Raw genomic sequence first — 70685 nt, forward strand, 5'->3', positions numbered from 1 at the left:
CTTAGCTGTCAGTAAGACCATGTGCTTATTTCCTTTTCTGTTTAAGTAGGAAGGTCAGGGCCCAATGGAGAGTGCCAAAAGAGATACCCTTGCAACAGGAATACTCCCTTAAGCTACCCTGCAAGGTGGTTGAATGCTGCTCTCAGTCCAAAGAGCAGTATGTTTAAAAACAATGGATCATGATTAATTAACGTTCTTCTCGGTTTAACCAGACTCCAGCCTGCAGTAAGGGGCTACAGCCACTGGAAATACTGCAGTATTGTTAGCAACCGCTCAGAGTTTGACCAGAAATATTTTATGTTTGTTTGTTTATGGCTGGGTTTAGGACAACACAATAACCTGCACTCAAGCATTGAGTGCAACTTTTTATTAAGCAGTGATTTTTGTTGAAATGTGAGTTACTATGTGGTCTGAACACAGCTGTGCTCACAAGCCATGTCTTGTTAACCACAAACAAGGGCTTCTGGTTGGTTGGTTGGTTGGTTGGTTATGAACTGTGGGCTGTTCACCATGGTTTGTTGTCTTGGCTGGGTTCAAAGAACAGGATAACCCACAATTCAGCAACAGTCGATCATTCAACCACAAGCTTGAGTGTTGGTTACTGTGTCATCTGAACCCAATTAGTATAAGCTATACTGCAGGGCTATCATCAGTCACTCTAATGTCACAAGAACTGCAGCCCTTCCCAACCTTCAGTAGGCAAAAAACTGTGTTTGACATTTGTATTAGTTAGCAGAACATTATTGATTTAAAGTTTCACATTAACTGAAAATATGGTTATGAAGAGCAGAAATCCCTGTGGAATTTTGAGGGGTGGAGTGCAATGCCCTGTCCAGCACCATTAAAATCTGGCTCCATTCATCCCATGGGCTGCCCTTGCTCCCCATCCCAAAGGTGTGGTTGTGCACATCATTTCTGTGCAGGGTCCAGCCAGGCCTTTTCCTTCTTCCTTTCCATTCCACTCACAGAAGTCCAAAGAAATTGCAGTTGGACATATGACACGGGCTGGGCACAACACGTTGAGCGCCGCATGTTGTCACAGGTTAGGGACAAGTGGCTGTAGAGCAGCACTTGTGAAAGGGACCTCGGGGTGCTGGTCAACTGCAGATTGAACATGAGTCAACAGTGTGATGCAGTGGTCAAGAGGGCGAATGCCACCCTTGGTTGCATAGCCAGAAGTGTGGCTTCTAGATCAAGAGAGGTATTACTACCACTCTATACGACTCTGGTGCGCCTGCAGCTGGAGTATTGTGCTCACTTCTGGGTTCCACATTACAGGAAGGATACAGCCAGGTTGGAATCAGTGCAGTGTGGGGCCACAGGGATGGTGACGGATTGTAGGGAAAGTCATATGAGGCAAGACTGAGGGAACTGGGCCTTTTCAGCCTGGAGGAGACCCTGAGGGGATCTGTTGGCTACATATAAGTATGTGAGGAGGTGTCACACAGAGGTGGGCAGAGACCTGTTTTCCCCTGCAGAGGGCTGTATGTGTTCCAGTGGAGCAAAGTTCAGGGAACCAAGATTCAGGGTGGATGCCAGCAAGCACTTCCTGACAGCTGGGACCCTGAGGGTGTGGAATGGGCTCCCACAGGAGGTGTTTGAAGCCCCACCAGTGAGGGTGTTCAAGGATAGGCTGGACATGCACATGGTAGGGATGTCATGAGTGGAGCTGGCTGGAGCTGGGGGGTCAGACTAGATGGCCCAGGTGACCCCTTCCGACTTGCTCTGTTTCTATGTCTGTTGGTTTCAAGTATGGTCCATTTTCGATGTTCACTTTGTCATTGACGGCTGATAAAAATCCAAGCATATATGGCTTTCCTAAGAGATTACTTTAATGGTTGGCTGAAGCTGATGGGAATTGGAGTCAGACACATTTGGACAAACCACACTGGGGAAAGCTGCTATAAGCTTATTCTCACGCAAGCAAAACTCCAGTTCGGCGGGTCGCCTAGGACGATATTCGTCCGTGGCTGGCCTTGGGTAGGCGCTTCGCGGCTGCTCCTCCAGCGCCAAGCGCGCCTGGGGAACGGCGCTGCTTGCGTCCGCCCTGCTCCGAAAGCGCTGGGGCGGAGGCGGCCAGGAGGGGGCGCCGCTCGGCTCCCCTTGGCCGTGGCGCCGCGTCCCCACCCTCCTACGCAGCCTGCCTCCGCGGCCCGGGCCAAAAGAGGCCAGCTGCCGCGCAAAGACCCGGCGCGGCGCGGAGAGGGCAGCTCGGGGGCTGGGGACGAGCAGGAGCGCCCGGTGTCGCGGCGAGGCTGACCTGCAAGACGCGGCCATGCAGCGCGCGGAGTGGGACGAGCAGAGGGAACTGCGGGAGCTCAACTCCCGCCTGTGGCTCTACGTGTCGCGCGTGCGGGAGTTGGAGCGGGAGAACGGGCGCCTGGCGCAGGAGCTGGCGGCGCTGCGCGGCCGGGAGAAGCACTCGCGGCACCTGCAGCGGCAGGAGGAGGAGGTGGCCGAGCTGCGCCTGCTGGTGGCCGAGCTGAGCCGGGCCCAGGGCGAGGCCGAGCTCGAGCGCGACGCGCTGCGCCAGGAGCTGGCGCGCTTGGAGGGTCTGGGCGCGCAGTCCGCAGAGCTGCGCCGCCGCCGCCTGGAGCCCGCGGTGGCCGAGCAGCGGCAGCATCTGGAGCAGCTGCGGGCGGACTGCGCCGCGCTGGAGGCGCTGCTGGAGCGCTTGCTGCTGGAGCACCGGCGCCTGCAGGAGGAGCGGCGGCGGCGGCCCCTGCCGCCGTCGGCCTTGCCGCCGCCCGCCAAGGCTTCGCGCATCAGCCGCCGCGAGCTGGAGGACTCCTACGCGCTGGTGCTGAGCTGGACCTGCGAGCACAGCCTGGAGCGCTACGAGGCCGAGCTGCGAGCCCTGCAGGAGCTGGAGGCGCGCCTCGGCCGCGAGGACGCGCAGAAGCTGCGCGCCGAAAACGAGCGCTGCCGCCGGCACCTGGGCGAGCTGCAGCGCCAGTGGCAGGAGCTGGGCGCGCTGGCCGAGCGCTTGGAGCAGGAGCGCCTGGCGCAGCAAGAGCGCCAAGGCGCGGAGCGGGCCGAGTACCAGGTAGGTGGGCGGGGGGGGGGGGCGCCGGGCTCGCGTACAACCTCCGTCGGCGCGCGGTGGAGCAAGGCAAGGGGCCGCCCTGCGCCTTCCGGTCTGTCCAGCCGTTTACGAGCAGGGTTAGAGGGAGCCGCCTTTTACTCCAGTGGGGCTCAGTCTCTTCGGAGTCGCTTCGAGGGAGATAGGTTTATTTATCGCTTTCGGCCCTTCCGCTCGGGTTACGGCCTGGCAGAGCTTGGATCGCTGCGTGCCACGATCTTCCCCAGGCTTTCAGCGCCCCAAGGCACTTTGTATACATTGTCCCTGTAAGTTTCCCTCTGTCGCGTATGCGCGGAGTATTCCTAACTTGCAGCAGAGGCAATGGGGAGGGAGGGAGGGAGGGAGAGCATCTGCTCCAGAGTCATTTGGCAAACACTGGGCAGGTGTGGCTCTTTGCAGGAGGAGGGCGAGGTGCAGCGAAAGTGGCAGGGATGATGCCCCCCCTCCCACCCCGGAAAAGGATTGTCCCATGAAGCTGCCTGGCTGGAGGGAAATGGAGACATAAAAGGACATGTTCTCTCAGTGCATGGTGAAGCTGTGGAATTCACCACAAGAAGTGGCGAAGGCTGCCAGTTGCGGGGCTGGGAGGAACTACTGGAGCAGAAGGCTCCCCATGGCTGCTGGTCTTGGTGACTCTAGGCTCCCCCCAGTGCTGGAGGCAGTGTGCCTGTGTGCACTGCTTGCGGGAACATGGGCAGAGGGGGCTGTGGCACTCCTGTCCTGCTTGCGGAGCCTGTGGGCAGCTGGTTGGCCATGTGTGTTGCTGGGCTGCATGGTCCCTGGGGCTGGTCCAGCAGGACTCTTCCTTGGATGGGGTGGGGAGACCTTCACTGGTGCTTCTCCAGCTGTTTCCCAGTTAAAGATGAATCAGCCCCAGCACCAGTTCAGACAGTCGCTCCTGCTTGCACTGGGAACTAGCCTGCAACCCACCTGGGGCTGGGGCAGGCTAAAAACCCAGAATAAACTGGATGCATCCATCTTGTGACTTGGGCAGGCTGCTCTGGGACACTTCCAGAGGCCGGGTTCCAAGCTGACAGTCAAAAAGGCACTGCGCAGTGACTCGGTCCTTTCCTTCTGAACCCCTCCTTTTTTGGGGGAGAAGGAGTATGGCAGTAGTTGTGAGAGCATGAGAAGGTGAATGACGGAAGAACTGGTCCTGAAGAAATCCATGGATAAAGCCGGCAAACTGCATTGGGTACCTAAACCACCCATTGCCTCCAAAACCCAGCGGCATTTTAGCAGGTTTCTGGCTAAGGCTGTGTTGTGCACCCGCTTACTTGAGAGTAAGCCCAATTGTGCACTGTGGGACTTAGTTCTGAGTAAATATGCCCAAAGTTGCACTTTATGCTTCCCCCAGCTAACTGCCTAATTAAACATGTAGTTAACCTGTAAGGATTTTGTTTGGTCTGGCTTTTTAGAAACACTTTATGTGTCTGTTGGTTTTTGCCTGACTTGTGTGGTCCTTCTTGGTTTTCAGGAGCTTGGCCAGCATATCTTCTATCTGCCCTCACTTCAAAGTGTGAGCAAAAGTGACCATTGTGATTTTATAACTGCATGTTGGTCTTTCTCAGACATTGTGGGCGGTTGCAGCTGTCACTGTTGTCTTGCTGCAGTCCCTGGTGAGGAATTCAGTGAAGGCAGGAAATGTTGCTTCCTTAACCCTTAGAGAAACTGCCCCCCCATGCACCCCCCCCCCCGGTGCTGCCTCTCCACGTTGTGGCCTGCAATTCATTCCCAGCCAACGCCAGCTTGGGAAGGCAGCAGTAAAACAAAGGTCCTGAGGGCCTGGAATGGCTCAGATTTGGCTCTGGAGTCCCAGCACAGGACGTGATGTTCCCTCTGCATGTCTGTGTGTGTTGTGGGGGTGGGAGTGGGGGGGGCAGAATAAGACAGACCAGATCCCGCTGCTCTCTTTCCTCATTCCATTCCTGCAGGTGCCTAGAATAGCCTGGCCCAGGCCACACTTCATTCGCCTGCCCTGTGACCCCTGTGGGGGTTTGAGGCCCCAGTGCGGGGCAGACGGGATGAGGCAGCAGGTTGGGGGGTCCCTCATTTCTCCTGAGCTGCAGCACCCTGCTTCTGAGCAAGGGACGGGGTGGGCGACATGGCAAGAAGGGGCCTGCCGGTCAGACCAAAGTCCACCTTGTCCAGCTTCAGTTCACACAGCCGGCGAGTGGCTGCCTGTGGGAAGCGCCTAGTGGGACTCGTGTGTAATGCCCCTCCCATGTTCCCCAGCAACAGATACAGAGGCAGGCTGCTGCAACACAGGGGCAGCATGTAGCCGCCTCCTGCATGAATGTGTCCTCTTCCTTGTGAGCCCATCCCATGTGGGGCAGAGGCGCTCCTGTGATGTGGCGGGCAAAGCAGCCGTTCCAGCGCTCCCCAAGGGAGCTGGCACTGCTCCTGCCCCCCAGAGGGTGTCTGTCCCTTGCTGTGCCTCTCCTTCTGAGGGCTGCCAGCTGGTGGGGTGGCTGGGTCATTGCAGGTCCCGGAGGTGACCTCCTCGAGGGAGTACGCTTTAGACAGCCTGCCGCAGCCCCCGACTAACTTGCCACTCTCTTACTGCTTTCCAGTGGGCTCCGTGCTCCCGATCTCTTAGAACAGCCACAGGAACACTGCTTGCAAACATGGATTTTGCGTGTGCCTGCACACGTGTACTGAAAATGCACACTTCTGCATGCTTCAGTACACGCTCAGTGAAATCCCAGGCTCATCATGACAGGAGGCAGGAGCGGGAGTTTGCATCTGCCTCTGTCCCACCTGGGAATGAGCACTATTTGGTTGTAGAAAAAAAGGAAATTGAGCATCTGGAGCCAGGCCCAGGCAGCTGGCCACTGACCGTAAAAAGCTGTGTAAAAATTAGAAGAACGCTGCACATGGTGAACGAACTCATTGACCCAAAGGAATGCAGGAAGAGCCCTGCTGGATTTGACCAGAGGTCCATCTTGAGTCTACCGACATGCTAACCACATGGCTCTGTCCTAACTCTTTTGGTCTAAGCAGCTGATAGTCAAATGTAGACTGCTGCCAGACTTGGAAGCTCCATTCAGCTCTCACAGCCGGTAACTGCTGTTGGATCTGCCTTCTGTAGGGATGGCTAATTGCCTTTTCAAGCCGGGAGGCTGCTAGCCATCACCTCCTCTTGGATCAGCAAATGAATCACTTCTGACTTTGTCATTCACACAGTAAACCCACTGAAAGCTCTTGACTTACTTAAAAAGAAACATAGAAACATGAAATGCCTTTGATTTGATTGCATCTGCATCTTAATAGAAAAAGAATTGGAAACTAAACTGCCAATATCATGCTGCCCTTATGCAAGTCTATGGCATGGCCACTGTGGAATGCTAGGTAAGGCCCTGGCCATCGCACCGAAAGAAGGCTATGATGGAGAAGGACCGGGCACAGAAAGGGGCAAGCAAAGGGGGGGGGCAGGAGCAGGCCCTCTGTAAGGGAGGGTGGCAATGTCTGAGGGACGGGAAGGAAGACATGGCGGAGGCGGGCATGGCTGTGCATGGTGTGGAGAAGGTGGAGGGGAGCCTCTTCTCCCTGCCTGTCATATGAGGCCAGAGATCTCATGCCGTGAAGCTGGCTGGCACGATGGCAAATAGTCAAGCTGTGGAATCCATTGCCATCGTTGGCACCCACCATTCGCATAACTTTAACAGGGGTGGAAGAAGAGGCTCTCTGTGGCCCCGAGTCTTGATGGCTGGGTGCTGCCTACATACACCCATTGCTGGGGCACATGGGTGAGGGAGGGCTGTCACGCTTTGCTTGGGCTTCTGGCGAGGGGCCAAACACTGGACTGGATGGATCTTCCGCTCTTGAGTTCCTCCGTATAAGTGAGTCTGGGCCAGCCCACTGTGTGAAATGGCTCCTTTTTCATTTTTTTAAAGGAAACAAAAGCACAAAGCAATAACAGCCACACAGTAAAGATCTGTTTAGGGTTTCCTGCTGTCCCATTTTTTAAAATTTATTTATTTATTTATTTATTTATTTAGGAGGCTTCTATGCTGCCCCATTCGCCGAAGCCTCGGGGCGGCTCACAATAATAAATAAATAAGCACAGTATAAAGCAATATAATATAATTTGAGTCACTCTGGCCCTTCCATTTCATTGGAAGACCCTGGCTTCTAATGTGGGGGTGGGGGTGGCAGCAGAATAAGCTATCAACTTTCTCCACACCATGCATAATTTTTATAAAATGCTGCCAAACCCTATTTAGTGGCCTAACCCATGGCCTCTGGCTTTTCCCCTTCCCCTGGCCTGCCTCTTTTTCCTGACCTCCAGTTCTTTGGCTTTAATCCCCCCCCCCCCCCCCCCCCCGCCATTGCACAGGCGAAATGTTTCTTCTCAGGTCCAGTTACCCGCACTAAGCGCTTGATGCTAAAATAGGGTGGCATTTTGCTCACTGGTTCTGCCTTCAGCCTCGCCCACCACTGCGATGCAGCCTCCAGTACAAGGTTTGGCCCCAAGGCTGAAAGAAATTCGACACCCCGGCCTTAGTCACATAATCTGTGGCAGTCTTCATGGATGTAATGAGTGTGCTTTTATGACGCCAGTCCTGGGACGTCTGAATCACACAAGTGCGTCCCACACTGCAGTGGCAAGGAAAAAGTATCCCCGTTCTGTTGAAGAGCAAGGGCCCACCTGATGTTGGCGTCCGCCCACCTTGCCCTGTCATTGTATGTCAGAAAAATCAGCACCTGATTTTGAGAATCTCCGATTTCTATGCATCTGGCCTGTGGACTTTGCAGCAGCTTTTTTCAAGTGCTGCATATTAAATTGCATTTATAGCCTACCCCTTTTCTCTTGCAAGGAGCCGAGGCAGCTTGCATCCCATTTTATCCTTCAGCCCTGCGAGGTAGGCTAGGCTGAGAGTGAATGACTGGCCCAAAATCACCTGCTGACTTTCAGAGCTGAGTGAAGACTAGAACCTGCCTCTCCCAGATCTCAGTCCAACATGCTAACTGCGCACTGGCTTCAGTGAACACCTGCTGAAAGTGCATCACTGAATGAGCCGCAGAGCATTTTGCAAGCCCGCACTGGCCCTAATGCAGACTGGGGCAACAGAGCCAAATTCTGGTAACAGAAAATTCTAGTTGCACCAAGAAGCAGACAGAATGAATGATGCAAAACACAGATGGAATTGATTCCTCAAAATCTGTCCATCTCTAATATCCTGTAGTGAAAAATGTTGCTTTTTCTTAATGCTTCTGTGCAGGGCCAGCTCAGCCAGGCACGCCAACTTAAGCAGCTGCTTTGAGCCTGACATCTCTGTCCTGGTGTTGCTCCTGGACTAACAGAGCTCAGCTGGGATGGAGAGGGTGTCCAAGAAGGCTTTGTGATGCTTGCTTGAGCTACCCTTCCTAGGCTGGCAGACTCTTGATTCCAGTGGAGTTAGTGCATGCGCATGCGCTAGATAGGTCATGTTGACATCGTATGACCTGCAAAAGTGACTGAAGTTCATTGATGGCAGTCGGCAGGTCTGCGCCTTTGGAGAACATTTCTTTTGTTCTTCTCAGCCCTTTTATTCACACACTGGTAGATCTGTTGTCTGTTCCAATCTCGTTAATGCATTGCGCCACTGGAGATTAGAGGGATGTGATGTATCTGGATTTTGTGTTCTTGGATTTTCAAAATGCCACTCGCTGAGGTGGAAAGGGCACAGAATCCACCACCCACTTGACAGAGAGAAAGCAGGACGGTCCATCCCATACATGCGGGGTGTCCTGGCAGTTGTAGGCCTGTCTTCTGGCTAAGAAAACTGGTTGACTGCAGGGTAAACATGAGTCAGCAGTGTGACGCAGCGGCCAAGAGGGCGAATGTCAGCCTTGGATTCGTAGTCAGAAGTGTAGCTTCTAGATCGAGAGAGGTATTACTACCACTCTATACGACTCTGGTGCGCCCGTAAGTGGAATATGGTGCTCAGTTCTGGGCCCCTCATTACAAGAGTGTTATAGCAGTTGGAATTGGTGCAGCGTAGGGCCACAAGGTTGGTGGCCGGTTTGCAGGGGAAGCCATATGAGACAAGACTGAGGGAACTGGGTCTTTTCAGCCTTGAGAAGAGGAGACTTTGAGGAGATCTGTTGGTGACATACAGGTATGTGACGGGATGTCACATGGAGGTGGGTAGAGACCTGTTCTCCCCTGCAGAGGAAGGCAGGATGTGCTCCAATGGAGGGAGCCAAGGTTCAGGGTGGATGCCAGGAAGCACTTCCTGACAGTTAGAACCCCAAGGATATGGGATTGGCTTCCACGGGAGGTGGTTGAGGCCCCATTGGTGAGGGTGTTCAAAGGCAAGGTACGCATATTGTGAGTGGAGCCAGCTGGAGCTGGGGGTCAGACTAGATGGCCCAGAAAGCCTCTCCTGACTTGCTCTGTTTCTAGGTTTCTAAGTATACACAGGATTCTCCCCTAAACTTAGTCATTCCTCCTTGCGGGTCTGCCCAGGGGAACATCAGCAGGGTCTGCTTGTCACCCAAGAAGCAGAGGTGTGAAATGCAAGAAAACCAGCTGCACTTGAGTTGTCCCTGCAAACGTGAAGCTAAGCAGAGTTTCTGAAAAAGGCAGTGCGCAATCCTTCTGCTGATCATGGTTTTGCCTTCCCGTTTGCAACGGAGCATGCTTGAACTGTTCCCAACAAACATCAATATTTATAGGTATGGATAAGAGATGTGATTCCTGGGGGCCGCCCTCTAATTCCGAAGAATGTTTTTCTCCCTCTCCCCGTTTCTCTCTAATGTATGCCAAGACCACTTCTGGATCCACCTGGTGGTTCATGGGAGATGAGGCCTTCACTGCCCCGACGGGCATGACTTCCAGCCCCTGCCTTCATCTTACGCAGCAGGTTTGGAGAGCCCAGGTTGCACCCAACAGAGTGTCCCCTCACGGGGGCTTACCCTGGTTTCCCCCGTTACCAGCTCTTCTCCCTCATCTTGGCCAGCATTGCATGTTCTGGCTGGCAGTCTCTCTCCCGCAGAGACCTTGCTCTGCACCTGATACATCAAAAGGCTTCCTTGGAAATGGCAGGGATCGCCCTGGGGAACCCAGGCGCATGCAGAGCATCTCTGTCCATGCTGAGCCGCACAGGCCTAGCCTAACTCCCAGGACTCTGTGCAGAGGCTGACAAGGTCTCCTCAGAAACAGCCACTGAACTAGGAACCACAACAGGCCTGCATATTTCCTGCTGCTTTCGGGGGGGGGGGGGGTGGAGTTCCAGAGACAACATGTCCAGGGGCCGGTTTCCTGGGCACGAGAAAACACGGTGGGGGCATGGGGTGCTTCTTTACTTGGGAATAAGGAAATGGGGCCCACGGCAGCGTGTCCACGCTCTGGAACCTGCTCCCCAGGATATGCTAGATTGCAACAACCGGCATTCTGAACTTGGTGCTTTGCTCATGAAGTTTCTGCGTTTGGCACATTGAAAAGTCAAGCTTTTTTCAGACAACGATTACGCATTGGCCAAGTTTGATTTTAAATGTTTTTAAAGCTAGTGCAACTGTATGAGTAAACCCGCTTATGCCCAGTAGATGTTATGTTCCCAAAGTAACAAAGTGACTTTAAATCTGTGAAAGGGGCTTTTAAAAATCACCCCTCCCAAAGGTTTTCCCTATATGCCTTCAAAGTTTCCAGAGATTTTAACTCTCTAAATGGAGGTGAGCAGTAAGGAGTCTTGCAAAGCTGGGGCTCTGGCTCACAGGGCCAGACAATGAAAATGACAAAGCACAAATTTGATTACGCAGGTGTTCTCCTGCCCTGTCTCCTAAGGATGCCTCTATTTGTAAAAGGGGAGAGGAAGGCTTTTGCTTTTAGAGAAACACTTCAGGCAAAAGATTTGCAGGGTCAGGAGCAGGAGGTAAAGCAGACGTGTCCCCAAAGCCACTGAATCAGTGAAAATCAGCTGCAAGAGAGATTGCACCTTTATTTCAGCAGGTGCCCCCTGGGCAGCAAGGTGGTGGGGCAGAGGGCCCCCCAGAGATTCCAAGGCCTGTCGGGCTTCTGAGGTGCCCTCAGCTAACTCCCACCTCTCTGCTTTCTCCATGCCTTCTTTCCCCGAGCTCTAAAATGCCCTGTTTTCTCCCCTTCACGCCCATAATGCCTTCTCTCTTTAGCCACGGGGAGGGCACCCACCACTGGCCAGGAGGCACGGTGGCATCTCTTGACCTCCAGTTCCAGCACCAGTAACGTTAGTCCTTGGATCGTGCGGCTCAGCATGGACAGGGGCTTTGGGGTCCGTGTGGGCGCAGCTGGCTCCCTTCCCATGTCATGGGACGCATCCCTGGCAGTGTGCTGGGAGTGGTGAACGTGGGTGGTGGGGCATCTGCGCACCAGCCCTGCTTGTGAGGTTTCCACAGTGTGAAGAGAAGCCTGGATCAGGGAGGCCTTTGTCTACAACCTTGTTACCCTAAAAAATTAAGATCCAGACTGTCCCCGTGGTTAATTACACATTTGCAGTTGGGCAGCCTGAGAGTTTAAAAATGTGCATTGCATTCCTTGGGTGTGTGCATTGAGGGGGTTGTAGCTAAATCTCTCATATGGGGATTGTTTAAGGCATTTCTTGCCTTTTGGCTCGGAGGAAAATCCTACTTCGGAAGCTGGTATTTGCAAAGATAACAAGTTACCCGCTCCACCTTGGCACAAATGGAGGGGTTTCCTACCAATACAAATACCAGGTTTCAGGACTGAGGCAACCAAGGAAAGGGTAAAATTCTTTCTCCAGGCCTGCTTCAATCCAATTTTCTCTCTCCCCTCCCCGCCATAATGCTATTTGCATTTTTTATAAACCCTGGCCTTTGCATCCAAGGATGCCCTAAGAAGGAAGGGGCATTCGCTTGTCCATTCCAGAGTGTGCTTTTATTCATGCCTTCACAAGGCACCAGTTGCCTGTAAAAGCTGTTTATTTGGAAAGGGCAGGTGCTTAGTGTGAAAATGTATATTTTCCTGGAAGTTCAAGTGCATGTGCCTGGCTTTTATTTTAAGTTCTCCCCTGAATCAAAGTTAACAGTTATCCTGTGTCATGTGTTTGTTTCTTATTTTGTCCCTGCTTTCTCTCAATGGAGCATTACAAATGAAGGATGAAATGCATCTCAAAGGTAAAGAAAAGGTCGGTTATGTACATGTGAATATGGAGTACTTTTCTCCTCATTCTCTCCGCTCACTCCTGAGAATTGTCACCAGCAAGGGTAGATTTATAGTCCAGCTGAATGCAGACGTAATGAAGAGAGAGGCTCTAATTTTTACTTTCTCCCAGTGAAAGGCAGAAGAGTCCTTGGAGGGCGTTTGGCCCAGCCCCCTGCCCCACGCAGGATCTGTGGTGCCAGATGCAGGGAGCAGATGGCTCCCAGGCTCTGCTCGAATCCCTCCAGCGAAGGAGAGCCCACCACCTCCCAAAGCCGTCTGCGTCAATGTCAAAAGCTCCTGCTGTCAGGAAGTTTCTCCTAAGGGTTTAGCCGAAGTCTGCTTTCCGGCATCTGCTCCGCCCACTGATTCTGGTTCTGCCCTCTGGAGCAGCATGCTCTGTATTTTGTGTGACCAGCTCTACTCGCATTGGAACAGAGTCGTTGCACCTCCCTTTGGTTTTCTCCTCCAGTCATTCGCCTAGCTATCCATTGGGCGCGCGTGTCAAGTCACCTTTGCTGAGCTGCAAAGACGCAGGCCTGCGGCTGAATGGGTGACCACATGGGGAAGGAGACCGGGGTGTTGGACTCATTGGCCCTGTGGGCCCCTTCCGACTCTATTTCTGCTCTGTTCTATTCATCCCTCACAGGACTCGGTTGCTCAACCCCTCACCAGCCTGGTAACCTTCCTTGAGCTTCAGCTTGCTGATGTCCTCTTTAAAATCTGATTCTCAGTCCTCAACACAGGACTCCAGTCCAGGGGAAAATGGAGTGAAAAGATTATTTCCTGTGATACGGGTGCTCTGTGTTGTTAATGCAACCAAAATTGCATTAGTCTTTTTAGCAGCTGTGTCACTCTCAGCTAACATTGAGCTTGCACAGAACTAAAAGGCATAGATTTGCCACACAATGCCTTTCTATCCTACATGTGTGCCTTGGATAAATTTTGTACTTAAATGCAGGACGTAACATTGTTCAGGGATGAACACGTTGGCGCTGCTGGCATGTCACTGGGGCAACATTTCTATGGGTAGAAACAACCCAGAATTTCTGAGAGAGCTGGCTGCAGTTAGAGAGAGATGCTACTTCCTGCCGCACCCTTGTGCATTTCTTCTGTTCTAATGCTGACTCTAGATAAACAGGTGTTGCTGGCTTTTGAAATAAGAAAGCCTGTAAAACCTGTTTGCTGGAGGTAAAGGAGGGAGATGTGTGGGAGCACTCCTGGTAGTGATGACTTCTGTTTTCAGTTCTCCGGAAAATAAGTTAGAGCCTTCCTCCAAAGACTCCGTTTTCTGCTAATTCATTCATAGGTTCACACATAGAACTGCAGGGAAATTCTTCTGCCTGTTTGGGCACTTTCCCCCACCTGCTGTAGTTCGGGCATCACTATATTTTCTCTCCTGGAGTCAACTGGAGACTTGCTTTTTGTTTTTTTCTTTGATCACACTCCCAGATCTATTCAGCAGGTTTCAAAAGGAGATGGGTAAGACATCTTGTAAAATGTGAGTTTTAACAAACACCTATCACAGTGAATTGCGGCATGAATTCCCATCAAGTCAGTGAGCGGAAGGTGAGCCTTTTCTTCTCCCAAAGCTGTGTGTGTGGCCTCTGAGTGACAGCAGAACTGATTAAGTAAAGCAGCCCGAGCTTGCTAGAGTCAAAGGCCCTTGGGAGATTGCTGAGGACGATGCCGTGAGGACCAGAAATGGCTCCCGACACGGTGATGTATCTTGGGTGTGTGTCTTGTCCAAGAGCCACATGGTGGCCAGAGGTGCCACAGGCTATTGGGTGGAGAACATTTATTACCATGGCATGTGCAAGGCCCACGGCCGAGAGAGTTTCTCCATTATGCAAAAGTTTAAATCTCTAGTCCTTTCTCTCCCATCGGTGGAGAAAGTTGTGAGTGTTGCCAACTCCTTACGAAATAAGAACTGAACTGAAATTCTCACCCACCGGCACCTGCCAGGAACACGGCAGTTCCTGGCACAGAGAAAACCATATCGGGCTGCCTGCTGATTCGCTATTAAAGAAGAAAAGCCGGACAGAAAACGAGGGTTAATGGCAACCAAATTTAGCCCCACAGGTTTGATTGACTGAGCACACAGGGACTCAAACCTAGACCTTGGAAAGCCAAGTGGCTGCCTTTTTCTTTCTCCCCCACACATTTTTTTAAATCTCATATTCCTTTCTGTCCCATTCATGAAGAGGTTTGCAAAGTTTGGGAAGTTCTTACTGAAAGTCTCGCTCATGCACAGTCTGGCTTGATCCCTTCAGCTCAAGGACAGCGGGATGGGAAGAACTGATTTCTGCCGGCACCAGGGAGCTGCTACCAAGCAGGACTAGTAGCGGTCTTTGAGCTCATGTGGTGTACTGGTTGGAGGGGAGGACTGGGGAGGTCCACTCAGCTATGGAATTCACTGGGCAAATGCAGTGAAATCACCAGTCACTAATTCTCTATCCCATAAGGCGGTTGTGAAGATAAAGTGATGATGATGATGCCTCTTGGAAGAAAAGTGGAATGGTAACAGAATAAATATTGCACTAGGTACTGCAGGGTTGTGCCTAAAAGCCTAGCCATGTTTGCAATCCCAGTAAAGGCTGCGTTCCTGATCGTACTGGAAGCTTGGGTATTGCGGGGAGCAATTCTCAGCCATCTTTGGGGGTGACTGTACAAGCCTGCATATTGCAAGAGACTTGGTGAGCTGGCCTGTGGGTTTATGTGGTTGTTGTTGTGTTTTGGCTTAGATGATCATTGAAGCCCTTGAAGAAGAAAAGCAGTTCCTCACGACCTCGATCGCAGGGTACCTGAAGGACTACTATGAACTGTTGCAGGTGAAAGCCGGTCTCAGTCTTGAAATTGAAACCTACAGGTGAGAGGCACAAATGGTGCAGGTGGTACCCTTATGAAGGACTTGAAGTTATTCCCTTTTGTGTTTTTAAAATTTAGAATGATTTTTAGGAAGCCTACCTGAGAAACAGCAAGATCCAATTGTCAATTTGATAGCTGAAATAATGTTGACGGCACAGGCTGTGTTCCGAGTTACACACAAGAGGAGTCTCCCAGCTAAACTTACATTTGTGCAAGCAGTTGCGCATTACAATTGTGTGAGCAATTGTGCATTTCATGTGTGCAACTTCTTCCACAATAGGTTGCACAAGCAGTTGTGCAAGTATAACATTCAACTACTTAAGCAACTGGGAAAATTTGGCGGGGCTCCACTCGGGCTATCTGAGCCCATGGAATGACACTGTTGGATACTGCCCAATGAGGCCAAAAGAGACAAATGCAGATGGAAGAGCAATGTGCGTGTAATTCCATGAAATGCTGTAAAGACAGGTATGACCATGAAAAACTGTAGCCCACAGAAGTGAAAAGAAGTGGGTCTTCAGAGCTTTCCTTACGCCCTGCAAGAAAGGGGCTTGGCCAAACCCTGGTGGGGCCAAGGGACTCCTGCCTTTGGACTCGTTCAGTGGCAGGCAGGCGGGTGAGAAGACCGCTGTCCTTGACCTCAGAGGGAGGGCAGGCCGGCACAGGGCAAGGTGGTTCTTCAGGTAACTCGGTCCCAAACCATTTGGGTTGAACCTGCCATGTTAAATTAGACTTGCAAATGCACTGACAACAAAAGCAGTTCTAATGCTGCAAGGGAAGGGTGCAGGGAGAATTTCAGCCTAATCTCGAACAAAGTGAAAGTTCAGGGCACGTCTGGAGGTGCCTACTTGGGTGCAGCAGCCGAGACAGTGAGAAGAAAGCGAATGTAAAAATTGTCGGTATGCAGCAAGGCGGCTTGCTCTGTGCTTGTGCGTATGGCCACCGTTTCTTAAATTGGAGGAGGCAACCTGATATGCATAATCTGGTTAGGAACAGTGTCTCTCTGTGTGTTTGTACAATGTGAAATGTAATTCTCATAAGATGGAGTCAGAGACTCCAGGAACTCGGTGAGGATATCTGATCTGTTTTGGTCATCGTTTCAGTTGCACTGAAACAGCAGGTGTGCAGGTGGGAGGTGTCCTTGGACTGGCCGCTTCTCCTGGCTGCAGAAGCAACAGCGCAGACACCTGGGCCAGTTTCAGCCCCTTCCCAGACAAGAGGAGCCTGGTGCCGGGTTAACCTACACCCTGAGGGGCTGCTTCCAGAGGGGATTTCTCCCCTGCTCTCCATGCCTCTGGAAACCATCTGGGGGCTTGACTGCTGCTGGCTAATTTGGTGTTCGGAGACTGGAGTTATGCCTTCTCACAAGGTGTCCAAAGTATACATTGTCATTTTAGCTTCCAGGGAAAGCTCTGACTTGATTTGATCTAGGACCCCTTGCTCCAGGGTACTTGCAAAGCTCTCTCCAGCACCATGTTTTGAATGCATCCATTTTCTTCCTGTCTTTTGATGTTTAACTGCAGCTTCAATGTTTGAATGACTGTATTCTTCTTTATTTGTGTCCTAGTTTGCATTTTTCCACTTCATTGTCTGAAGCTTTGAGTATTATTTTTAATCCGAGAGTAGGGGGTAGTGTAAATAATGCTAAACTTAGCACACTACACTTAAGCTGCTGTCACATTTTGCCCAAGTTAAAAGTATCAAGCACAGAGGTCCTGCTTGCGGGAACTGAAATTTCAGTGAAATTTCTTGGACAGGTTCTGTATGCTCTAGTTAGAAGCAACTTGCACTGTCCACCCTCCAGTGCAACAGTGTAAAAGAAAGAATTTCCCTGATGTTATGTATGATGAAGTATAAAATTAGTTAATTAAGCACTTTTGATCCTGACCTACTGATGTCTGGCTGAATGGAATATTTGCAATTAAATGCATAGCAGAGTTGCAAGGTGACAAAGTTTCTTTTAGGAAGAATGCTTGAAGCAAGCTGTGGATTTGCTGGTTTGCAACAAAATCATCTCTTTGACTAGGATTACACTGCTTTTGGGTTGTGGGTTGTATGTCAAGCCGGCATGGATTTAGTCTACTCAACAAGGTGCTGCACTCAAGACTGAAACTCATCTGCAAGGTAGATTGCGGGGCCCTCTTCCTGGTCAGGCTGGCTTAAGGGGCCACCCACATGTCTACCTGCTTTATGCAGGCGGATAATGCATCAAGGGGATCTGATGTAACTTGATGTTTTATGGCTGCCACAAGAATGTTACATAATAAGAGTTCCATCCAGGGCTGGAGTGGCTGATTGTATGCAAAGTTTTTCTGCTTTCCTGAATGAGAGAGAGGCAGAGAGAAGCTTCCAAAGCTTCATTTAACATCTAGCTGGGATGCCAACCCTGCTCATAAATTTTCACAGTGGCAATTGACTGACTGCAATTTCCCCCTTTGGCTGCCTCTCTCTGCTGGCATCCATCACCCTCTCTGTGAACACAGATGAAAATAAACATTTCTAGTGAACATGCCTCTACTCCCTTTGAAGAAGCAAGCGCTTCCGTGATTTTCTCGGGGATGAAAACATCAGTCCAGATCTGTTCCAGTTTGGCTCTGACAGCCTCAAGGGTGTTTGCTCCATTTGGCCTCTTAATTTTTGCTTCTGGCTGCATCCACTTTTGCATTTGGCACCATCTGCCCCTGGGGCATGGTTCGTGAAGACTTCTCAGAAATTCAGCTTGGCCCTTGGGCAGAAGGAGCCATCCTCCACTTCTGTTTTAGCAAAGAAAACATCCTAAGCAGCAGTCATAAACACCTCCCCTCCATAAAATCCCGAAGTGAGAATGTGCAGCATTGACTTCATTCTTCTCTTTTCTTGAAACTGAGTGCAGTTTCCCAGTAAAGCTTGAGAAGGGACCGGAAGCTCTACCTTCAGATCACTGAAAACGGGACCAGGCTCTTCAGCTGAGTGTTCTGTTTTGTTTTTAGCAGTCTTGAGGATTGGGGACTTGTTAATTTTAGTGTGCAGTATGTTGCAACACTGAAACAACTTTGTGTGGCTGTCTGTTTCATCAGAGGGCCTGTTCACACAGTGTTAGTTTTTTCTCCACATGGGGTTGCAGTTGTGGGCAGAAATGTTTGTTTGAATTAGGAATATGCAGGCATACATTGCAGCAATTTAAGGCAATTCTGAAGAGTTCCACTGCCATTTCAAAAATTGCTTCATGTCCTTGGCTCTGGATTGAGGAAAACCTTGTAAGCAATGAAGACTCCAGGGAATAAAAAGGGAGACAAAAAGATGCTGTGAACCAGTCCAACCATCAACTAGAGCTCCTGTCCTGTTCTTTTTCTGCCCTTTAACACTCCCGCCAAACTTTAAGTGGGTTTTGCCTTTCTTTTAATTCGAAGCCTGTTTTCAGCGGCCATGGTCAGGGACTCAGCTTGACGCTGAGCTTCTGCCCTTTGCCATATACAGAGCGTTGCCTGGAACTTATTTTTAGTGACTCCATGTGTTGCTCCAGCAACCACGCAAACTGTTGCTTTGTCTGCGGCCAGAAATCCTTAGTCAAACTTCCCGCATCCCTGTTTTCCATCTTCACGGTTAACACTTTCGGGGGTTTCGTCTGCAGAGAATATAAAAGAATGTAATCTTTTCTGGAGCACTGCGTGTGTAGCTTGTGGGAGTGGTGGTGGGGATTTTGCCTTGGAGTTGCAGAATCCCAAGAGGGCAGGATGTGTGAAACTTTAAGAAAGGGAAGAGAAATCAAAGCATGTAAGGGAAATCCGCAGTGTGGATCTGTGAAATATGCTTTGCCCCAAAGCTTGCAGAGGACTCGGGACTGTTGTGGGGTGTCATTTGTGCTTTTGTGGCTTGGTGGCCTGGACAGTGGTGAGAGGGTTCGGCTGGGACTTGGGAGGTCCGGGTTCTCATCCCCACCTAACTATGAAGCGCACTGGGTGATTTTGGGCCAGTCAGTGGCTCTCAGCCTGACATAACTTACCTGATTATTGTATGGATAAAATGGAGAGTAGGAGGACCAGGTATGCCCTTTTGGGTTCCTTGCTGGAGTTAAAAATCTGAGATATAAATGCAATGTAGGAGTAGTAATCAAAATATCCACATGATAAATATTTTATTGAAAATGCCTCCTGGCATGCCATTTTCTTGGAAAGGTGGGGTGCAAATTGAATAAATAAACCAAAGTTCTAGCTTCAGAATAAACAGTGAAGATTGGTTTGGGTTTTCTGTTTGGGGAGCCCATTTAATGTTGCTGGAGGAGCGTATAGAAACAGACCGAGTCAGAAGGGGCCTCCCGGGCCATCTGGTCTGACCTCCGGCACCAGCATGTATGTTACAGAACAAGTGTTTGGCTGAGGAGCCACACGCATGCCCTGACCTGATCCCAGTTTTCAGTCTGGGTCACCTGTGATGGCTTCCCCTGAAGATGCCTGGAAGTCACAGCAAAGAGACGGTGCAGAGAAGTGCCTGTTTCCTCCCTCCCCCTTTCAGCATGGCTGTTCTCAGATTCCTCAGGGCAGCCTTCCCCAGTCTGGACCTTCCAGATATTTTCAACAGCAACTTCCAGAATTCTCAACCATTGGCTGTGTTGGCTGGGGCGGATGGGAACTGAAATCCAAAACACCAAGAGCACCAAGTTGGGGCACCAAGTTGGGGAGAACTTTTGTGAACTTCTGCTGTTGGGTGTAGGGATGCAATAAATAGGGAGTGGGCAAAAGTTTGAGCCACAGGCCACACCGCATGGTGCCCTAGGCTATGAGGAAGCGACACAGTGTGGGTCATGAGCACTCCATGAGGCACCAGGCAGGGGTCACTGTGAGAAGTGCTCCCTGCTCTCTGCTCGGTCATCCAGCATCCTTCACAAGACGAGAAAGCCCTCTCTGCTCCCATGGCGAGTCCCTTTTGTTCACTGCCCCACCCCGTGCCAAACCCCATAAACGTGCAGATGTGGCTCTATCTTTTCAGCTCCAGCAACCGGTAAAATTGGTTTCATAACCACAGCAGTAAATTCTCTGGAAAGGAGCAATGAAAAGCAGGGAATATCTACCTATTCTGGAATATTTGGAGACTCCGGGAAAAGTTGAAAAGGTGTAGGATGCTGAGGAATGTCAGGGCAACGCATAAAATCAAGAGGATTGTGCGGGCAAGAAGGAGATCCTGTCCACCCGTCTTTGGTGTGCCCACTTTTGCTGCTCCTTCCCTCCCTGTTGGTGCTTTTCAGCTAGCAACTCGGCAACTGGCTCTTAGCAACTGTGCACAAATGAACCTGCAAGCAGGTTCTTCCTGGCAGTTTCCTTGTCTGTCAGCATCTCCCTCTGAGAGCTGAAATACATAATGCAATTGACCAGACAGATGGAACAGCCACTGAACTGGGGAAAGCCTGACCAAAGGATGCTACCAGTGGCAGACAGAGGCAAGATCACAAAACTAGGAAAGCGTTTTGCTGCCCTCGCTGAGCGACTCCCTAGCCGATCCCAGCAATTTGTGACGAAATCGCCATCCTGGGTTTGAACGGCACAACGGCCCACAGTGGATGGAAGGACCCCTAGGGTGAGGCCTGGGTGTTCAGGGCGGCTTGCTGCCGGACTAAAATCCACGTGTGGATCGTGGCCTCCGTTCGGACAGAAGTGCAAGTTACCCACAATGGGTGGTTGTTTTGTGCAAACAGGTGGATGAAGAACCAGTGGCAACTAATTGGGAGGGAAAGAGGGATCCGACTTCCAGCAGTGAAACCTTCATTGCTTATTTGTCACCCTATTTTGGAAGCTTCTCCATCCACCTCCACTCTTCTGGCTGCTGTTGAGAAGAAACCTAACTGTAAAACAAGCCACGGGGAATTCAGTAACACACCCTTTCTCTTCATTCACAAGATGGTTCTTATTCGAACAAACCAGTCTATTTCTTAATCCTCATGCTTTTAAAGATCACTTTAAATAGATGGTGCATTGCACTTCCAGTAGGTTTGAATGTGTTGAATGAATTTCTTCTTTCTATCTCAATAAGTGGTTTCGTCTATAACCTCAATAGGATGGTTTAAAATGCCTTCACTGTTCACTAGTTCACAGTGCATGCTTTTAATAGCATTGTAAGAGTTGGAAAGAACCTCAGCCACCAGCCAGCCACACCCTCCGCTTAATGCAGGGCGCAAATGCTCTGGACTGAGGGCGTTTCTTTCTAGCTCCTCTGAACAACCTCCCGTGCTGGAGGGCTTACCAAATCCCAGTGCAGCCCGTTCCATTACTGACCAGCTCCTGCCTACCATTAGGACCCTGAGCAGAATGTTCACCTGAAATGAATTTCCCCTGTGATGGCCACCTTGCATCGTTTCGGCCACGCTCATCTGGAAGCGCTTCCTTTGTCAGTGCTCTCAGAATGTGGTACCCGGAATTGGACAATGGGATCTGAAAACCATGTTTCTCGTAATGCATCCAGGCATGGGATTATATTTACTTATTTATTTATCTCTCTGCTTCCTAGATGTAAAAAAAATCCTCAAGAAAACATTTTGGAAGAAGCATGCATTCCAAATGGATTCCACTATGAAAATGGGTTTTTCTTTCCTTCTTTCATCATAGACAGCTCTTTCCTCATTTCAGTTTCACCAAAGACAGAAATTTCCATTTGTTATTTACCTGGTCAGCTAAGTTTGATCTTTGCACTATTTCTAACCATGCGAGTTTTTGCAGCCAACTGCTATTACATTAATTACAAGTTCATAAAACTCTGTGATTATAATATCTCTGTGTGCACTGTAAAAAGAAGCCATTTTCATGGGATGGCAGTGAATGGGGATATTTCAGGGCATGTCTACTTGTTTTTCAAAGGGTAAAATGTCTGGGAATTTCTCGTAGCTTTCCAGGAACCAGGCAAGCTATCAGACGCTTTCATATGACCTGCTAATCGATCTGAAGTAGCTATCCTGTGTTATCTTTTCAAAACATTTGGCAGAGCGAAACTGAAAACAGCAGAGTAATAGAAGCAGGAGAGCTTTTAGTTGTCTTTCATGAGCTCTGCATCTCAAAGCAGGTGTTGTAGAGATTCATGTTGCTGCACCTTTTAGGGCCTGGCTGTGCGGTTGTGCCTGCAACATTGTGCAGGTAACAGACTGCAGTGGGTTGCCATGTTGACCAAAGACAACAATAAGCAGCCCAGGGTTGGCTCTGGGCAGATGGATTGCCCCTCACCCTCCTCAAACAGCCTTTTCAATTCACCATTAGGACAATTGAAAAGTGACAGAAGGACAGACTTTTTCCATTGCTCCAAGCCAAAGTCCGGTGTATGTTGACAAGTGAGTAAATGCCACCTGGAAAATAAGCGTAACATCCTGACTGGCAGCGGAGGAACAATGAAGACTTTAGGATGCATTCATTTTTTATTTTAAACAAGGGGAAATTCCTGTACCACCCACTTGTAAAGTTTCAAGGCCACTCCTAAAAAGGATGTATTAGAATCCCATACTTTTGTTCTTAAGAACAGTGTTTTTAAAACACAGAATGTGAAAGTTTGCAAATGCAGCATTCGGCTGAAATTCAAACATTAGAAAGGCAAGGCTTATCCTCGTAGGTGTTTTAAAACATTCCTGATTCCCTCACTGTGGTTAGCTTTAAATCAGTGTGTGAAGCCATGGTTAGAGAAGCCGGTTTGCCAACCCTGGTCAAATCTCACAAGATTTCTGGTAATGTGGTTCAGACAGGACACCTGGCTCCACAAGGGAAGACAGGTGGGAAAGCTGGTGGTGGAAAGGGAAGTGCATTTATGGCACTTTTCCAATCTCCTAATGTTGGTCGGAAGACCAGCTGCGTTATGCCAATACCGGGCCGTAGTTCCCATGAAATACCAAGTTTTTCTCTGTCTCTCTCTAATGAAATGCTGTGTTTATACCTTACAGAGCTTTGCTAGAAGGAGAAAGCAGTCAGTGGATTCTGATGTGGGATGAAGAGCATGGAAGGAAATTACCACAAGGTATGGGTACCACAAGCCCACATTTGTGCCGGGGGGAGTGGGGGATGTGGCTTGTCTGCATCTCTGTAACCTTGCCTTGGACCCTATTGTGTAGAAGTCTTACGGTGTAGAAAAGGTGGATAGAGAAACTTCCCTCTTTGAAAAAGACACTCACCTAGTCTTCCCTGACCCGGGACCCTCCTGGTGCGTTGAACCACAATTCCCAGAATCCCTGGGCCAACATATATTTGTGGTTTTGAAATATATGGCTGTGTTTTGGATCTTTGCACTGCAGCTAGGTTGTACTTTGGTTTTTATTGTTCACTGTGGTTTTTATACTGTCAACCATGGCTCCAGAATCTGTTTGCAATGGCCTTGCAAGTTCACACTGTCCACACTCATGAAAGCACCGAAATCTCCAGCAATAGTAAATACCGCATGAGGGTGTAACAGTTCAAGAGACTCCATATGATTCTCAAATTCTACCCCATTAGCAGTTCCCAGGGATGTTTTGGAACAGGGTGAGTATAGAGATACTGACCAGCATGAGATGAGATTTCAGGAAGGTAACATTAAACAGCAGTTGCAATGGAATTGCACCGACTCATTGCTGTTGTGGTTACCTCCGACTCTGATTGGAAACACAGCAAGCTGCTCTCCCGTCCATCCACCTCTTATCTAGTCTTCCTTTTCTTCTTCTGCTTTCAACTCTCCCTGCCATGAGCTTCTTCTCCAGAATTTCGCCTTCTTGTGATGCAGGCACATGGGCTTTAAAAGGAAATCAGACAAATTAATGGAGACTGACTCTCTCAGTGGCCATTGATCATATGTGCTGAATGGAACCCCTGTTCTCAGGAGCCACTGAAACTCCAGTTACTGGAAGTCCCAGCAGGAAGGAGCAGGTGGGGATTGTGGTGCATTGAGAGTAGGCATCCCCGGGGCCACCAACAAGATCCTCTTGCAGATGGTCCTTCTCTTGCCCACTGCAACCTGCTTTCCCCCTGCCTCTTGGTCTGGTCCGGAGAAAGGGGCTTGTGAGGAGGAGGAGGAGCTGCTTCTGTCCACCTGCCTGTTGGCTCTCTTGCCTGGCAAGCAAGCAAGCGAGCAGCAGCAAGGGTGGGGAGGAGGAGGGTGTGGTGCAGGAGACGTGGATGAGCATGGCGGCAAGAAGGGGGGGAGTGGGCCTGTTGAGGGTGTCTTGCCCAGGAGCTGCTACTGGCGCAGCTGGCTGATGCTTTCCAGCAGTAACTGGCTAGCCATTGTTAAAAACAGGATGTTGGACCACATCGCCCTTGATTCTGATCTATTTTTTATAATGCTGCCAACACAAAGTGGAAATTCTTGGGGCATTTCCTGTTTGCTTCTTAAATGGCTTAAGGCCACCTTCTTGAATTGTTGTCTGAATGAAGGCTTCCTAAATCACAAGGGGATACAAGCAATCCCTGCATGGCACAGTTTAGATGACCCGGAGGATGGCCAGGGCAAGGACCAATTCCATGATGGCCGGGGTCAGGCATGCGTGGTCCGCTCTTGTAGCTGCTGGGGCTGAGTTGCACTCAGAACATAAGTCCCTTCTCAGGCAGAGGAAGGACTGGTGTGGGGGTGCGGCGCGAGTGCTTGCAATTGGGTGGCAGCAGGGAGTCTCTGGATTGCCCTGTCCTGGAGTTCTGTGGTCGGCAGAGCAGTATCATCTGCCTGCTGCAGTTCAGCCTTCTGATTCCCCCAAGCTGCCAAGTCTAGAAACAGACTTTGGACATCTGGAATGGAGAAAACGGCTTCCAGTCCTGAAGCAGGGAACAATTTTTGGCCCAAAAGCCAGACTGTGTTTTGGAGATGGCTGCTCCCAGTGGTGACTGGGTCTAAAACCTTTAAGCCCTAAAATCCCTCTGTTGCCAGTTTTCAGTCTGAAACGTATCTGGTCAGAAGTAAGGATGAGCAGAACTTCTACTGACGAGTGAGTAATGCTCTTGCAAGAGAGGGCTCAAAGGGAAGCGGGAGTGGACCACTCCATAGCACCTTCACACAGCAATTCTAATCAGAAGTAAGAATGGCCATGGCTACTCAGAAGCAAAACAAAACAGGATCCAAAAGATGGAGAAACAAATCCAGCAGTCCTGCCCCTCTTCTCTGCCCCGCAGGGAAAAGCCCCTGTCTCCATTCTTAATGCATGGACGTTATCTCTGGAGCTGTCCTGAAGACCCAACTTTTCTATGAAGCCCTTGTGGATCACAGAAAGTGTGGCATCCACACAGCCCATCTTAGCCAATGGACTTCACAGCCTCAGCTGATTGCAAAAGGAATGGGAAATCTGTGTTTAGAATTAGCGCTTGATCACACATGTGCCAAGGCCTTCTTGCAAATTGCCAGTGATTATTATGAACTAGGTATTTGCAATGGAATTCTAATGCCCTTTATGCACAGAAATATTGTTTGCTTGCTGCTCTGCAGGTGCAAATCTCATTTCCTTTGGTGGTCAATGAATGAAGATCATCGTGACAGACTGCATAGAAACTGAACTGCCCAAGATTACACCATTGTTTGGTTTTATCATCTGTTCTGTGAAGACATGTAGGATTGAATGGATTTGGCCACAAAATAGCTTCCATTTTTCATGGATATGTTAATGCTAGGATTAGATTTAAGGCTATTGTGTGTTTCTGTGCTTGAATGTTACTTAAGTATATGATGTTATGAGCACTGATTTTCATTTGTTTTCTCTACTGGCAGGTGTCCGAAAGATGCTGCATGAGTATAGCAACCGGCACTCAGCTTATCAACAGGAGAAAGGAAAGAGAGCTTTTCCTGCAATCCAGAATGTTGACACAAGATATAAATTCCCAACCACAAAAATTAGCAGCTCTGCAGCTTATTCATCAAGGACAAAAACTGACGGAACACAGGCCCCTGCTCCTGGGAAAACAAGAAGGGACACCTTCAGGCCTTTATCAGCCATCAGAAGGGATGAGACTTATGGGAAAACTCAGATAGAACAGAAGGAGATCCGAACCTTTCCTCCCCGCCATGTTATTAGCCGAGAGAGTGAAGTTCTACACAGAACAATTCCTGAAAGAAAGAAGGCTGAAACGGGGAGTACACGGACTGTTTCAAAAGAATCAACAACTGTGCAGAAACACCTGGCAGGCCCAACTATTTCTGAAAATGTGAAAACAAAAGTGGGTATTTCTACATTTCCACCATACAGCCTAAGCTCCAGTGCTAAAGAAATTAAACATGAGAGTACCATAGGAGGGACTAAGAGCAGAGCAAATGAACAAGTTAAAGACGATAAGCCAAGACAAGAGGAAAAACGTGCTTTCCCAGAAGGAAGAGAGAAAAGAGAAATGCTGGCCAAGGAAAGGACAGCTTCTCCTATTGAGAAAATTGGTGAGAAATTGGCTGGAGGAGAAAGAAATGTTGACTTTCCAAGGAAGACTGAATTTAATCAAGGCTTGGATGAAAAAAAGCATATAGTGGAAGAATTTGCCATGAAGGATAACAAAAAAGAGGACAGGTTAATAGATGATAAAACATCAAAGGAAAGAAGTTATATAAGATGGGAAGAGCGGATTAGAATAGATACATCAGGAAAAAATCTTCCAGGAGATAGAAAGATGGAAGAAAGTCATTCTTCTGAAAAGGAGAAAAATGTGAGCATGACAAGACAAAGCAAAGCGACTTCTGAGATGCCCATTCAGTCAGAGGTAAATAGTCATGGTCAAATATTGAGGAATAATAATGTGGAAGTAACATTACAAGATGCAAACCCTTCTGTCGAAAAGCAGCAGAATGAAGACACATCTAAACTTTCCAGAGAATTTAATCAAGATGAATTAAGAGATGAAAGCTCTAAAGTTGATAGCTTACTTAGAGAAAGTATAGCGGAAAACATAGTTTCTGACATTCTTAAAGGTTTTGTGCAGAAATCTGCTGAGATAGAAGCTCCCCTGGACACCAAAGCCACTTCCTTTGAAAAGGAAAAAGTTTCTGAGGATGGAAAAGTGAAAACTAAGATCACTATACAGTCTACCGTTCAAGATGACTTGAATGTTTCTGATGGGTTTGATCTAGGGGATGTTAAAAAAGTGCTGGAAGAAAGTAAAGAAACTATAGCTCAAGATGTAATAGAAGATATCAATGCTGGGGCAAAGGGAATGGAAGGAAAAGGGAAAAGGACAGTACAAGTTGAGATAGTTGAGGAGCCACTAGGATTCACAGTGGATGAAAGACTGGACTTTTCAACACCATTTGAAGTGGAGGAAGCAGAAGATACGTTTCCTGATGTGACAGGACATCAGTACTATGGTGGTGAAGAGAAAGCTCCCACAGGTGCTGCCAAGGACCTTCAACAACCACAGCCCAGTGTAGTTGTGTCTCATGTGGAAGAAGTCGCGGAGGGAGACGATGATGTTGATGAAGACAAGTACTTTGTGTCTACTCCAGAGGAATACCCCTTGGGTCCTGAGCAAGATGAGGGCTCCATCTATGGCCAAATCCATATTGAAGAAGAATCTACAGTAAAGTATTCCTGGCAGGATGAATTTCTGCAGGGCTCTCAGACTAGGATAAATGAGGGCCTGGGATCACCAGAGGCAATATACGAAGTAAAGGAGGGAGGGGCAAGTGCCTTTATTTCAAAGGATCACACTCCCCAAGAACAGGTTGCTCATTCTGAGTCCACTGTAATTGAGAAGGAGATAACAATCCCACCCGAATTTCATGAGTCAATAAAGGGTCTCTTTTCTCAGGAGTCCAAGGACCCTAAGCATCAGCTGAAGGAGGCTCTAGAAAAGCTGGAAGGCACCCTTCCAGAAAGTGTGAAGCAGGAACTATCTGCATTGACAAAAGAAAGCCAGGCTGATTCAAGCAGCTTGGAGGTGGGTATTAAAAAGATGGAGCACATGAAAAAGGGCGGACTGGTTACGATAGTTGCAGAAGTCAATTTGTCTCAGACGCTTGATTCTGACCAGTTTGACATGGAATTTCTTGGCAAGGATGTGGCTGATAAGATAAAGCTGCCCACACCCGCACAAAGTGAAGGTGGCTTTGATGAATATGGGAAGCAAGAGGCAGAAATCTGTGGTGATGGCAGGAATAAGCCTGGAGCAGATGTTTCTTCCACACCTTGGACTATAGAAGAAGTTTCTAGCACAGCCAAGCTAGTTGGTCCAACAGAAATTCGTAGGACTGAGCATGTCCTGTATGAAGGTCCTGCCTCAGAAAGTCTGGAATTTGGGACAGCAGATGCAAGTCAGTCCATAAAGGAATTCAGATTTAGCCCTGAAGGAATTCAGACCACAGAAAAAATAATTTACAGAGGTCCTGTTCATACAACTGAGGAGCTGAGTGGTTCTGAACGTCTTGGTCAGGCACAATTTTCAGCAGATATTCGGACCTCTAAACACACGACATTGGGTTCAAGCCAAGTTGTTGAGGAAATTGTTTTTGAGGGGCCAGCTTTGGATTCATCTTCAACTGACAGCCACGAGCCTTCTTTGCAGAGGAAAGGACCAGTAGAAACCAGCAGGGCCATAAGGCACCTGCGGATAGATCCTGGAGAAGTACATACCGAACAAGTTGTATACGAAGGGCCCCTGGCTGGATTTATGGAGTTCAGCAGCGCTGGAGACACCATTCAGACCGAAGAATCTTTAAGACAAATTAGGCTAGGACAAAAAGGCACCCAAATATCTGACCAAGTTGTATATGAAGAATCTTCCCATGAGATACTGAAACCGGGTCTTTCTCAGGAGGGAGCACTGGAGACGAACACCAGTGTCAGGCGTATTAAGTTAAGTCCCAAAGAATTTATAACTGAGCAAATTGTTTTTATGGGGCCCACTTCTGAACACCACTTGGAGGGTGGTGAAACGGAACAGCTATTTTCTTCTGAAGGGACAGTAAGGCACATTAAATTGGGGCCAAAGGAAATGCCGAGCAGTGAGCACATCATGCACCGAAGCGCTGTTTCTGAATCTTCAGGGATCAGTTCGCCAGGAGAAGACATTTTGGAAGAAGGCAGCCCCACAGAAATCAGTAGATCAGTGCGGCACCTCCAGCTAAGACCTGGTGAAACCACAGCCGAGCAGATTGTATTCCATGGTCCTGTTGCTGAAACCATGAGTTCTGGCAGTGGAGAACTTTCTCCGACGGACGGGCCCTCAGAAAACAACAGATCCGTGGGGCATATAAAGATAGGTTCTAAGGAAGCATCCTTCACCTTTCAGATGGATGTCACCAATGTGGCAGGGGGAGGGCAAGAAGCGACTATTGTGATACCAAGCAGAAAAGAGGAAGATGCCCGTCTGCGAGAGGGCACTGCAGTGGATGACCAGAGAGACACAGACAGTGAACAAAGATCAGAGGAAGCGACATTTGATCAAACTGTCCAGCTGCAAAGGATGGTAGACCAAAGATCAGTGATTCATGATGAGAAGAAGATTGCCCTTCTCTACTTGAATAAGGATGAGGGGGAAGAGGACGATGATGGACCTTGGTTCTAATGAGAAAGAGTTTCAAGATTCTGTTAAACCTAGAATCTTCAGTGCCATCAATATATAATTGTCTTTAAAAGGGACAACACTTTACCTATTAACAATGAACTCATGGTTTTGAATATAAGCTTCCTTATGCAGCAGTATTTCTTAAAGTGGGAGCTCTTGAATTGCACATGTGTTTGCTACTTAAACTGCAGTATTAGATTCCGTTTGGCTAATGCTGAGGAATCTGAAAGGTTGATCCTTTTACAGAGAAACTTCCCCCTTCTTGGTCTGACAGAACACTTGCGTATCCCATTTATGTTTGGAAATATCGGTGTCCTGATCAGATTGTTTGGAATAATACTATCAGAAATCTACTTAGTTGGGACTGCTCTAGAGTAAATGTGTTGTCACCTAAGCTAAGTCAGGTTATCAGAAAGAGCAGATTAGACTTCTTTTTGTGATGATCATTCGCTGTGATTGCAATTTACGCAGAGGGCGTTTTAAAAGATGCATTGCTCAGATCAGGGAATGGAGTCACCAGACAAACCAGGGGATCCCCCTGCGTAAAGCATCCTTTTTGGAAGGAGGTGACCAAAAGGGACAGAGGAAGCTGCCTTGGCCCAAGCCGAGCCCTGGCTGCGCCTCATTCAGAGTTGCCTGAACGACTTGGCAACGGATCTCCAGACAGGAGATTCCAGTGGGATTCTTTCCCAGGCCCAGCTGGAGATTGTGGGGATTAAGCCTGGGAGATTCTGCGTGCAAAACTGGTGCGCTCGCACTAAGCGGTGGCTGGTGCTGGGGCCTGGTACTCTTTGTGGCACTCAGGCGTTGTGCGCACTCCATGGAGCAAGTGGACCTCGGTATAGGCTGGGGGGGGTGCTCTGTGAGAAGTGGGTTGGGGGACCCAAAGGGGCACTCCTTACCCTAAATATAGAGCCACCTCTGGCAACCATTCAGTGCAAATGAATGTAAATGAAAGAGAACTTGGCAAGTTGCTAGAGGTGCAGCCGCTTACTGTGCAGCCCCCGACACCCTTCGCCAAGATGAAGGGCACAGTCCAGGTGGATGCACTGGCAGCGCCTGTTTTATTGGGATTAAGGCTGCCACCGATTTGCATGTCCATAGAAATGGAGTCACGGCGCAGGCGGGACCTTGAGCAGCGGAATTCATGAGTCTGGCTGCGAAGGGCAGCAGGAGGGGAGCCAGTACAGTAAAGGTGGCCATCCACTTCCAAGTGCTTTGCCCTGAGGACTGTCCCTGCGCAACCCCATTTACTGCAGTGGGACTGGCCTACAGCAGAGTTTGGAGCATGTGCCCTGAACCTGTGCTAATTGCCCTGCAGCATCGTTATGATAAGGATGATACACCTTAGAGCTTGCTTCTGCAATAAGAATAATAATATTAATAATGGGTATTATTATTATTATTGGAATGCCTTCAAGCATTTAATGGTGGCAAACAAATAATTACGGTGGCTATAACCCAAATGTGGATGCTTTCTTATATAATTTCCTAATTATATTAATATGCAAGAAGCAATGAGATGTGTCCACAATTCAGCACGCTCTGCTAAATGGCTTAGAATTTGTTAGGCCAGTACAAAACTACAGTCTTGGGTAAAAATTAGGAACAGACCAGCTGGGAAAGAATGATGACCCGTCTGGACTGACATCCTCTTTCCAACCAGGTACTTCTAGGAAGCCAGTGGCAGGCTGGGTCTGGCTAGTCCCTCTGTTTCTCCCAGGGCTTTTTTTGTCATGGAATGCACTGGACCCGTGTCCGGCACCTTTTTTTCAGTGGATTTTACGAAGTGATTTTGGCATAGCAGGTCAGCAGCAAACATTAACACAGTGCCTGCAGGCTGCTGTTGCCTCTGCAATCTGCCATAGCTTCTCCGGAGGCTTGGCTAGGGATTGGTGTGCGTGCTTACTGCCAGCGGCGGTGTGAGTTCCGGCACCTTCTTTTTCCCCCCCAAAAAAAGCACTGGTTTCTCCAATCCGCTTTCGGGAGCCATCTAGGTCAGTGAAGAGGTGAGCTTTCAGGAGACATGAAGCACACCCAGGAAGGAGCTGGCCTCATGAAATGTGCGGCTGCTGTATAAGGCGGCCAGGCGGCTGCTTTGCAGAGAAGGGTACTCCATCTGAAGGGCTGTCAGAGGAGAATCCTCTCCTTGAACACGCCCTGTGTTGGCAGGGCCCTCCAGGCCAAATCCAGAAGAAAGAGGAGGAATGCTAGGAAGAGGGAGCGGCCTTGAAGTGGCCCATCCAGGGCGTGTTCCTGGTCAGCAGCCTCAGGTGCCCTGGCTGCATGGGATTTAAACCACAACAGCTACACCTATGAACCAGCAGTGGGAATCTGTATGCCAACCCCCACCCCCCAAATAGCCTAAGTAATTCTATGGTCTTTCTAGCCCAGTCTTGCCTCTCGACTCGCAGCGGCTCTCCAAGGGCTCAGACCAGGGCCTTTGCTTGCCAGGCGATGCCTGGGATAGCACGCACTCTGCCAAGGAGCAAGCAGTGCTCCGGAGCAATTTTGCCATGGGCCACTTAAGGGTGCACGCCTGTGCATTGTGCCCCAGTGCTCATAAGCCTCCGAATTCAGGAGTCTTATGAGCATCCAGCACAGAGTGGGGGAAAGAGGGTGTCAATCTTTGCTTCCCCCTGCCTCCTGCTGTGCAATTCTGTTTGGTGGAAGGGGAGAGAAGGGGCTGAAGAGCTAGCTGCCCAGGTGTATCCTGTCCCAGCCTCTTCCCTGCCTTTCCCCCTTCGACCCCTCTCCAAGTTGCTTCCTGGACCCCTGAGGACAGCTGGGGAATTCCTGGCCACAGGAATGCACGGTTAGGGCCTGAAACTTCTGATTTAAGCATCTGCTGCTGTGACTGAAAATGCATTCATTTAGCTTTATTAGCACCAGCTGGCACTTAAGTGATGCTTGTGTTTTTTTGGCTAGCAAAAATGCAGCTCACTAGAGTCTAACCTGTCTTTCTGCATATACACATACATGCTAATTTATCTTATGCGTTTAAATGCACAAAGCTAGAAAGATGAATAGCATTGCTTCAGGCAATGGTACTCACAGGCAGAGTTTCTTCAAAAAACTTTTTTTTCTTTAACTGAAGATGAACAGTGTGGAGTTTTGGGGAAAATATTTATACAATATACTGTAGATGCTTGAGTTTACCCCACACGTGGGACACTTTCCCCCCTTCTTAGTGCTACAATCCTAAAACACATTTCGAAAGCAAGTTCCATTTCAAATGAGGCTTCCTTCCCAGGAAATGCTTTCAGTATGTGTTAGTGTAACAGTAGAGCCCCGATCCAGCTGAGAATAGACGGCAGTAAGTGCCATTGAGGGCAACAAGAGCTGGGTTGGCTGCAATGACAAGACTGGGGGCATAGTCTTGAAGTGTGCAAGTGGAGTGGAGAGAATTCACTTGCGTTCCAGCGTGCCAGGTGCAACTCTCTCCGCTCAAGATTGCTAGAGCAGGTGTTTTTAAGGCGGTAGATATGTTGAAAGTGGATGGATTCATGTTGGGTGGAATGTTGTAGGCTGTTCTTGTCCTGGTTGGTTATAATGCAGCGTGTATTTCTGTGGTGGTTTTTAAAAAGCCTTTGCGACTTTGCACTTTTCTTCTGTTAAATATTAAAACCCTGAAAATTAATCTGTCTGTTTCTGTCTTTCACATTAGGAATGTCAGCATATTTTGGGGTTTAAAAAAAAACTTGGCAAAACAATCACGGAATAAAAACAGCTTTATATTTTTATGCTCTGTGCTTCTTTTTAGCCGGCTGGTGCCGGAGGTCAGATGGCCCAGGAAGCCCCTTCTGACTCGCTCTGTTTCTGTATTTCTATGTTTCAATGTTTTTTTAGATAAGTGTGAACCAGTTGTGCAAACACTTAAATGTCATAATTCAGCATACAGATGCACTTGTTGAAATCTGTAGATTTAGTTCTGCCTACCAGTCAGATTGCGGCCATAACAGATTCAGTGTTTTGCTACTTCAATTGTGCTATTTGAAAATACATTGCCATTAATTTAAGGAGCAGAGGAAAGCTTTTTCTCCCATTTTAGCTTCACAACAACCCTGCAGATATGGCTGGATGAAAAAGACCTGACCTGCTGCTTTTGAGGTTGGTTAGTCTGAGAGGGCATGACTTGTATTCTGTTCATTCATTTATTGAAAATAATTCTAGCCAGCATATAATTTCACAAGTAATTCTTTGTGAAATTATTCACAAAACATTAAAATTTACAAACACCCATACCTAAAACCTTGACATAAGTACCTAAATAGTAATAACAATTGACCTTACAGCTCTGGCACATTATCTTGTATTACATATGAATAACAATATATATGAATAACAGATAAGCCTGGGGAAAACAGCAAACTGGAATAAAAACATAAAAAATACAGCACACATCTAAACCCTAATTATTAAAATGTCAGGAAAATAAAAGGTTTTTGCTTGGCGCCGAAAAGACAACAGAGTCAGCACCAGGTGCATCTCATAGAAACATAGAAACTGAGCAAATCAGAAGGGCCTCCTGGGCCATCTAGTCTGACCCCAGCTCCAGACGTCTCTGCTCATGACATGCCCACCATGTGTATGTCTGGCCTGTCCTTGAACACCCTCACCAATGGGGCCTCAACCACCTCCCGTGGAAGCCCATTCCACACCTCTTTGGGGAGCTGATTCCGTAAATGCAGTGCCACAGCAGAGAAGGCCCTTCCTCTTATCACCACCCTCCTCACATCCTTTAAGGGGCGTTTGGAGAAGCTGATCTTAGTGCATGGGCAGCTCTATGTGGAAGGAGGCGTTCCTTCACTTAGCTGGTCCCAAACCGGTCAGGGCTTATCTCACTGATACAATTTTGGGACAAAGTCTGGATTCAGACCTTGGCTTTGCTGATAACTCTGACCAGGGGAGTTGACTCTCAGCCTGAGGCACACATGAAGTGCTGGAAAGTCGGCCCATTTTCAGTGGTCACCTGGGGGATGCCTGAAGTTGTGAAGCAGTGCATCAGGAGGCCACCTGCTTGGCAAACCGTGCTGTGCATCCCCTAGCACAAGTTCTCCAGGGCTCAGGAAGAGGCCTTACTCAGCCCCCTGCCTGAGATGCTGCAACTCCACTTGCTGGGGTTCGGGTGCAGCCGCTTGTGCGTGCAAGAGCAGTGCACATGCTCTGAGCTATTGCGAGGGATCTGCCCCTGCAAAGGGACTGTGGTTTCAGGCTGCCAATGCACAGCCTCATGAGGCAGAAGGGATCATAGAAGGCCACTGTTTGGCAAGCTGTCGTGTCTTTCTTTCCCTTTTAAGGAGGCTCGGGGCTGGCTCAGCAAGCAGGTCGACTGTCTCCAACCATTTCTCGTTCAGTAAAGCCAACGGAGTCCCACTTCGCTGGGTCGGCTCCTTCTGCAAGACGGGAGAAACACCTTTTTTGGTAATGCTGTGCCAAACCAAGCACTGTGTGTGGTGTGTCTCAAGCATCGTTCTGTAGGAATTAGGCAGGGAGGTCATGCATCAAGGGCGGAGAAGAAGAAAAGTCCTCAGACCGACGCTTGTGCTCATGTGCTGCCGTGTGGACAAGTGACCTTGGGATGGGTCCAACATGATGACTCATCCGTATTTCGCAGGAGGCATTGCGATGACGTGTGCTGCCTGCAAAACTTGCGAGGAGACATACAAGCTAAAATCACCAAATCAGCTATGGAGAAGACTGATGCAAACGCACCTTGGCAGTCTCTACTTCTGTTAAGTCCTGTGCAGAACAGGAGAGAAGGTGGTCGCCCACAGGGGATGAACTTCCTGGTTATGTAACTCCTAGCGGAATAGACCCATCGGCAGCAAAAGTGGACTGTACCGCAGAGGAAGCTTTCCTTCAAGCCAGGGGGACAAAGACACTTACCTGCAGCGGGCAAGTTTACTGGGGAGGGGTAAGACTGGCTCGGGCCCTGTGTAACCCGCTCGTGTCCTCAGTATATTCCCTTTATCTCCCACCTCCATGTGAGCAACAGTCTCTATTCACCTGATGGGGCAAAGAGAAGAAAAGTGAAGGGGGGGGGGGCTGACGGTCTCCCCACCCCTGAACCTGCAGCCAGCCCTGACTGGAACGCACAAACCCTGTGCCCCGTGGGGTCAGTCCTTGGGCCGTGGGTGTTTAAGGCGCCGTGGCCCAACCCTCCACTCCCAGAGATCCTCCTGTGATGCCTGCCGTGGCAAGGAGGCCCTGCATCATCCTGTTTTAAAGGCCTGTCACAGCAAGGGCAGCCAGCTGGGCATGCTCCATTAGCAATGCTCGTGTGATCTGAGGTTGAACAAGCACTTGCGTGTGCACACATGCACAAGCTCTGCCACGGTCCGCATCATAGCTGCCCCACCTTCTCCACCGATGGGTACTCTATTTCCTTGCTTTGCTGGTTGAATTACAAGGCATACTGTGGAAAACAAACTTTGCATAAGTCAAACCGAGTGGATTGCCTTTCCGCAAAGCAATGTGATAGAGAAAGAGTGCTGCTTTCCCCGGTGAGAGGGCTGAAACACATCGGAGCCGAGCTGCTGAAGGCCGAGCGTTCCCACGTAGCCAACTGGAGTGGGTCAAGCTCCAGTCAGTGCTTTGCCAGTCACAGTGATCCACGGAAAAGCCCTGGCAGCTTCACCTGTCATGAAGATAGCATGGAATGGTCTTCAGAAACAGGCCTGCTTGTCCATTCCTCCCAGAATTGCCCAGTGGTGCTTCAATCATTTTTAAAGCCTTCTCCTTTAGCATCAGGCCTTTTGGAGCTGTTCCCTTGTCCACCTTGAAGTGGGCACTGAAAGCCATGAAGCGGTGCTGCTACAGGAAGAAGCTTCGGAAGGGGATGTCAGGTTAAAAGCCACTGTTGTCTGAGACCTCCTGGCTACATGGTTGGGTAGCCCCAACTCCTCAGGTGGGAGAACCTCCAGGAGGACGGGTTTCCTCTGGATGCAGGTTGGAGAAACTGTATGCCTCTTCAGTGACGCAGGCGGTGCTTATGAACGAATATGCCAGCAACATGCAGTGCTTCAGACATGGGCTCACATGAATATTTTAACATTCTTGAGGAGGGCTTGTGGGCTGAGAAGTGTATCGAATTATTATTTATGGAGTCTGAGGTCTCGAACAGCTGCTGAGCACTGGAGCTTGGGCAGAATGGTCCATTCGCCGCTCCACTTTGCTGTCCCCGGCGCTGTAGCGAGCCTTCTGTGCGGCTCTGCAAAACCGGCCACGGGGGTGCATGGTCACACCAGCGGCAGGATCCGTTTAGGCGGGGCGGGGGCTGCAGTGTGTGCGGACTCGGGCGGGCAGCTGCTGGGAATATCGAAACTGTAGCTGTAGCTTGTCTACAGGCAGCAGGGTTGAAATGACAAGAGTCGCGTCACGCAGGGCCGGTGCTGGGTTTGTGCGAGGATCGTTGAACGCTCCCCAGCCCTGCTCCTGGGTTCCGCCAGCAGGATAAGCTGTGGCTGCAGCCCAGAGGTTCAGAAACCACACAGCGTGTGCTGGGACACCCGGTGGCTCAGTGCCGCTCAAGCCAGCTGTGGTGGCTGCCATGATTGTGCAAACCGTGAGTGTGAACTTTCTGTCTGGGTGGCTTACTTTTTGGTCTCTAGTGAACAAGGGACCAAGAAAGGCTTTGTGGGTGCTGTAGAGGCCAAGAAGCGGTAGCAAAAAGGGGCGGGACCCCACTCTGTTTCCACCTTGTGGAAGGGCCTTTCCACCACGGAGGAGCAGCAAGCAGTAATTTGAACCCCTGAGGACTTCTTCCCGGGAGAGGTTGTTCTCATGGTAGCCACCAGACGGGAAGGCCACGAGCAGAACTGCACCTCCTTCCCTTGTTCCTCACAACTGGTGCTGAGAGGAAGACTGTCAATGACCTTGCAGGCCGTGCAGAGCCATCACGACTAGCGTCACGGAGAGCTCTTGGCCTCCAGCTGAGCAGGATCTGAAAGGCAGTCAAGAAACCCAGGCAAGATCAATGTCTAGCAAAGGCAACTTGCTGTAGTGGCTACAGGGAAGTCTGATTCAAATGCAGTGTGCCTCTCATGAGCGGGTGCCTCTGGCCTTTGAGTCCCGTTCGTGAGCATCTTTGGGGCATTTGGTTGACCATCGCCTGGACTCCCCAAGTCTGGATTTCCGGCTGTCTCAGCCACTGCCTCCCGTGCAGCTGAGGAAGGCCCAAGCAATCGCTTTTGAACTCACCCCACTACTCTGATCAGCTCAAAGAGCACATATGCCTAAAACTATTTTCTTGGTGAAGTCATGGTCCGCCCATTCCCTTCCCCTCTTCTCTGGTTTCCTTTGAACGAAAGGGTATAAAGGAAGGAGGGGAGGCGAATTCAGGTATGCCAGTACGTGCCGCTCTTAAACAAGTCCATCCACGCCCCTTTGGTCTTAAGCCAGTTCTTATGCTGAAAATGCCAGCGCTACTCAGAATCCCCAGGGATTTCAATATGCTTCAGGTTTTTTAGGATGTGAACTCAGGAGGAGAATATAAAAATAGGCAAGCTTGCTGCAGAACAACACACTTTGACAGGGAGTTCTAGGGACAGCTGTAATACTTAAAAAGGCTTCACGAGCAAGGGAGTTTACTCAGCTTTGGGCAAACTGCCGTGTGAACTCCACGCTCTCTTTTGTTGTGAGAAGTAATTTAGAAAGCCTTGAAGCATATAATGGCTGATTTACAGAAGAGCTGGAAGGCTGTTCTTCAGAAAACAGTGGAATGACACCCTCTTTGGAAGGGTGTAGCTCACAGTAAATTCATAGGTGTGGGAACCGAGGAGAAATGATTGTGTTATTGCTGGTGGTGTTTTTAAAAGCAGGATTTCTATTTGGCAAAAACAGCAAGTTTTAACCGGAAGATGAACAAACTCCAATGTTAGGCTGAATTGCAACCCATTTCCATGATGGAGAGCAATGAGTTAAAGACCCTTTTGGTTGTTTATGTGGGTGGATGGATATATTTTAGGCTATTTTGGTTCTGATGCATAATGCTTAAGAAACTTAGTGTGCCTCAAGTGCCATAGCACCGAGACCATGAGATCTGGGCACCTGAAAGAGCACATACACAAAGGAGGTGCTAGGAGAATGCCCCTTGGATTTTTGGTTGCAAAAATGCATTAGCTGATTTTAATTTTCCTGCTGCTGTGAAGCCTGCAGCAAGCTAACCAGACACCGCTGTGAGGTTGGCACGCTCTGAGCTTGGCATGGAGGGCTGGTCCAGGCGGCGGCGTTATGCAGCTGTCCCCTCCTCCTCCTTGTGGGGAGCAGAGTGGGCAGAGGCTAGTGGGGAGCTCTGGGAAGGCACCCAGGCCCAGAGGCACCCCCAGATGTGGCTTCGCATGAAGAGCTGGGCACATATCCCAAATAAATAAGATTTATGCTAGATCTGTGAAAGGTTTGACAATTTCTTTCCCTTTTTTAATTCCAACACAAATTCAACCAAATGTGGATGTTAAAAAACCTTTCTGTTCTATTTAACCATTTCAGTCACTGTATTTGTTGTTTGATATAAAAATCTGGTTGGTCTGTAAGCTACTAAAAGTTCATTCCTTTTATTCTGTATAGGGATAACCTGATTTTCCTCAAGGAGCCAATGGCCGCATGCACAGGCAAACTCCCATCAGTGTGTCAGCCAGACCAGCTCACTACTGCGACACTCCTGTGTCACGTACCACAGAATCACAGGTTGTCTATTTTTAAGTACCTGCATGGAGGTTTTGGTAAAAAGCAAGTTTCCCGGCAAATAGATGGGGAAGAAATGGAGGTAGTGACAGATTTTATTTTCCTGGGCTCCAAGATCACCGCAGACGGGGACTGCAGCCAAGAAATTAAGAGACGCTTGCTCCTGGGGAGGAAAGCTATGGCAAATCTAGACAGCATTCTAAAAAGCAGAGACATCACCCTGCCAACAAAAGTGCGTATAGTCCAGGCTATGGTTTTCCCAGTTGCAATGTATGGCTGTGAAAGCTGGACCATAAGGAAGGCTGAGAGCAAAAGGATTGAGGCCTCTGAATTGTGGTGCTGGAGGAGACTCCTGTGAGTCCTTTGGACCACAAGGTGATCAAACCGGTCATTCCTAGAGGAGATCAACCCTGACTGCTCTTTAGAAGGCCAGATACTGAAGATGAAACTCAAATACTTTGGCCACCTAATGAGAAGGAAGGACTCTCTGGAGAAGAGTCTAATGCTGGAAACAATAGATGGCAAAAGAAGAAGGGGACGGCAGAGAATGAGGTGGCTAGATAGAGTCACTGAAGCAGTGGGTGTGAGCTTAGGTGGGCTCCGGGGGATGGTGGAGGACAGGAAGGCCTGGAGGAGTGTTGTCCATGGGGTCGCGATGGGTCAGACACGAATTCGCGACTAACAACAACAAGTTTATTTAAATCCAAATAAGGCAACATATTGATCAAGGATATTGTTTGGAAGGGAAGAGGCCTTTATTCCTGGTGGGCTTTGCAAGGCCAGAGTGGTGCCAACTCTTTGGATGAGGATGGGGAGGCCTGGGAAACAAGAGATCTTGGTGGATACAGGGAGGACGGAGGAGGGAGAGCCCATCTCAAGGCTGCCTCTGCAAGTGTTCAGGCAGACCCTGGGAACCGACGAGGTTTGGAAGGGCTGAGAGGGGACTTGGGTGAGGAACCAGAGGGGCCTGGTCCAATCCCTGACCCCCTAATGTGGTGTCCGGAGAGAATGGCCACCCAACCTGAGGGCCTGTGCGGTTCTAGGAGGCTGGCCCTGCTCCAGAGGGGCACACCCAGAGAGGTGAGGGCCAGGGCCAGTGCATAGGAGGGCTCTCAGAAATAGTTTCTCGTTTCAGTCCAACAGGCCGCTCTGTGCATGCTCAGAAGCTCTTCTGTTGGCTGTTAGATCACTGGCTCTGCATTGGACATAAAGTGCTTTTTGCTAAAGAACTGTCTGATGTTTGAAAGGGAATCCAGCTCCTGAAGACACACCCTTTAGTCAGTTGCCCCATCATGATTCGAACAGCACTTGAAGGAATGAGAGCACCAAAGAAAGCATGCAGTTGATCAGGAAGGAGGCTTGTGCAGGTCTAAGCACAGGATTGCCCCTCTTTAGGTACACAGGAAGTGCTCTTACACTGAACCAGGCCTCTAGTCTAGTCCAGAATAGCCAGAGTTTCAGTCGGAGGTCTTCCAGCCCTGTGGCGATGCTACACAGAAACTTGTGAGGTTCAGACTTGGGACCACTGGGCTGTGCCTGCTCCTTGTCCGTTGAAGCAAGAAGAGTCCTTCTTTGGGTGCTTCCTTGTCCCAAATATGGGTGCTTTTTGCTGAGATAAAGGATCTCTGAAAAAGAAGCGCCAAACTTCTGCCTGTGTGTCCCGCCATTCTGTGCGTGCCCCGCACATGAATAAAAGGGGACCTCGGAATGCTAGCGTCTTCGGCTGGCAAAGAAGCTGAGCAGGTTAAACATGCCAGAAATAAATAACCCACAGCACCCAGAAAGGAGGGGGAAATGGTTTTAAAATATTTAAAGTATGTTTAACATTTTAAGAAGGCAAACTAGTTACTGGGGAGGAATACGAAATCAGAGAGAAAGACAAAACCAAGGAGCTGCTTGTTGGAGTGAGAAGGGCAGTTGCTCTTCGAATGCTGACTGGGACTCGGAGGAAGAGGAAGAACCGGGCGGGGGGGGGGGCTGAGAATGTGGGCCAAGAGGAGCGGAGATGCTCCCCTCAAGGCCAGACTCCCGGGTGGGCAGGCAGCCTCTGGGAATAACCAGGATGTACAGTTGGCAGGAAGGGACCTGCAAAGAGGAACTTTTCAGACACAGACGGAGCAGCCCTGGCCCTTGACCCCATGGGGTGACATCAGCAGAGGACTGGCGCATGGAGAGGAGGCTTACTCATTTTCAGAAGGCCCCTCCCCAAAGGATGGGGCCATCATGCTCATAAGGAGAGGTCCTGGAAGGGAATACGAGACTGGGTTCAACAAACCACTCTGCGCATGCTCAGAGATCCATTCCGGGTGATTGTGCTTCTGGAAAAGCCTTGGTCAATCAAGAACAGTTTGCAAGAAAGGTTCCTGGCTTTGAATGTGCAAAGGGAGGAAACCCGGCTCATGGGATCTTTGTTCAAAGAAAGAAGGGAAATGCTGCAGCAGAATGTCAGTATTAGTTTGAAGTTGCAATTGTACGAGTAGTTACTTGGCAGTAAGTTATACTGAACTCAGCAGGTATTAATTCTGAGTACACCCATGCAGGACTGATCTGTTGCTTTATTTTATGTTTATTTACTTATGTTTATATCCTGCCTTTCTTTCCTTTTAAGGAACACTCAAGGCAGTTTACATAATTCTCCTCCTCTCAGTCTTATCTTCACAGCATCAACAGCCCTGTGAGGTGGGTCGGGCAGAGAGCCTGTGACCGGCCCAAAGTCACTCGCCTGGCTCCATGGCTAAGCGGGGACTCGGACCCGGATCTCCTGAGCCCCAGCCCTGCACTCCTAACCACTTTAACAGAGGTAATAGCTTTCAGATGAAGAAACCTGGGATTAGATAGCTATCTGGGTTGGGACATGGCAAATTACATGAACTAGTTACGGTTGGTTCAGAGAAATACCTTAACAATGTAAAATATAAAATAATAAAATAAAATTTCCCTACACCAAAAGAGTGAAGTGAGAGACACAGTGGAAGTGGGAAGAAAACGACTGCTTGGTGGTGTTGCTGCGTTCCCATTCACGTTACCTTGGGAGTTCAGCTGCTCCTGCCCAGTGAAACATGCAACATTTGAATGTCTTGAATGCTAATTATGTGCTTCTCCGCCAGCTTGTGCTCCTGCTGCCTGGAGCCAGTGAGTCTGCTGCTTCAGGGCTCAGGTCCCTTAACACCAATGTTCTGTGGCCTTCAAGTTCCTACAGCCCTACCTGCCACTTTCTCCGGAGAGCTCCGGGTGGCAAAACTAGCACCCCTCTTATCCTCGCAGCTCTGGAAAGCACGTTGACACATAGAAAACTTTCTGGTCCAGGAACATCCAGGAAGTTTTGGCGCTGAGTAAGGATTTGAGCTTGGGCTCCTCCTGCCCAGGAAAGGGAGCCTCCAATATGTCCACCGCCAGACACCAACCTTAGTGCGCATCAGGCTCTGTTCCTCTCCCAATTTTTCTAGCCTTAAAAAAGGGTTTATTATTTATTAGTAGATGCAGCAACAGTAGCATTGATCTGTGAGGAAGGCATGCTGCAGAACAAAGGGCAGCTTTCCAGCACCAACTTTGGCTGGGTGAATCGGGCCCAGCTTTTGCCTTGCACTTGGGCTGCACTTCCTTGGAGGGTGGTCTTGCCGATTTGCCTCTGTGGAATAATGCTTGCAACCAGCCTTGCCGCTCCGGCACCCAGTTAAAAATGTGCAAGCCCTCCCCACATCTAGCAGGGTTTCCATTTTGTGAGAGCACCCACGGCACTCTCCCAATTCCAAAGATGCCAGCAAGCCGGAAAGGTGGGGGACCTCCTGTGAGCTGCACCAGAATAATGCTGACAGGAAAAGGGGGTACAGGAAAATTGATGGATGTTCCGGGGCTGCTGCTCAAACCAGAGCTTACTGCTATTTTAGACGAGGCCATTTAGTTATCATCTCCATCTTGTGGATGGGTGTGAATGAGCACCAGCCAGGCAATTGCATTTAAGGAACTTGCACCTGTTGTCCCAGAATGTCTTTGAAGGTCACGGGTTAATTTAGGATCAGAAAGATACGGGCAAGGACAATCAACACACTTCCTGAAGTACAGGTAGAGTATCTCCTTTAAGGGCCAATGGGCAGTCCTCAAAATAGGACCACACAGTGCAGGTGTGCATGGTGCAAGCACAGCCCTGGACCTTCGAATTTGCACAGATGCTGCGTGCATGATGCTTTCGTAGATCCAAGGACCCGTTCCCGGCACTTGGAAGCATCATCGGTCTGCTGGGGCTCAGACAGACAGTGGCTGCAGACTTGTAATGTGATCTCATCCAAATCTCTTGAGTCCTAGAGAGAAGTTTCTATTTTAGCTCTGAAATAATAATTTTTGGAAATTCTGAGTTGCGTGGAGGTTGTGGGAGGGGGCGCACGCACGGCGGTTCCTGCCAGTCTGAGCACAGGGAGGGGAAGAAGGACCGGCCTTCTGCCTCAGAATGAATACAGGGAACCGCCTCTCCCTTTGCTGGGTTGGACTGTTATCAAGAGCGTGCGGCCCTCTGGATCGGGGCCACCAGACATGAAATAGCCCCTCCAGGGCCTGGTGTGCCAAGGTCTTAGAGAAGAACTCGTGTTGAGCTGAGTCAGAGACGCACTGCAAACCCACCGTAGGGTCTCAGATCCAGCTTTTTAGGCTTTCTGGCAGGGGTATTCCTAGCCTGGATATTTCCCAGCACAGGGAGCCCACATGGACAAAACAGATGCCCTAACAGAGCTGCCCCCTCAATGGATTGCACATTATGTTAATTTATTCCTGAATAATCATTCTGAAGGTAAATAATATTAGAATGCCGGCTATGGCAGTGCCTTGCTTTATAAGCAGAAAACCTGGGTTGTGTAGGAAGAGCCCAAATTCTTAAATTAAATTTTCCCAAATTTTCCTTAGACCAGTTGAGTTCAGATAGTACAGAAGGACCTGAAAGTGGGTCGTTTCCTGATCTGACCACCAGTTCTGTCTTTCTTGCATAGCTTTAAAAAAATACGAGAGAATTACGAGGTACAAAGTAGGACAAGGGTTTATCTGCTTCTAATAAAGCGCATTTTAAAAACGCCCTCCCTCTCAGCTCTTTTGTAGCTTTTGCTAAGTGTGGCAGAAGCAGGTAGAGAACATTCTTTCCAATGTCTGCTGGAAGACGCGCAATATTTGCAGTGGAATACTTTTAAAAGCACACAACCTCAAAAAGGCAGAGCCGTGGACCGCAGTGAGAAACAATTCCTAACAAGGCTGCCCATCCACATCCTTTGCTCATGCTGGCCTTTAAAGGTTTAAAGAGATTCTGTTGGAATATCATTTATGCAAAATCTGTAAACAAAAGTTAAATGTCTTGGATGCTTCTGGATGAAGTGTTTGTACGAAGTTTGACAATGGCTGTCCTTTCAGGCTTGCCAAGCTTAGATTATTTTTACACTACAATGGAGTTTAGTTGGAAGTAATTGGAGATGGACCCCTGCAGTGCAATCCTATGCAAGATTATTCAAAGGAAAGTTTATGACGCTTGGCAACTTCAGCTACTTTCTTTACAGAGGCAAACAGATACCTTTCCCTGGCCTGATGCCCACCAGGTATGTTGGACTAGAACTCCCATCTTTCCCAGCCAGCATGACTACTGGATGGAAGGACGCTGGCTAGAGATGATGGGACTTGTAATCCAGCACACATCCAGAGTAGGAAAATTAGGTTGGAGTAGGAAAATCTCTGAATTCCTCTTATGCAGTTTTCTCTGTCATGGAACTTGGTTAGCTTTTTAAAATTGTCATGTAGACAAATAAACACCAGAGGAGTAACAATAAATCCAGATGTTGGGATAAGTTTTCAACCATACATCTTTAAGAACTTTGAAACTGAAGAAGCAAAACATGAGAAGCAACAAAGCTTTAAAGCTGGGTATGTAACCTTAGAAGAATATCAGTTACAGCACATTATAAACTATTACAAATATTCTCTTTGAGGATATTATCAGACCCTGTTTCACCCACCGAACAACTGATCTGCTTATAAGTGATGGTCTGGGTTTGGAGCCATCACACTATTGACAATATACATTCCTTCAGAAAATTAACATTATTTTTCTGTGTATTTAGAGTCATGTGGTTTGATCTTGGATAATGTTTAAAGCTTTAGTTTAAACACAGAGAGAGAGATGTCAATGAGAATTTTTTTAATGGCCATTCTATCTCCAGATAGTAATCTTGGAGAAGAATTATCTGCTTCCTTCACGGATGGTCAGGCTCTTTAATAAAATTGAGATTAATAAGGATTTTCGATATACAGTGCCCATCAGACAATAGCAGTGACACTCTAGCTGACTCGGAATAGTACTGTGCAGAAGAAGGCAATGCTAAACCACTTCCAAATTTTCTTACCCTGGAAACCCTATGATGAGAGAATCCAAAATGAAAGAGAGCACACTAGTATCATGAAATCAATTAGCAGAGGGACTTTCCATTCTATCTGCCATTCCAACTTTAGGTTCCCTCCATTTAATATATTCTGCAGTGTGAGTTGAATGCGAAAGTGCTTTGCATTACTCATTCCATTTGACATTTATGCACGTCACAGAAATCCGATTTGCTATATTTGGGTTTGGAACAAGGACGCATCTGGAGGGCACCAGGTTGAGGAAGGCTGCGTTCGGCCGCTGCTCGACTCCGCGGGAGCGTTGGCCACGGAATATGCCAGAGCGCCATCTGCAGGCCGGTGCTCAAAGTGCAGCTGCTAACTTTAAAAATGATGTAAACCATACTGAGGATTTGTTGTTTTCCTTGCTCAGTGCCCTCCCAACAGAACTTATTGGCGGGATTATCTGAACAACACAAAGATGAACAGACTTGTTTATCTCCCTGAAAAAATACAGTAATAGTACAGTGCATCATTTTACAGAAAGGTATTAGGGAAAGGGTAGAGAGAATGAAACAGAAAACAATTTTTCTGTGGGGTTTGAAGAAATCGTTCTGTAATGTATTGGGGCTTGGGAGGAGAGAAGTCGTGCAAGAAGAATCCAGGTACCATCATCTGTATTACTACTATCACCATTATTACAATTTTCAAACAATGTTGTCTTGATTTCAGAAAGCTTGGGAAAAGAAATTAAAAAGGAATTGAGAAGGTAAAATGTTCTAATTACAAAGATCCTGAACTGAAAAATGGCATCAAAAAGCCAGGAAAACAGTGACTAGACTGGATGAGACAATGGAAAACTCCATGTGCCCCTGCAGAACAATATTTGGGTTTAACTCTTTTTTATTTTTTTTCCTATCAACATAATTTGGAAAAAGATGAAAACACATTGATCCATTAGAAATAAGATAATACATCTGATTTTCTGCCTATTGGCACTGCACTCTGTTTCTAAAAGTCTACTGTTTTTAATACAATAGTAGGCAGAGATTTTGGAAGTGCAATGGATTTGTTGGAATCAATCCTATACGGACCAATTCAGTAACTACATCTTGGAACCACATGCTCAGCTTAGCTTTTATAATACAGATGTTTCTTAAACGCACTCATAAAACTTATGGAAGAGGAAATCGGGTCTTTCCATCATTAAACCATATCTTAAGAGTAAGTGAGAGTGACTAAGGGAAGGTTTCATTTCCTCCTAGTGATTTAAAATGTCTCCTTCCTTCCTTCCCCTTGCAACCACAACATCAAGTGCTAATGGAAAAGTAACAGTGGAAAAGTATTTGGCATTATATATGATGAGAAAGACAAAATAGATGGAGTAAGCTGTCTGAAGAGTACAGCACGGATAAGAGTAACAATCAACACGTACTGACCAGGTTTTCTGATCTGATACAGTGATTGTTTAATTCAGCAGCTTTCAAACTTTCTATTCTTTCTAATTCTAGTGAAGATTTCATGTATCAACATGCCCGGGAATCCTTGAGACTGGCAAAGGAGAGCCAGTGTGGTGTAGTGGTTAAGAGCGTGGGACTGGGGCTCAGATGATCTGGGTTCGAGTCCCCGCTCAGCCACGGAGCCAGCTGGGTGACTTTGGGCCAGTCACAGACTCTCAGCCCAACCTACCTCACAGGGTTGGTTGTTGTGGGGATAAGATGGAGGAGGAGAATGATATAAGCTGCCTTGAGCCCTTTGTAGGAAAAAGGCAGGATATAAATCAAAAAATATAAATAAATAAATAAATAAATAAATGTGCCTGGCAGCTCCTATGTCCATGGAGCTTTTGCCCCAAGAAGCTTGTCTTCCGTGGGAGCTATCCAGAGGGCGCCATAGTGCTGAACCTACTTTGGGAATTGGGTTGAGCACCATGAATAGCTCCCGTAAAGCTCCAGATGCAAACTGGAGGGGATAAGGACCCTCGCCAAAATGGGAGTCACCAGCCATCCCTGACTGGGATGCACATTCAGCAAGTACAAGGCACAGCGGTTGAACCCATGGCGCATTACGTGAGACCTGCTGCACAAAGTAAGGTCAGCACGCAGAATGAAAGCCTTGGCTTGGGCTGCCTTCCAGTGAGTGAGAGACTGGGCGTAGGATGCAATCCCAGGCAAGTGTAGATGGAAATAAAGGCCCCGCAAGGGACAGCATGGCCCAGCCAACATCCCTAGCCCAAGCACTGCAGATGTTTTCCCGATCATCGATGGCAGTCATTTGGCCATGGCTGGGAAGGCGTGTCGGTTCACGCCACGGGGACATTCCATGGCCTCCGAGATCCCCAGATCTGACCATCTGTGATTTTTTTCTGTGGGGACATCTGACAAGCCAAGTGCACCACACACACACACACACATCCTGCAACCGCTGCCGAACTAAAAAGGAGGTTGAGGAGGAAATTGCTGGCATTCCTTCTGCCATGTTACATCGAGCAATACAGAATTTCCACCACAGGCTTCCAGAACGTGTATGGAGAAACGGACAACACCTTCATGATGTTATCTTCAAGACATGAGTACTGAATGAATATTGATTACCAGCATTCACTGCACATCCTGTACAATACATTTCATCATAAAATGTATTTTGTAACGTGTTTGTTTGTGCACTGAATGGCAATTGAAAATTTCCCGTCTCCCTGTGCCTCGCTGGGTTGTCTGAGCAGCTGTGTTGGAGGCCCTCTGTCTGGGAGCAGCCAGGGCTGCTCTCTCAAACATGCTTACCAAAAAGGGAGCCCTGCCGAACACAATGGGTCGCACTTCTGAAGAAGCATACTTAGGATTACATTATGATTCTTTCCTCTTTTGCATTTTAGTTAAGTTTGGATCCAGCTGGATCAAGCAGTTTCACAGAAAAGCAAACTTATAGAAGCCAGCACTGGCATACAACATCGTGTGCGGGGCGGGGTGGCAGAGAAACTCTGGTAACCAAGGAAAATGCTGTGCAACAACTCCCAGTGGCTGAAAATATTTAAAATATTAGATGATAGTATTGTTTCCAGGAATGAGGAATCCCATCTTTTGGTGCTCTCTCAGTGCCTGCATGTTTTCTAAGTACATGAAATGTCTAGGATTTTCCCAGCTGCATGTTTTCCAACCAATTTGGTATGCTAGGAGTCAGTTCTAAAGTGCATTAGATGTTTAGGCTTTTTTTTTTTTTTGCATTTGCGGAACTGAAGGCATCATCTAATATCGTGCATAATGGATGTGCTTCGCTTAGTTTTATTTCAGTTTGAGGGAGCTGGGTCTTTTCAGCCTGGAAAGGAGGAAACTCAGAGGAGACCTGTCAGCGACATACAGGTACATGAGGGAGTGGTACGCAGAGGTGGGTCAGGACCTTTTTCCCCTGCAGAGGAGGGCAGGACGCAATCCAATGGAGCAAAGCTCAGGGAACAAGATTTAGGGTGGATGCCAGGCAGTACTTCCTGATGGTTAGGACCCCTAGGGCATGGAATAGGCTTCCATAGTTGAAGCCCCATCGGTGAAGGTGTTCAAAAATCAGCTGGACATGCATATGGTAAACATGTCATGAGTGGAGCCAGCTGGAGCTGGGGTCAGACTAGATGGCCCGGGAGACCCCTTCTGACTTTTTATGTTGTGGTACAAATCATGATGAATCATGATGATAAAATACCACTTATAAATATGGTGGGAACATGCCTTGCTTGCAGAAGGTTCAGAGCTTGGCCTCCAGCATCTTTGGGTAGAGCAAGAAACACTAGAGAACTGCTGCCTGCCTGTGCCAACAGTATTGAGCTGAATGAACCAATGGGCTGACTCAGAAAAAGGTCCCTTCCTAAGGGGTGCTCTGCGTGAGGTCCTGAGACCACTACTTTACTGGGGCTTCTTATTCCATTTTCCTTGCAGGAGGAAGAGCATGCCCTTCACACACAGCTTTTTCCTGGATCGTTTCCCCTCTGTCTTCCTATAAGTTTTATCAAGCAACCACTGGGTGCCACTGTGGTATAGCACACTTGCAAAATATACACTGCCATTTTATGCACTTCCTTGCAAAACAGGAAATAATGGCTGACTTCCTTGCTCTGAAAAATTGCCATGAAGATGGCTGGAAAACGGGAGAAGCGCTGGAGGAGAAGGATGCTATTTAATGGGTCCGCAGATTCCTGTGAATCAGGGGAGTGCGAAATCTGGGCTTTGAGTGGAGATGCACCATGTTTCTATGCATGGTAACTCTTCTCGCAATTTCCCAGTTACAGACTGACAGTCCTGTTACCTTACGTAGATACAGGTGCACTCCAGTTCACGTCATTTATACTACTGGTACAATGCTATCTGCCTGACATATGGAAGCACAGCTTAAAATTTGACAGGTAGAGATTAAAGACATTGTTTCATCATTTAAAATCCCAGAATATTATCACAGGCATTGACTGGCTGAGCTTTGGGTCCACAAACACACATGAGATCCATGATTGTTCAGCAGGAGGATTCGAGCTCCCCAGTTCTCCGTATTCTAAAGAGCTCAGAACAAGCAGAGTCTCTGTGGAGCAGCTGATGGCATACTTGGCTTGAGGTCTACAGATGGCTCCACTCCAGCTGCTGGACAAAAATAGTCCCTCTTCCACTTTGTGCTGGCAAGATCAGGTTTCCCACTACTCAGTTTTACATGTAGTTTATGCACCAGTATATAAAGCAAGATCTGATCGAGTTCTGTGGTGCTTTAAAGAGAGGCACCCTCCATGGTCAAGCAAATTGTTGAGAAACACGTAAGAAAGTGCTGACCTTTTAGCCATGTATCTGTTCTGTCCAAAAGAAAAGAGAATCACGGCACAGTCCTGTGGTTGGTAGATGTGTCTGTCCGGTCATGTGAAAAGGTGCGGTCCCTGCTGTGACCTTGGAAAAACCCAGGAGCGCTGCAGCAGGAACTCTGCTTCTGGAGGGTTACCCCACCCCGCGACCCCCATCAGCAGACGGTCTTTGGACAGGTGCTGGGGGAGCACGTGGTGTGGGATGGGGAAGGGCGAGGTACCACTGGCTGCCGCCAGATCTAGGCACGGCCTGGGTCCCTTCTCCTTGGGAGGAGGGGGAAGCATTTAGATGGCCAAAGCTGGATGCGTGCAGGCAGTTGTCTCCTCTGCACTCCTCTTGTATTCAAATGGCTCCGCATAACCTCCTGAGTTTGGAGGTTTACAGGGTGTGGTAGAGAATCCTCTGCCCCAAATGTTACATTTCAGGGTGTGTGTTCCTTATGTGTCCCAGACTAAAGTCTTTAAGAAAGGGTGCCAAGCTTTTAGAACGATGAATTTACAAGTATATTTGCAAGTTTAAGTTCTGCATTCCAGTCCGTGCAAATATAGTTTAGCTGACCTAATATTCTAAGTCAGCATTAGCTGAACCTTTTCATAAAACCATTTTCTCAAAACCAATTGATTGATTGATTGATTGATTGATTTATATCCTGCTTTTCCCTACAAAGGGCTCAAGGCAGCATACATCATTCTCCTCCACCATCTTATCCCCTCAACAACAACCCTGTGAGGTAGTTTGGGCTGAGAGTATGTGACTGGCCCAAAGTCATCCAGTTGGCTCCATGGCTGAGAGGGGATTAGAACCCAGATCGTCTGAGTCCCAGTCCCGTGCTCTTAACCACTACACCACACTGGCTCCCGATGTCTGAGAATGTTATTTTTTTTCAAGATGTTGACAGATTTCATTCTACTCCTGGGAGAATATCTAGTGAAATTTGTCCTCCCTCCATTTCACTACCCTTAAATAAGATGACAAGTTATGGGCAAAGTTGTGGATCCAGTTTTATTGAACAGTTCTGCACCATCCAGCTTTCAGGAGTGATCCTGTGTGTGTTTAGACAGAAAGAGTCCTGCAAGTTCCGGTATTCCCTAGCCAGAATTCCCCAGGCGTATACAAAGGCCAAAAGCCACTCACTGCCCAGTCAAGAAGCTTGCACTCAGGGGGCCCTAGAAATAGGTAATGTACATTTGCACCTTCTCAAGCACCTGGAGGCTTAGGAGAGAGTGAAAAATGTGCACCAGCAAATGGACTAGCTGGGTAAGGGAAGTACATCCCAGAATACCCCCTTTTTGCCTGCAAAGATCCCTTTGGCTTTCATTCTTAACAGCTTGCCCTGTGTCAGCCGTCAAACGTGAGGGAAAGAATTCGGAGCCTCTTCTGGGCAATGTCCAGCCAACGTCCAGCTTGGCCCAGACAAAGCTTCCAAGGCCTACACTTGTTTAGCTGCCATGGCCTGCAATTGACAAGTGCAGTTATAAAGGGCACTGCTGTCGCACATTTTCTAAACACAGGCTCTGCCAGCTGCAAGCAGATCCTCTGAAGGGACTGCAGGTGGTTGTCATTCTGACTTCTGCAATCTCTGGAGAGAAAAAAGTGTGCGAGCGGGGGAAATGATTGCAGCAGGGAAAGGGAGATAACGTGCGGGCGTCCTTTGAGGTATCTGTGGCAAGACCAGGGTATAAGGAGGGCGTGGGAGGGGGCTAACAGTGAGCCCAGTTGTCAGCTGTCACCATGGGCTGTTTTGCCAACAACCACCCCACTGTGCCTTGTTGCCACGCTGGGTTGGTGTGACATGTGGGAATCCTTTTGCCATTTAGGCAGCCGCGGCATGGCTGGGGCTGGTGCCTGCACCAAGGGACACGATCAGACTCAAAACTGCAGCCTATTCTGCTTCTGTTAAGAAACTGTGTAATCCTTATGATATGTGTGTCTGTTTAAGATACACACAGTACTGTGTCCTTGATTTAAACCTTTTCTTTGAACAATTCTCACTCTCAGTCCGTTTGATTTCCATTCCCTGGTCACATGGCAGAAAAACGGCATTGTTTCCTGAAAGGATTGGCCTTCTCCCAGAAGAAAGAGTTCTGCAAAGCAAGATTTCACTTCTAGCAAACAACAGGGGAAAAAGCTGGATAGCCTGAGGAAGGATTTTTCTCCAGATTGCTAGGATTATGATCCTATGTAAGTGCTCTTGTGCTTGGGCAGCACATAATTATTCACACTTACACTGTGCCTACGATGCATCAGTGCAAGAAAGTATAAGAAAGTGATGAGGCTATGAATAATAATTATACATATTTCCCTTGTTCTAATAAAATGAATGGATTGAGTGCTTCGGACTAGATTCTTGCAGTTCTCCCCCCCCCCCCCGCCCCCATAATAAGCAAATAAGCAAGGAAGTAGCCCTAGTTTAATTATAGCTGATTCTGCCCTGGTCGCCCTGTACGATGGCCTGTGTGGGGAGAGGGACGGGGGAGTGCGGCCCTATTGGTCCTCCTGCACCTCTCAGCGGCTTTCGATACCATCGACCAAGGTATTCTTCTGGACAGGCTGGCGGGACTGGGAGTAGGAGGCACTGCTAGGCAGTGGTTCTGCTCCTACCTCGATGGCCAATTCCAGAAGGTGGTGCTGGGGGACTTTGGCTCTGCGTCATGGCTGCTATGCCATGGAGTTCCGCAGGGGTCCATCTTGTCCCCCTTGTTCTTCAACATCTACATGAAACCGCTGGGAGAGGTCATCCGGAGGTGTGGGCTGCAGAGTCATCAGTACGCTGATGACACCCAGCTCTACCTCTCTTTTTCAACCAATCCAGGTGAGGCAGTGGCTGTACTGAACCGGTGCCTGGCTGAGGTAATGGACTGGATGAGGGCCAATAAACTGAAACTCAATCCAGACAAGACATAAGTCCTGCTGGTGGGTGGATTGAGCTCCTGGGTAGGTGACTTGGGCCTTACCCTGGACAGGGTTGCACTCCCTCTGAGGGACAGGGTCCACAGCTTGGGAGTGCTCCTCGACCCAGAGCAGTCCTTGGAAGCTCCAGTGACTGCGGTGGTGAGGAGTGCTTTCCTTCAGCTTCAGCTAATCCATCAGCTGTGTCCCTTCCTAGAGGAAGATTGCCTAGTGACAGTGACACATGCATTGGTTACTTCCCGGTTGGATTTCTGCACCGTGCTCTACGTGGGGCTGCCCTTGAAGACAGTCCAGATACTTCAGATGGTGCTGACGGGGACTGGGTGTTATTTTCATATAACCCCAGTCCTCTATCAGCTCCACTGGCTTCCCATCGAAGTCTGGGCTCAATTCAAGGTGCTGGTCATTACCTATAAAGCCCTTAATGGCTTGGGACCTGGATACCTGAAGGAACGCCTTCTTCCATATTTGCCCTCCCGCCCCTTGAGATCGGCAGCAGAGGCCTCCTGCAGGAACCCTCCGTGAAAGATATTAGGAGGCAAAGTACCCGGAGGAGGGCCTTCTCTGCGGTGATGCCCCGTCTATGGAATGCGCTCCCCAGAGTGGTCCACCTGGTGCCGTCATTATATGTTTTTTGGCGCCAGATTAAGACCTTTTTATTTCAGCAATATTTTAATAAGTTTTAATATCATGACTTATACATTTTTATTGCAGCCAGTGTGGGTCGATAATTTTATCTACATATGTTATATTTTGTTGTATTTTATCTATGTGAGCCGTCCTGAGGCTTTCGCAACAGGACAGCATATAAATACTTTAAATAAATAAATAATCTCTGGATACTTTGACCAACTAGTAATTATTGTTACATGCCATTCATACCCCACCCTTCTTTTTGCAAGGAACTGCAGGTGGCTTGCAAGGTTTTTCTCTTTCCATTTTATCCTCATAACAACAACCCTGTGAGGTTGGTTCAGCTGAGAGTCAGTGGCTGACCTGAAGTCACCCAGTCAGCTTAATGGTTCAGTTTGGACTTGGACCCAGATCCCCTAACTCCCAGTCCATCCCTCTCAACCACAACACCACAATGGCTCTCATGCCACAAATGACATGTCACAAAGCCTATTTATGTAGGCTGCAATTTTCTACTCGGTTTTGTTGGCTGAGTTTCAGTTATTGAGGCCTGAGGATGTGGACAAGGTGCTTGGCCAGGTTGGACCTATCACCTGCATACTTGACCCTTGCCAACATGGTTAATTGGGGGAGGGAAGGAAGCAAGGAAGGCAATTTGCACCTCGGTCCAGGAGGCTGTAAATGCCTCATTCAGAGAGGGATTGGTGCTACACAGGCCCTTTAAAGCTGGCTGTGATTAAGCCACTCCTAAAAAAGCCAAGCCTGGACCCAGCAGGTGTGAACAATTATAGACCTGCTGCAAATATTCCCTTCCTGGTTTTGAGAAATGAAATGTTACTGTTACTAAGTGTTAAGGGTGAAAAACAGGAATAGGACAGGATCTTTGAAGTCTCTTAAGGCAAAAAAGCCTGAGAATCAAAACATGTAAATGGTTGTTCTAAGAGTAATGATGTTTATTACATCAAAAGTCCGGAAAAATACCAGAAGGGGTAATATTGGGGGACAGTGGTAAAACTGTCACTTTCAGTGGAGGAGAGCAGACAATGGATTACTTTACAACTGGGGATAACGAGCCTGGAGAAAGGCCTATTCTCATTATCTCATCCTCCCCACAAGATTTAAGAAACATTTTGGCGTCTAAGTAAGAATTTTCAAGGCCACTTCGGCCTGTTGAACTTTTAAAAGGTACTGCACACGCTTAATAGGCTTATGAATAGTAACTGACACTCCTCTCATAGGTAACAGGCTCATTAGCATGAACATGGGATGTATGATCGGGAAGGGGGAACATATTAAGCAGTAGTATGATATAGGCAGATGGGGATGATTGTGACTTTTTAGTAAACAGCCAATGGCGAAGCAGGGATAGTGTTGCGCCTTGGGGAAAGGAATGTATATAATCTCATTGATATTTGAAATAATTGCTCTTTGTTCCTCAGGCAACTGAGACATTGAGCCAGCCTTTGCAAATGCTTCTTGTATGGAATAAACTGCTTGTACCTACTCGAATCCTGTCTCAAGGAGTTTTAAATCTCACACTGGTCAAGGTGTTTGAACGGGTGAGGCCAGGCAGTTCAGCACGTAGGGATGAAATGGATTATCTAGATGGGTTTCAGGTCTGGTTTTGGAATGGAAACTGTCTCACTTGTCCTGTAGATGACCTCTGGGAGGAGGATGGGGTGGACTGGTGTGCACTGCCTTTGTTTGTGCTGCTGTTATCAGTCAAGCGGCAACTAGCTTTCTCTGGACTGGTACCTGGGCAGTGCCAGCTCCATTTCGAGGATGCCCACATGCCGATTCCTAGAAAAGAGGGGTTTTCCTAGGCCTGCTTATGTGCCAATGACTGCACGCAAGTTCTACCTATTGATTTGTGCATCATTAGCACAGGTGGGTTCAGAGAGCACAGTAGCCCAAATTTAGCACAGAGGGCTCTTGCAACCCCAAAAGGATAAACTGGGCCTATGCAAACTCCCCAAAGCCGTGATGAACAGAGTGCACATCCACACTGTTCCCAGGCGCATGGGTTTTGGTGGCGACTAATACAGGCAGTGAGCGGGCACAAGGGAGAGGTCAAAAGCCAAGCGCCTGTAAGGCGGAGTTACTAGACCCGACCGCGGAGGGCGTGGCCGGGGCAAGCAGGAAAGGAGGCGGAGGAGAGGTGGGCGGAGCATGCCACGCCCGGCCCCTTCCCTCTTCCACGTGACGGAGCTCTTTGCGGCTTGAGTTCGCCTTGTACGCCTCTGGCGGGAGGGGGCGCGGCGCGGGTTTCGGAAAGAGCCGAACTCTCGCGTGACTTTTTGTCCCAATCAGCGTCCCGTGTTTGAGGTTTCCTTCCCGCCTCCTTCAGTTGACGGATGTTGACGCGCTTTGGTATGGCTTCTCTTCCCGGCCTATTACCTCCCGCTGAATGAAACATGGTCCCCGCTTTGGGCCGCTCACGGTCCCCCTCAGCAGGTAAGTGCGACGCCCGCCTTTACCTCGGCTCCCCTCGAGGTGGCCGGGGGTGGTCGGAAACAAAGGCCTATGTCTATCCCTGTTGAGAGAAAGGGGGAAGCCTACAACTCCCAGCATGCCCCAGTCAGCGACCTGGGACATGCTGGGAATTGTAGGCTTTCTCCCCTTTCAACAGGGGTATAGTTTTGGCCTCGGAGACGGGCCTCGCTTCTTTGTTTCCCTCACCGTCTGTTCGTACTGAGTTGCTGTTGCTGTAGAGACACCGAAAGGGCTTCCCCTTTTCCACCCACGCTGCCCACAACGGCCCCTCTCTCCTGGTAAGAATAGAGCCATGCGTCCCTTTCTTGCTTTCGCTTGCTCCCCACCCCTCCTTTCATTGCCCTTCTTTTCATGCTTCTTTAGGTCTTCCACTGCAGGATTTTATAGAAAAAGCAGGGGAAGTTCAGAACAACTAAGAGAGAGAAAATCAGAAAAGAGGGCCAGTATGGTGTAGGGGAACTCGGGCGATCTGGGTTCCAGCCCCTGCGCAGCCATGGAGCCATCCGAGTGACTTGAGGCCGGGCACAGACCCTCTGCCCAGCCTACCTCACAGGGTTGTTGTTGTGGAGATAAGATTGAGAGCCGCAGGAGTAGTATGTAAGCTGCTTTGTGTTCTTTATAAGAAAAAACGGCGAGCTGTAAATTTAATTAAATAAATGCTGAGTTGGACCAAACGTGCTGGCCAACCAGATGCCCACAAGAGACTTTGCAAATATCTCAGTTACAACCTGTGTGGAAATTCGACCTGTAGGTTTTTTGGACATGCAAGTGCCTACCTTTCTGACTTTGCTGCGTGGTGGTATAGAAGTATACTTACATGATAAAAATAATTGTGGCCAATCATTCATTCATCTAGGTTGACCTTCTCAGCACTGGCCTTCCCCAACTTGGTGCTCCCCAAACCTTTGGACTACTGCATTCATCATTTTATTTGTTTGAGATACTGTTCCACTGACTGACAGCAGTTCCCCAGGTCCTTAAAAGAGTTTCCCCATCTCCTGTCATCTGGATTAATAGGAGGGATTGTAAGGGATTGTAATTGTGATCTCCTATTTATAAATGGAGGCACATGTCCTGCCAAGATGAAAGTTCTGAAAAATATGCGTGTGCTGATTTTGTAAAATTCATATAGACATCTTGCTTTGCCTGGAGTGGCCCTAGGTTGCCAGTAATAGGGTCAACTGAACCATTAAGACAAACTAAAGCACCTGCTTAGAGTGGCATTGTCTACAGGATGTCTGCCATGCCAGAAGCAGGATGTGCATCTTGGTTTTTGACATCTGTTTTTATCATGTTGTCTGCATAGATGGAAAATCCTCTAAGATGTTAAGAGGAATCATCTTGTAGTAAGAGTGATACACATCTTGAGCCAACCTTAGGCAATCTTATGTATGCTTTGCCACCATCACTATTACTTTCTGTGAAATGAAGTTCTTTGGTGCCCTTCAAACACATTATGAATGTTGCCACTTGAGGATGCTTTCTGTATTAGGGCAGCTTTCTATAGGCTATGGGGAATGGACCGCTCCTGAGGGGGTGCATTCCATAGTTGTGGGGCAGCACAAGACCAAACCTTGTCAGGGCAGGTATAATGTGGTCTTGACTCCATGCAGTGGTTAGCAGCATTATATGTTTGGACAATATTGTAGAGGTGGATTTCTGAGAGCTAAAGGTAGTTTGGAAGAGAAATTGCTTTTCATGGTGTGTATATTTCTTCTGTCTGTAGTGAACAGGTTTTTGTGTTGTCTTGAAAACTTTCACAATTAATTTGTTCAGAGGCAGTAGGGAGCTAAAATAAGTGTATGTGTGTGCATATGCATTTCATGAATATTTTTCATACTGTATTCAGTTCTCTTCACAAACTCTTAACTATTCCAAGCTTTGCATAACTTCCCCAGATATAAGAGCCATGTTGGATTCTAGAATTTCATAACTTTGAAAGGGTAATTTGTTAACTGGTCAGATATCCACCTACTTTTCATTTTGCTTGTAAACCACTTGACAAAATTCATCAGATGAATTTTCCTGGGTCTGATGCTGCTTGGTTTGTGTGTGTATTAGTTTTAAATTAAAATCTTGTGCAATGTTAGATTTATAATTTTCTGTAGTGCTTGTATTTTGGATTTTCTGTACTGTGTTTTTACTTTTATTGATTGCCCTTAATATTGTTAAATATGCAACATATGCACATTTTGCATTAAATATGTAATATGCAATGTTTTAAAATAGACAAAAAATATGTTTCAGAAAGAAAGTCTTCAGGAAAATAGCAAGCTAAGATCTTTCTTACAATACTTTCTGTATTTCATTTTCCATTTTAGAAATGATCAACTTCTGCTGTGCATAGAGTTCTGCTATGGTGACTGGGCCAGTATCTGCCATGGCATCAGAACTCTGTAAAACAATATTGGAGGCGAAACTAGAAAGACACAAGAATTTATTCTTAAACTACCGAAATCTGCATCACTTTCCTTTGGAACTGCTGAAGGATGAAGGTCTGCAGTACTTGGAAAGACTCTATATGAAAAGAAATTCATTAACCACCTTGGTATGATTTTTTTCAGTGCATAACAAGCCAAACACTTGCTGTTGTGATGGATAGGGTTTGTTGACAGGACCCAGCCCTTGATTGCAGGGTTTCAAGTTTTCACATATGGGTTAATGGTGGCTGGTCACTTACATTGGAGAAAGTAAAAGGCATTCCCACAATTAGAGTAGTGGATAACCTCTTCATTCCCCTCTGTTTATTACATTGCTTTATCACACAGTAGCCAAAGCACTCTAGTGACTCCAGGTTGTAGCAGAGTGTTAAAAGACTGCATTGACAGAACATTGAGAACTGGATTTTATGATACTATAAATTATGACTGAGAGTTCATATTGATTTGCATTTTTACTTTAGAAAGCATGGTTTTGCAAAATTATATTCTGCTGATCAAAACCTGTTGCTCTGAGGGAAGTTGTGACTAATGCAGATTGCACAGAAAGAAACAACTTTCTTCTTTAAGCCCCTATTGGAAAAAAGGGGGAAATGGGAGAAAACTTTCTCCTAGTCTTCTGCTTTTTATGTTTATAAAAAAGGAGAATGAGATGATACAGCATGCCTGCTTTCTCTTTCCTCCAATATGAAATATATATGTTATGCTGATAGTAAAAATGGCACATAAGGATCCTCCTAGACCTGAGCCCTCCAACATGGTACCAGCAGGGAACTCCAACAGCATCAGCAAAGCTCTCCAATCCCTATCCTCTTCAATTTTTTAATTAAAAAAATGAAAAATATTAGGTCAGCAGTTTCACCTTCCTGTTCCTGAATCTGTCCCTGATCAGGTTTTCAGCCAAAGGATGTTGTGGAGCCCTCTCCTATAGTGAAGAGAAGGAATTCCATGGGAATATTTCACCTTTTTTGGAAACAGATGCCCGTGAAGCAGGGCACAAAATTGGTTGGCTAGTCTTAAATACAGCTAAGGCTTTCTAAAGGTTGTGTACTCTGTGTATTTTGGACCTGGAAGCTATCTACTGAAATACTCATTACTGTAGGCTTTCATGGACTGCCCTGGGGATCACACAGTTTCTGGCTTCTTCCTGAGTTGAAGGGTCATCGAAGCCTTTTGTCATAGATAACGTCAAGGGTGTCAAATAAGGATTGGGAAGGTGTTTCTTTTCTTTTCCACACAGGTTGCCCTATGGAGAAGCAGCAAACAGCAGCCCATTGTCACCGTCTGTTCTGATTCACATTCTGACAGCAAAGCAAACACATGGTTTTAAAAACTTGTCATGAGAAATTGATAGACTTCGGTTTCTACTGATCATCTCAGAATTTTGAGAGGGGATCGAGTCTGCTGGTTGACTGAAATTCAGCTACTCAAACTAACAGATCCAGCAAACAGCTGCCATTTTATCTAGGTAGTTAGTACATATTGTGCTGGTTCACATGATAAACGGAAGCCATAGTGGCTTATTTAAGTCATGGCCCATGCAGGGCGCAATTTCCGAATCACTGCCTGGGTGGGGCTTGTTATGTAGCTAAAATGTGGGTGGTATGGCTTGTTGGAGCTCTCCAGTTCCCCACCACAGCTCATTTTGAATTACATGAGTCACTTTATTGGATGTTATATCGACCTACTCTTTCCCTTTTCTTAAATAAGGAGAGATGAATAAATTCCTAACATGTCACACTAGAAAATCACCTTGGGTGAGAACTGTCAAATTACCCATCAAGCTGTGCTCACAGTGAGGAAATGCTAGAAGGGTAGTTTATTTTATGATATTTAGCAGATGAGTAAAGTCTGACCCAGTAAATCTGGGACAGCTGCTTTTCTCTGTTCCCGTTATTTCTATCAATCTAGTTAACTCATCCATATGTTGTTGCTGTCCGTTGTGAAGTCATGTCCAACCCATTGTGACCCCATGGAAAACACTCGTCCAGGCCTTCCTGTCCTCCATCATCCCCTGGAGTCCACTTAAGCTCACACCCACTGCTTCAGTGACTCCATCCAGCCACCTCATTCTCTGCCATCCCCTTCTTCTTTTGCCGTCAATTTTTCCCAGCATCAGGGTCTTCTACAGGGAGTCCTTCCTTCTCTTTAGGTGGCCAAAGTATTTGAGTTTCATCTTCAGTATCTGGCCTTCTAAAGAGCAGTCAGGGTTGATCTCCTCTAGGACTGACCAGTTTGATCACCTTGCTGTCCAGGGGATTCGCAGGAGTCTTCTCCAGCACGACAATTCAAAGGTCTCAGTTCTTTGGTGCTAAGCCTTCCTTATGGTCCAGGTTTCATAGCCATACATTGCAACTGGGAAAACCATAGCCTAACTCATCCATATAGATCACTTTAAAATGTTCATTGTTTGTCACATTACTTTTGTCTTACTGGGCTGTTGTAAAATGTCAGTAGTATCATGCCCAGATTGTGTACCTTTGCTAGGTTCACATTATCAGGAGAAGAACGGAGGCGCTGGGGGTGGTGGGCTTCCTCATTTTTGTACTGAGCCAAGGACCTCCTGCATGCAAAGCGTGTTCTCCTCTCCAGAGAGATAGGGTGGCATAACAGTTACAAAATATGTACATTGTATATTGAGTTCTCTTTAAAGTATTTGAGGAAAGCATTTGACTTTTAAAAACAAAAAGAGGTTTTGTATGTACTATTTCTTATTTAGCATGATGCTTGCAGTTTGAGAACTACAAAAATTTGTATGGTGGCACACTGATCAAAAGTATTGATAGGAATAAATTGAGAAGATTTTTAGATTTGTTGAAATAGTTAAGCCAATGAATACTTTAGGCTGCTTTGAGTGATGCCAAGGCAGTTTATGTTAAAGGGTGGTGGCTTATTTAAATTGTGAGTGGAGGGCATAATATCTTTTTATTATTATTTTTTTTATTTATTTTTCGATTTATATCCTGCTTTTTTCCTACAAAGGGCTCAAGGCAGCTTACATCATTCTCCTCCTCTATCTTATCCCCACAACAACAATCCTGTGAGGTAGGTTGGGCTGAGAGTCTGTGACTGGCCCAAAGTCACCCAGTTGGCTCCATGGCTGAGCAGGGACTAGAACCCAGGTCGTCTGAGTCCCAGCCTCACATTCTTAACCACTACACCACACTGGCTCTCCTGTATATCTGTAAATACAGTGATTCATGCTCACTGTGTTTAGGTGCAGCTTCTATGTCTTCTGAACCCAAGGTTGCATGGTTTGTTACAAGATAAAACAACCCATAGTTACAGGGTTATTGGAGTGTTGTTTCTCTCTTCAGTAAGCTCTTTGGATTCCAGTGACATGACAAACACCTCACATGGATCTCATGCACATCATGATTTAAATAAGCCAGAGTGGCTTATTTTCATTGTGCAGACCTGGTCTTTATGTTGCAAGATCATTAGAAACTATTCAGACTTGATTGTAAGGAAGCTTAAGGATATCAGATGTTTTTAATACTACAAAAATGTCTTGTGGGGAGAAATCAAGGTGTTTAGCATGGACTCTCCAGTAGGTGGAAACCAAAACCAAAAATTACTGCAGCATGGCAGTCTTGTAGAAAACAAGCTGAAGAATTATGATAATGCTTCTGGCTAGAACAGTGCTGCCTGTACTTTAAGTGGTGCAATTCAAAAAAGCTGGAGACATGTTCACTGAACAGGAGCACCAGGTAGAAAGAAGCAGCACACAGTGTTTGGGAACACTGCCCTATGAGGAGAGACTGAGAGAACTGTGCATGTTCAGCCTTGAGAAGGGGACATGATATCCCCCTATGAGTACCTCAAAGGATGTCAGATCTCTTCTCGCTGATACCAAAGTGTAGGACATGGAATCAGTTCCAATTGTGACAACCCAGATTCAGGCTGATCATCAGGAAAAGCTTTCTCACTGTCAGAGCAGTATGGCAGTGGAAGCAGCTGCCTAGCAGGATGGTGGGCTCTCCCACACCAGAAACATTCCAAAGGAGACTGGATGGCCACCTGTGTGGGATGGTTTAAGTTGGTGACCTACAACAGCAGGGGTTGGACCCAATGACCTTCATGGCCCCTTCCAACTCTGCTATTCTATGATTACTGGATTTGGGTGTGAGATGTGCAGAAGTGGGTCTTGCTGTCTTCCTAGTAAATATTCAAGGCTTTTAGAAGTTTCGCCAGGTATCAAACTCTCTCGGTAGTTATGTGGTAGTCATTCAGTTTGCAAAATAAGTCCCATGCAGACTGTCTTAAGGCAAAACACCAAGAGTATCATATGAAAATAGTGTGACAAGTCTGCTGCAAAATGATCTCTTATAAAATGTTGTTCTAGACGATCTCCATGTTTAGAAGATGGATAATTTGTTATTGTTGGATAATTTATTACAGTAATTATTTCCAAAGAGGAAGGCATGTTAGTTTGTTGCAGCAAAGACAACAAATTGGAGTTTGAATTATTTTGGGAACCAGCCACATGAATAAGCTGTGAAACAACAACAGAATCACTGTAGGCTGCTCCCCATTCCTTTCCCCTCTGCAGGTATCTGAGACGCAGGCAGCATAACCTGCGCTGCTTTCTGCCCTCACTCCTATCTCAATTGCCACAGCTTTTCCCTCCCCTTTGCTGGGAGGTGGGCTTTTTTGGACATGGCAGCCCTTCCAAACTGCCCAAAAGGTACATTGGCACAACTATTGCTGATTCACAACTTTGTGTGTGTGTGACAGAAATGTGTGCAAATGTTTGTGTGGGATTTTTGGCAGTTCAGAGTTACTCAGGAGTGCAAGTTCGACTGCCCAAAATATAAAGCCTTGGTCTGGTCAATATCCCAGTGAGTGCCTGGTGTTGAGGCAGGCAACACCCATGGGTATTGTCAAAGCTAGGCTCCCAGTCCACTACTTTGCTTTTTCCTGACAGCTGTCTAATGAAAAGCTTTCAAGCATAAAGCAATATTGCTGTATTTGCTTATGAAAAAGAGTGAGGAGTAGATGAGCCACTTTGCAGAAAGCAACTATAGGTTTTAAGTTTGGATTTGACCATTTTAAGTGTCCTACACCTTTACTAACCTACGTACTCAGAAAAGTAGAAAAATGCATCCCACCTCATTTATGGAAGGAGTTAATTATAACAGCTGACAAAATTTAAGGGCTTCTTTTAAAACTGGAGTTTTTGAAAGGGATATATGCAGTCATGGTATCTGTATATGTCCTTTTTTTGTTTAAGTCCTGTTTAATCCCTGTCAAAAACCCTGTTTTAAAGGAAATCCTTATATTTAGCAGCCATCCAAACTGTTTTTGTGAATGGGGTGGCCTGCTATGAAATATGCATAATTTTTGCCTTCAGCTATACTGCTGTACCAAGGAGTTTATAAATTTACCAGTCCCTTTCACTGCTGTTATTTACTGATCTCTCTCTCGAAATTTGCATATCCCATCTACTTCACTGCTGTGCTTTGCCTTGACATTGCTGCATGTCTAGTAAATCCCACTCAGCTGTTGTTGTTGAAATTTCTATATCTTTACCACTCTCTCTCATGGCTGTGTGTTGAAATTTGCATATCTTCACTGATTGGCCTTGCTGCTTTGTGACCCATAAACTCTGTATCTGTCAGCTAACAAAATAAACCAATAGAGGGAAGGAACAAGCATGAAGGGTGGCTGTGAGCTGAAAAGTGGCCAGCAGCTGCAGGAGAAGGAGCTTTTGGGGTGGGTCTAATCACTCCTGGAGTAGATGAAGGACCCTTAAAGAAGAGAGCTTGCAAGCAAAAGAATGAAATGATAAAGGATAGTGAAATGGGAGGGTGAAATGATAGGGTGTTAATGGTATACTGGATGCACCATCAGTCAGGCCAGTTCAGGAGGCTCTGAAAAGAAAAAAAAATGTTCACATGTTTCCATGTTAATAAGACTCAGAATATGATTTTTTTTTGCAATCTGATACAGGAGGTTGGGGGAATTTCACTCAGGAAGTGCCCAAGGGGAAGATGCAATTGCCAGGCGGGGGATATTAAGAGGCAGTCTTGTGCAAGAGTACCCTCAGAAGTTTGCAGATACTCTGCTGCATTCACAAAGGCTCGGAAAACCTATTCCATTTGGCAGTCTGATTCAGCAGGGGAGTTTCCCCAGGGGCTGGCAGCTCCAGGGGTCCAACTGCATAAGGGGTGCTGATGGAAAATACAAGGAGTCCTGTCACAAAGGCCACCAGGAGGATTGGTGACAGGAAAACAAGCCATGGAAAGCCACAAAGGGCTGATTGTCGTTTGGCTTAACAAACATGCACACAATGGTCTAGTGGCAACTTGAATTTTCAGCAGGATTTCTAGTCTAATGTTGGGCGAAAGAATGCCATGAGCTGTGTGAGCCATCAGTTTATGTTGAGCCAATCAGTTACTTTGTTTGTCATCACGCCTGTTAATATTTTGATGCCTTGATTCTTCAAGCTGGGTAAAGTTGTAGACTATCTGTTCCAGATAGTTCTGTCCTCTGATACCTTTGGGTCCTCCTTGCATTGTCAGTGCTAGGCAGAGTGGTAGTTTTGTGCCCCGAGATAGAAACCGGCACTTCAGCAGCATCTTAAATTCGGCACACCAGTTTGCTAATTTGATGTCAGGTATTTATCATTTAAGAACTAAACTGAAATGTTATCTTTTTCTCTTTTTTTTTAGCCAGAAAACCTTGCCCAGAAGCTCCCAAACCTTGTGGAATTGTGAGTGTGTGATGTATTGTTGCTTATAATAATGCAGTAAAGTAAAGAAGAGGATAGCTGTTGAAAATGCTGTTTTTTAAAGTGAATATATTAAATATTCAGAACAATGTATTATGAACCATTTTCTCCTTTTTGCTAAAGGTCAGGTCAGGTCTGGTCTAGTCCATATTGCTGTGGCATTCCATGATCTAATTTTGTTCCTGTACAGTCTCCTCTCATGCTTCTGAGCCTAAATCTGTTGTTGTTACTTACATTTCTATAGCACCTGTAGCCAAAGCTCTGTAGGTGGTGCGCAACATTTAAGTCACCCATCCAGATTTCAACCGGGCTTGACCCTGCTTAACTTCCAAGATTAGGCAGGATCAGGCACTTCAAACTATATGGAAGCTTATAAACGACAGCCTACAGCAGTGATGGCGAACCTTTTAGAGACCAAGTGCTCAAGCTGCAACCCCAAACCCACTTATTTATTGCAAAGTGCCAACACTGCAATAAAACCTTAATACTGAGGTTTTAGTTTAGAAAAAACAAATATGATGCTGCAGATTCAAATATGCCAGGGGGACAGCACAACATTGGAATAATCTCAGTCTCTTAATTAGAACATCTCTTTGCTAAATCTTAGATATTAAATTTCAATTTTCATAAGAAAACTCAAAGCCAAAATTTTGTGTTAATAAAAATGAATGTATTAAAACTCACAGCCAGTCCAAGCAAATATTTATATATATCCTTGGCAGTGCACTGACCAGCCATGCGAAAGCTCGGACAAGCTGCAGCTATATGCGCTGTTGTCTGATGCTTAGCTGCTGGGGTGATGCTGGGGCAACTTGACTCGTGTGCGAACAGAGAGGGCTCTGCATGCCCGCTGTGGCACGTGTGCCATAGGTTCGCCACCACTGGCCTATAGCATGCTACATAGGACAGTTTGACCACTGTGCCATGATTTGCTGTGAGTACATTCAGACTGTAGCCCCTAGGTCATTTGCTCAGAGATCTTGCAAATATACTTTATTTATTACAGGTAACTGAAATGTTTGCAATAGTATAATTTATATCGTACTCTTCTAGAATGACCTAGAGTGGCATTCTGTATTTGAATAGCATATATTAATACCTCTTGGAGTATAGTGTTCAAAGTCTGCATTTTGTTTCAAGCAGTGAGCATGGTCTTACATTTAGGTAGTTCACAAGCTGGGCTTGAAGATGAGAAGCATTTCCTGCTGTCTGTCGTTCATATCCGGGGCTCCACCGACTTTGCACACAGAAATCCCGCTTCACTGTCATGTCTGGTAGCCCTTATTCAATTTGTGGCCCATATTGTAGAATGATGAATGCCTTTCACTGCAAGGCGAACAGACTCTATGGTGCAGTGGGAGACTCTTCCTGTAGGTTGGCATGTTTAGCAGCAGCCAGCCCTTGAATTAGTTTGCAGCTCTTTGCTTGCTCCCTCCGAGGGAAAGAACCAGGCATCTGGTCTGTGACAACAACTGACAATGATCGAAGACTGCAGTAAGCACCTGCATGTATCAGTATATTGGACCCTAATCTACATTTCATCTATAAACTGCTTTGGGAGCTACCCTTAAAGGAAAAGCAGGGTATAAATATCTTATATTCTATCTAGAAATATTTAGATTTTTCTGCAACAGTTTATGAAAAAGCAATATAAATACACAACAGTGAATATGGTCACCAGTAGGTGAAGAATTCCTTCAACTACAATTTCCTGGCAGCAATTTCTAGAAACAGCAAACTGAGAAAGTGCCTCTGCAGTTGTAGAGTTAGTCTGGGACTGCATTTGATCACTTTTTATGTTTATGCCTTGCATGAAATACCAGCAGCATGTCTTCAGCTAACTTTATTTGGGGCTGCATCGTATGGAGGAACTTTGGAGCATCTTTCTCCTTGGAGAAGTGCATCTCACTGGTTACTCTTCAGTGCTGTTAATAGTTTTTACAGGTCACTGCAGTTTGTAGTCTGCTAGATTCAAAACCATGCCTTATCTTGTCTGATGTGAGTTCTCTTTTATAATGAAGCTGGAGATTAGCTTTTTCATGGCATGCTTCGTGTTCTGCCATCAGGCATGACAACCCTCCCCTCCCACAAGCCCCTGCCTAAAGCCACAAAAACTGCCTGGAATTAATGTTTTGAGGGAGGGTCATCTTTAGAAGCTCTTGTAAGCAGAGGGAACGTATTAAATGTTCTTGTCTTAATCATGTCATGCTCTCTAACTCTTTGTCCTGTGTCTTTTGTAGGCTGTGGATGGCTGGGCTCTGAGTGTAAGATATATTGTAGCAATAGTCCTGTTCATGTTTATCAGCTAATAAAAACTAATTGAGAGCAATGGAAAAAATTAAATGGATTTTCAGTATGATAGTACATTGGTGCTATTATACTATTGGATCCCGCATATAAGAATCCCAAATAAATAAATAAATAAATGAATAAATAAATAAATAAATAAATTTTGAATCAGCCAGAGGTCTGATTTCCCTAGCCCATACTTTCAGAAAATGTTACTTAATTTATATTTATGTCTTAAAATGAAGGCAGTTGGTACATTTTTCGTCATAAGTATAGCTCTTCAAATATAAGTTGGTTTTCTTTGTTGCTACTTTGTAAAGAACTGGCTAGCACTATAGACATTTTAGGTTACATTTTGCGGTTAAACATCTACCGCAATGGTAGTTATTGATGGACACTCTTAGAACATCAGATGCTGGAAAAATCAATGTGCTGAATCATTCAGGTACCTAAACAGCTGCTGCTAGTATTTAACAATTTTTTTCTAAAAAGAGACAACTCTAGAAATTAATAGAGGAACTTCATACAACAGAATCTTATAGCCTAATGTATATATTTCTTTACATTGGTAGCTATTCTCTGTATGGTTGTCTGCTTTTTTAACTCATGCATCTTTTTAGATAGAGTAAAATAAATTTCAAGCATGCTAAAATGCCTTAACGGCCTTAGCAACACTCATCTGAAGGGAATTCACACAGATGTTCCTAAATGACTGTAATTCCATGTCATCCCCACCAGAGAGCACTAGATAAAATTTTATTGGTCCCTATAATGATAAATATAGATCAGGATCCAAAGAACCACACCACTGAACATTAGGTTTCTATTTTTCAGAGGCCAGCTTCCCGTGCTACATGACAAAGCAGTTTTCAAAGTAAAAGGACTTTCAAAAGTAGATATTTTGACAGAATGGGATACATCATTTGAACACACCTAAAATCATTCAGATCCTGTGCTTTTCAGTAAAATTATGCTTGACGATCCTCTTTATGAAATAACTTTAAAATCTTTTTATGTTAACAAAAGCACCATCTGTACACTGTGGCAATGATGTTGTTGATATGACTTTACCTATAAAAGCATTTCATAGTGTTTCAAAAGAGTATGAAACATTATGAACCTTGTGAATGATCATTTTTAAAATTGGCCAGAAATAATTTGTAACAAGACTTTTGGGACAGATTCAGTGATAATTTTTTTAAAAAGTGACCTCCTTTTTGTGAATGGACTCACTACCTACTGGTCCTCCACCATATTCCCTGAAAGTCTAATTCTAAGCCAATTTCAATTTGAAATTCCTGTGAGATACTTGCCATGAAGCCCTAAAGTTTTGTGCTTAGCACGCATTGCCCTTGCTTTGGTTAAGACCAGAAAGTAGCTATAAATGGGTTCAGCTAAGTTGCACATATTTCCACTGTATCCCATAGCTATGACTTGTTTAAAACAGAGTCCAGCTGTGGGCCTGTTCTATGAAACCATTTCTAAAGTGCATGTTTAATAGTTTCCTCTCCCAGTTTCTCAAATATATCTTATCACCTTTCATCTTCAAGGGATTCCAAGTTACTTTCTTTCAAAATTTGCATTCTGTGTGATTTTCTGTGATGTTGTCTTTTCCCTTTTCCTTCCTTGCCTCCCTCTCACCCTCTCTAATGTGTTCTTTCCTACATGGATGCAATATAGGTTGGTAGTTATCTTCTTCCCAGAGCATCCTGTTAACAAATGTGAAATTGTTGTTCTAATCTCTGTACAGTGGAAGAGGAAGTCTGTTTCAGGAAAGAGTTTAAAAGTCTTGTCTTAGGCTGATTAAAAGCTCATGGCAGTATCTGAGCCATTTTGCCATAGGAGCATTATCTTTGCAGAAACTAAGAAGTTCTTGCTGCCACTTTTTCTAAAGTTGTATATATTATAGAGTGCATAATTTCCTCTCTGTAATACTCCTTTGAGTAACAGCTGGTCTTTTCTGCTGTTTATTTACAGGTACCTTCATTCAAACAATATTGTTGTTGTACCTGAAGGTAAGTGCTATACCAGATTCAAAATAATATTCTAAAGGATGATTTCTGGTTGAATTCCCATGAACACAGTGCAAACAGTGCATAAATGAAAATGTCTAAATTCTCAGATATGTATAATTACTGTCTGCTTTGTTTCTGATTAGATGGTTGAAACAGCAAAAGTGGCATTTATCATGAAAACCCTTCTGAATGAGGCATTGAAAACATCCATTGTGCTTTGATGGATGATTTTAAATGTTTTTAATCATTTATAAAACAAATGTGCTTCTTTTTCATTTGTTTTTGCAATTATCCTTGGCTGTATAAATTGCTTTTTTCCCTTCCCTTCAGCTTAATATAATAAATAAACTGGACCCTCTGAGGTAGACTCTTTTCCATTTTAGAGAAGGATAATTTGCCCAGTGAACCTTGTGGCTGAGCTACAGGATTCTTGATGCCTCGGTACTGAGCCTGATGTGCTATCTATTCCCAGGTCTTCACTGTGCTAGCACGTCTATTTCAGAATGGAATAACATGGAGTATGTGAATTCAGTATAGACAGAAGAGCAAAGAGGATTATGTCTGGAAAAGTAAAATTTTAGCATATATGTTCACCCCCTCACATGTTACCGCTTTATCAAAGCACTAGGCAAAACACAAGCTCCCATAATATTCAGAGAACATATGATTGTGCTATCATACAAGTCCAATATGCAGGAATGAGACAATTGTAGAAGTCTGTTTCGTTCTCCTATTAAGGTTCTAATACTCAAGTCAAATTCCCATTTTTTCCCCTTGAAGCAATTGGCTCCCTGGTTAAGCTGCAGT

At 46.9% G+C, this 70685-nt stretch overlaps 2 protein-coding genes across 8 annotated transcripts in view; both read left to right on the forward strand.

The window, feature by feature from the left end:
- Positions 1 to 2195: 2195 nt before the first annotated feature.
- SYNM (synemin) lies at positions 2196 to 33255 on the forward strand. 2 transcript variants are annotated; one of them, XM_044444953.1, is made up of 4 exons: positions 2196 to 3046; positions 14948 to 15072; positions 22960 to 23033; positions 25740 to 33255. In XM_044444953.1, the coding sequence occupies exons 1-4, from the start codon at positions 2276 to 2278 to the stop codon at positions 29510 to 29512; spliced, it is 4743 nt and encodes a 1580-aa protein (XP_044300888.1). In that variant the 5' UTR covers positions 2196 to 2275; the 3' UTR covers positions 29513 to 33255. The 2 variants fall into 2 exon arrangements, with proteins under 2 accessions (XP_044300888.1, XP_044300890.1); XM_044444955.1 differs by lacking the exon at positions 2196 to 3046 and adding an exon at positions 3201 to 3348.
- A 22974-nt stretch (positions 33256 to 56229) lies between these two features.
- The window catches only part of LRRC28 (leucine rich repeat containing 28), a 67143-nt gene continuing 52687 nt past the window's right edge, over positions 56230 to 70685 (forward strand). For 4 of the 6 annotated variants that reach the window (XR_006416167.1, XR_006416166.1, XM_044444989.1 and 1 more), the window contains exons 1-5: positions 56544 to 56681; positions 58725 to 58951; positions 65516 to 65556; positions 69841 to 69878; positions 70659 to 70685. The exon at positions 70659 to 70685 is cut by the window's right edge and continues 111 nt beyond it. Coding sequence is in view for 4 of the 6 variants with exons in the window: in XM_044444989.1 (XP_044300924.1) it covers positions 58760 to 58951; positions 65516 to 65556; positions 69841 to 69878; positions 70659 to 70685 (298 nt within the window). In the remaining 2 variants the exon portion in view is untranslated. Of the gene's footprint in view, positions 56365 to 56543; positions 56682 to 58724; positions 58952 to 65515; positions 65557 to 69840; positions 69879 to 70658 lie in introns of those variants that run through there. The other 2 variants (XM_044444991.1, XM_044444992.1) reach the window with 2 other exon arrangements.

This window comes from Varanus komodoensis, unplaced genomic scaffold (genome assembly GCF_004798865.1).
Source record: "Varanus komodoensis strain SLA01 unplaced genomic scaffold, ASM479886v1 scaffold46_3, whole genome shotgun sequence".
NCBI lineage: Eukaryota > Metazoa > Chordata > Lepidosauria > Squamata > Varanidae > Varanus > Varanus komodoensis.

What these genes read in the sequence shown, in the direction of transcription:
- SYNM (XM_044444953.1), top strand. Translation starts at nt 2,276, where the DNA reads ATGCAGCGCGCGGAGTGGGACGAGCAGAGGGAACTGCGGGAGCTCAAC. An exon ending in CTTGAAATTGAAACCTACAG is followed by an intron (nt 15,073 to 22,959) that starts GTGAGAGGCACA and finishes TATACCTTACAG; the next exon opens with AGCTTTGCTAGAAGGAGAAA. An exon ending in TGGAAGGAAATTACCACAAG is followed by an intron (nt 23,034 to 25,739) that starts GTATGGGTACCA and finishes CTCTACTGGCAG; the next exon opens with GTGTCCGAAAGATGCTGCAT.